The following is a 72,089-nucleotide window of genomic DNA, read 5'->3' on the forward strand; positions in this document are numbered from 1 at the left end:
TTATTCATCCTATCCTCCAATTATTTGCTCTTATTTTCTTTGTCTTTCATTTGTTGCTTTCCAGTCTTATGGCACAGTGGTCAGAGAGAGGTCTATTATTTCAATGTGCTTAAATTTATGTACATTTGCTTTATGCACCAGCATGTGGTCTATCTTCGAATATGTGCCATGGGGACTTGAAAAACTGTGAAATTTTTATATTTGGATGAAATGCTCTGTAAATATCTATCGGGTCAAATTGTCAAATTGTGGAGTTTATCTCTCTAGTCTCCTTGTTGAGTTTCTTTCCCTGTGATCTATCTTTCTCAGTGAGTGGTGTGTTGAAGTCACCCACTGTAATTGTCAAGTCTGATTTCTTTCTTAATCTTTTGGAGTGTCTTGTTGACGTATTGAGCTGGTCTCTCATTCGGAGAATATATGTTTACAATGCTTAGTGGTTCTTTGTCTACCATTCCCTTGAGCATTATATAGTGTCCCTCCTTATCTCTTTTTATGGTTTGACCTTTGAGGTCAATTTTATCTGAGATTAGGATTGCAACCCCTGATTTTTTGTATTGCTGTTTGCTTTGTAGGTCCTTCTCCAGCCTGTGATTCTTGACCTATTTTCGTCTGTAGCCTTGAGATGTGTCTCCTCTAGGCAGCAGATTGATAGGTTGTGTTTTCTAAGCTATTCTGCTAGTCTCGGTCTTTTAATGCCTGAGTTCAGGCCATTGATATTCAGGAGCCATGGTGCGGAGGGCCTTAACATTTTGTTTAACTATGCCCAATTCATTAATATAACAATAGTCTTTATTTAGAAACATGCACGTTCCTCTTTTATCTGCTGTGAATAAGTCAAGAACTTGTTGATTTTTTAGGGTGACTCATGCTAAGGATGTTAACTGCCTTTGGAGGGAGACGGGCGTTATCAGATCGGTGTTTTTTGCAATGGATGATGGCTTCTTTTGCTGGCAGCTGAAAAGCCTGTAAGAGATTAACTATTAAGTTGCCGTTTACTATGGGGGACCCTTTGGTAATCAGAAAATTCCTGCTCCTTCCAGATAGTGGCATGACAGTGAGATATAAGGAACGCATAATTAGAATCAGAATATATATTAGCCATTTCCCCCCTTGAGCTAGATGTAGAGCTCAAGTGAGAGCAACAATTTTCGCTTTTTGAGAAGTAGTTTTTATTGGGAGGCATGCAGCTTTCCTGAATTAGTTATGTGAGAGGGCAGCATACATAGCCTGACGTTGTCTCTGGGCATCAATGACAGAACTGCCATCAGCAAACAAAGTTAGATTTGGGTTAGGATACAGTTGATCAGAATCTGGGCAGTGTTAGTGCCTCAACTGCCAGGGGGCAGGAGTGACCACTAAGTTCCAGTGAGTCTAGGAGCTGAGGCAAGAGGGTTGCTGGGTTTAAAGAGGGAGCCTGGCGCAGAGTTATATTAAGGTTTTTGATAACCATGTGACAGATTTTCTACAAGTGGCTTGAAGACAGCAAAGACAGTGTCTGCTAAAAGTATGGACACCCTTCCCCTAGACTGTTTCCCAGAAATGGGCTAGTTCTGCAAGCAACTGTACCCTCCAAAATCACGGACCACCCATTTCATTGTTCCTAGAACCAGAACAGGCTGACCTGTTACAACAAGCAGTCATGTATGCCCCACTGAGCAAAACCGCACCTTATGTCAGTGGAAAGTGCCTAACTCTCCAGAAGCTTCAAAAGGGGGGAGGGGGGGGTATAAAAAACCCCTCAAGAGCTCCCCAGGGTGCAGCTTCCACAGCTTCACTTTCCTGTAGGCTGTTGAACTGTCCACTTGTCTCCAATAAAGCCTGCTTTTTAAGCAGTCCTCAACGAGTATGGTCCATCTCTTCTCGTTTCATACCTCAGTTTACCTAACAGACAGGACTCAGTGTGAGAGAAGGTCCTGCAGCCTGTGGGGATAGGTTTTCCTTGGGTTAACTTAAGGGCTGTTTCGGTGACCCAGAGGCAGGTTTGCCAACCTCTGACTGTCATATTTAGATGCTTAGATAGACAAGTTATAGGGGATAGAGCGGGCCCCAGGGGTTGAGCCAGGACTGTTAAATCTTGGGGTTTTTTTTGCCTGTGTAGAGTAAAAAATGTTTGGCAGGGTTTGGTAGACGCAATGGTGGGGATGAAGGTGGGTGCGTTGGAGTTTGTTGAACGCAGTTTTGACTAACTGGGGAAAGTTTAGGAGGCCAACAGAAGTGGCCTTGTTTTTCTGTCGCTTTTCCATGAGCTATCAGGTGAACTATCAGCTTGATGTCCTTTTACACTATAATCTTTCTTACCATGAACACATTCACTTCTTTTTTATTAACTTCTCTGCAAACAACTTTCTGTAACTTTTAAACTTCTTCACATTATGGCACAGCTAGACATTCTATCCAAACTCTTTTCCAATTATTTGTAACTTACTCTGACCTTCTGAAATTTACTGTTTCCATCTAGATTTAAACATTCACTGAAATGAAAATTGTATTAACTAAGTGTCAGCAAAGGGTTAAGGGTCTGTTGGGAGTCGCTTCTGCTGCATTGCATAAAGGCTGCTGTGGCCACTCTGGGGGAGTTTGATGATTCAGTTATAAGGGAGAAATTGGGGACTTAATGTATAGTATTTGTTTACTTAAAGTCAGTGGTCTGAGGTTCTTTATGACTTAGTGTTTATTTAGAGTTAAACTCTGAGTGGTGGGGGTGGGGCACAGGCTTAAACAGATAGCAGCAGAAAGAGGTAAGTGTGTCTTGGAGGGAGAGAGAAGTTAAGGGAGTTGGGCTATGTCTGCTTTACAACTGTTTTAGGAGAGGGCTGCAGGTAAAGGCAAAAAATGTTGACAAGTTGGGTTAAGGGGGATGGGGAAATAGGTATAGTGGCAGGGGGAATGTGGAATAAAAGAGTATAGGGGTTGGAGCTACTGGTTTTTGGGGGATAACAGCTTGATTAATAAGGCGCAGTTCCTGGACCAAACAATAAGTACCATTTGGTTTTTTACTGGTAAGATTGGAGTGTTGTAGGGAGAGTAGGTAATAGTAATGAAGTTGTGAGAAAGGAGGCACTGTATGATCATTTAACCCCAGGAAGCAATGAAGTCCGTAGGACCAGCCTTTCCAGGTTGGGTTAAAGAAGGGATCAGAGATGCTTTGGGTTAGGTAAACTGAGGCACGAAACGAGAAGAGACGGACCATACTCGCCAAGGACTGATTAAAAGGTGGTTAGGGTACATATTAGGTTGTTTTTTGTTTGTTTTTTTTACCTTAATTAGGATGGGCTCGTGGTGACTTGCCAGTGTGGGTGTACCAATATCCCAGACTTCAGGAGACACCTCGGGTAACAACTGTCTGATTGGGGGCAGGGATGAGGTTGTGGAGGTGGCCAGACTTACGAAAGTGACAAAGGGAGAGTGTTGCTGGAGAAGGAGATAGTAGCACGTAACTTGGTTAAAAATAACCTTTTCCAGCAATGGAACAGGGCAAGAGGGGATAACTAAAAAGGAGTGAGAAAATGGGAGTTGATTAAATTGACAAAAGAGAGGTTCTGTCTTCTGCGGAGTGGATGGGGAGGCCCATCTATTTCCATAACTGAGACCTGGGAAGGTGAAGTAGGGCCCGAGTGAGAGGGCAAAATGGAGAAGGTAGCCCCCGTAAGAAAGAGATGGATTTACCCACTACCTGGAGCATGACCCTGGGCTCGGCAAGGGTGACTGGAGTCGTGGAGCCAGAGCCACTTCAGTCGTCTATCAATCCCAGGAGCTCAAGTACCGGAAGGCCTGGACGATCCCAGGGCCCAGCTCCTCTGCATGAAGATGCTGAGGGCGGGGCCGAAGCCAGGCAATTTGATTTCCAGTGACCCGACTGCTTACATTGGGTGTAAGGTTGGGTTGGAAATCTTGGGTTAGGGCAGGAATTGGCCCAGTGGCCACTTTTTCCGCACTTGAAGTTGGCACCTGGTGGTGTTTGCTGACCCCTCTTAGGGGTCACTGTGATGGAGCCAAGCCACCTGTTAGCCTCAGGGCGGCCACCAAGGCTTGGGTCTGGAGGCTAGCCTTTTGCTGAAGTCTGACCTGGTGGGCAGCCTTAGCCATCTCCTCTCAAGCATTAAAAAATCTTAAAGCCATTTTTACCAGATCTTGGATGGGAATTTCAGGGCCGTCCTGGGCCCTTTTTTACCTTTATTCTGATGTCAGGTGCTGATTGGGAAATGAAATGGGAAGCTATGACTGTGGCCCCATTTCAGGATCCTGGGTTTAGCCTAGTAAAACGAACCAGGGATTACTGTAACCTGTTCAGGAAGAGAGCAGGGTTTTCATCTGCCTTATTAGAAACTGCTTCCAATCCTCAGAGGAGATACCTGAGCATGAGGTTCCTGTGGGGAATCTTTGTGCCCTGCCCTATTTGATAGTTCCAGTTGAAGTCCTCCTTTGGGATGGCATGCTTTCCTAAGGAGACGGTATTATCTATAACAAGATCCCGGTTGTCCTGTTGCCTGCCTGCGTCCGTTACTCTGGCATGTTCATCCGGGGTTAATGTGGAAGCTAAAATGACCTGTACATCATGCCAGGTTAAATAAGGGTTAAGTATTGAAATTCTTTTATAAAGTGGGAGGATATAAGTGAGGGCTCTGGCAGAGGAGTTGGGGGAGGCTGTACGGGCACTGGGGAATGCAGGGGTGGCTTTACAGCAGGAAATGTAGCCAGAGGAGAATGATATGGGGGTGGAGGAGGCACAATGAAGAGTTCAGCTGGCTCTTCGAGAGCCAGGGTGGTTGGTACTGGTTTGGAGGTCAGTGCTAAGTGGATTTGGTGGGGGGAACAGTGGCTACAGAGCTCAGGGTGGGAATGCAAGTTCCAAAAAGCTTGCACATAGGGGATCACAGAATCCTTACCAGTACGCTGGCAAAATTGTCCAGGTCCTGAAGAACGGTGAAATTGAAAGTGCCAGTCGGGGGCCAATGTGACTGGTTCTTTAATTTGTACTGCGGCCAAGCAACTTGGGAGAGAAAAACAAGCTTTTTCTTTCGCAAGGTCTGAGTGTATTCCAGGCTAGAGAAATTTTTTAAGAGACAGCCCAGTGAAGTTAACGGGTCAATTTTAGACTGTCTTGTGCTCATGGTGAGGGTAGGAGGGAGGAGATGAGAAAGAGATTTAGTTTACAGACACTGTAGAAGTGTGAATAGGAAACACACAGCCAGGTAAAACAGACTTAGGCTGACCCTTTGTGGGCGAGTACAATCTGAGGGAGCAGCTGCCGCGAGGCCTATTGCCAACAGTCCCGTCAGCGGTAGGAACATCAGAAAAGGAATGCCAGCACAATAGGCAAAAGGTCACATGGAAAGAGGGAGAGGGAGTGAACAGAGACAAGGTTTCGGTTTCTGGATGAGCGGGACCAGGCAGGACACACCCAGGCGTCCCCAAGTGAGTCCTGGCTTAGACGGCAGTGAAGGACGGAAGTATTGGCAAGACGTCTCAAGAACAATCACTTCCCTAGAGCCCCTGGGGCCAATGGAAGTATTCCCAGTGCGACCACTTCTCAGGCACGAAGACACCGGCAGAGCTCGAGAGACCGAAACCAAGCCCGGAGAGAGAGAGAGAGAGAGAGAGAGAGAGAGAGAGAGAGAGAGAGAGAGAGACTGACTCACCAGGGCAGCTGTAGATTGTTTTTTGAACAAGGCCGAGCACTGAAGGTAAGCGCCGTGTCAAAAGGTCCTGGAGATTTAGGGGAGAGAGGGGGCTCTCAGGGGACCCCCCAAAATAGGGGGGAGCCACATACACCCCTTCTGGGTTTCGGGACCAAATTGTTAGGTAAACTGAGGCACAAAACGAGAAGAGACGGACCATACTCGCCGAGGACTGATACAAAAACAGGCTTTATTGGGGAAATGCGGACGGGTTCAACAGCACACAGTAAAGTGAAGCTGTGGAAGCCACCACAGGGGAGCACTTGAGGGGGGTTTTATACCCCTCCCCCCGTTGAAGTTTCTGGAGAGTTGACGTAAGGTGCGGTTTTGCTCAGTGGGGTGTACATGACTGTTTGCTCATTGTACAAGGTCAGTCTGTTCTGGTTCTAGGAACAAAGATATGGTCGGTCAGTGCTTTTAGAGGGTACAGTTGTTCGCAGAACTAGCCCGTTTCTGGGAAACTCAGTTTGGGGGAAGGGTGTCCATGCTTTTACCAGACACTTTGAGACCAAAAGTAAAGAGGTCCCTAACTCATTTAAAATGTTTCTTTCCAACAGAGGGACTGGGCACAAAGGGATTTTAAGGAGTAATGAGTAAACAGCTAGTACACCTTGGATAGGCGGGCTTGCCATCAATATTCATGACTGAGATTGAAAATGAGGGCAGGTCAGGCTTGGCGAGGGTGACAGGGGTTTAGTCGGGGTCTCCTCAGACTTCAGCCAATCCCAGCAGGGCCAACGGCAAGTCAGGAATTAGAAGGACAGTTCCCCCACGTGGAGACACAAAGGGTCTGTCGCTTTTCCAAGGCCAGTCGGACTTCCAGTGTCTACTTTGATGCATGCTGGGCAGGGCTTGGTTGGAACTTTAGGCCTGGAGCACTTCAGTGACGAGTGCCCTTCTCTGTAACTGAAGCAGGCACCAGGTGGCGGTCATTATTCCCATACAACTTTGCCCCACCGCTGCCCTTCTGGGGCCACGAGGGAATCGCCAGCCACAGGGCTGCTACTAAGGCTTGGGTTGAAAATTTACCTTCTGTTACAACCAGGCATGACGGACTGACTGCCTGTTCCTCACAGTTGTTAAAACCATAAATGCCATATTTGCTAAATCTCATACCAGGGTTTGAGGGCCTTCCGTTTTTTTAAAAGTTTAACGTAAAGCATCAGTTAAGCAGCTTAAAAATGTGGCTGGATTCTCATCAGGCTTTTGAGTGATTTTAAGATGATCAAAATTGACTCCAATATGGGAAATGGCCTGAAGCCAAGTCAGGGCACACTGAAGCATTTTATTTCAGCAGGCATGTCTGTCCCCACCTGCGTGATTGTAAATTTGATCATTTTAACCAGGTTTTTGTCTGGAAACCACCTAGATCAGGGTTGATTAAGTGAACCTGGTTTGGGTGCTGCTGATCAGCGAGAAAAATGCATTCCCTCTTATCTGCACTTAGGGTGGAGGAAAGGATGACAAAAATATCATGCCACGACAAATCATAAGCTTGGGTTAAATACTGAAACTCCTTAATATAGGTGGTGGGATCATTATAAAGGAGCCTAAACACTTTTCAACCCAAGATAAATCAGTGAAAGAAAAGGGAACATGAACTGGTCCGCACTCTCAGTCCTGGCCACTTCCCAGAGTGGACAAATGACAAGAGGGTTCTGTGAGCGCATGTGCTTGCTAACCAGGCAAGGCAAGTGCAGACTCAGGTTCCTCCAGCAAGACAGATAGATCAGAAGAAGAAGACGTGGGAGGCTCTGGGTGGCCAGAGTAGGGAGAAGGTACATAGGAGGGGAGACAAGGTGTTCAGGCAGGTCTGAAAAGGCAGACACCAGAGGGGGGTCCAGAAGCAGGAGAGGAGGAATTTTCTTTAGTCAAGAGGACTTGGGAAGGGGATCAGGAAATACAGAGAAAGGGACAGGAGCTCAGAGGAAAGGCGGCCTGGACGTACTGAATCTCGACTATTTTTTTGCTGCTGATCTCCGCCCTAAATGCCTGGTCTTTTTCTGTAACCAAGTTTGGCCTCAATGCCAATTGAAGAATAAGCTGTGCTAGCCAGAAAATAGTACTTTCAATTTTTAATGTTCCCCACAACTTCAACAATTTTTGTCAACAAACTCACAAATAATCAAAAGTTCCATATGTTCAGGTCTTTTTCTTTCTTCCCTCCTGTCCCTTTCTACTACCTGTTACCCTGCTCAAGATCTCTTAGCCAAACACTCTCTTAATCAGGCCCAGACAGTACTCCCCTTCCCTCTTTCTCCAACCCCACTGACTTCTTATCTGTGCCACCAGTAAGGCTTCCTCCATATTCTGGGTACCTCTCCCCATCATTCCTCCATTACCCCCTCAACTCCAAAAGGCTGAGGCACTGTGCCCACTACACCCGCCCCCACCCCTAGCCAGAACCCTCAGACTTCCTGGAGTCTCTCTCTCTCTCTTCCCTTCCCGGCTCCTTCCCCCGCTCAGCCTCCACTTAGCCAACACTTCAAGCCTCTGACAGACATTCCAGATAGGGAAGCAGAACACAAATCAATGGTTTCCACCCTGAAACTGGCAGGAGGGAGGGGTCAGAAAGCTCCGGGAAGTAACAACTTAAATCACTGCACTTTTGATTTCAATAGACTCTGAAATCTCGACAATTTCTGCCAGTAAACTCACAAATAGTCTCAGCAGCTATTTCTGTTTTTGCTCTCCCTTGTCCTCTCAGTTATGTCTGCTTCCTCCATGTCCTGGTCCTAGGTTCCGCATTACAGTCACTATGAGGCAGAATTGACTCAACAGCAGTGAGTTTTGGTTCTGTACATTAATATATTTAAGTGACACATGTCCTTAAGGTCATCAATTTTTTGTTGTTTTATTTTATTTTCACAGTGACATAGAAATTTAATCAGTCATTTATCAGTTATCCTAGTACAGCAGCTCGAAACCTGTGGATTATGACCCTTTCAGGGGTCAAATGACCCTTTCAGAAGGTCACCTGAGACAATGGGAAACACATATTTTCCGTGGTCTTAGGAACTGAGACACTGCTCCTCTGCCCCCAGGTAGGTCCATCCACATGCAGATGCGTGCACATATGAGTACCCCAAGGTGAAGACTGTTACCATGATTCAAGACAAAATTTCATTTATTTGTAATTAGAAATAAATATTTCACAATATATAATTATATATTGTTTTGTGATTAATCACTATGCTTTAATTATGGTCAATTTGTAGCAAGGAAAATACATACTGCATATTAGATAATTGCATTACAATTAACAGTATGATAATTATAATTATGACGTAGCAATGGAAATAATTTTATGGTTGGGGGTCACCACAACATGAGGAACTATATGAAAGTTCCATATATATATATATATATATATATATATATATATATATATATATATATATATATATATATAAAACTGTTTCTTTTTCAATTTGTTTGATTTTACTGTGTAGAACTATGTCTCAATGTTAGCCCCTCATTTTTAAATATTGTGTTTTAATTGTTCCTAGTACAAGGCAACATCCAGATGTATAGTTCTCAAACATAGTAAGATATCACTTATTTAAAAGAGGTGACCATTTTCTCTGCCCCACTGCATGGTAGTACTTACATTTTCGAACCTTTTATCGAGTCTTTTTGAGAGAAGGCTTGTTTTCTTCGCCGTTTTATTATTCTTGGGTGCACTCCAGTGCATTCTGTTAGTGATGCCATGGGGCCTTAACCTTTCCTTATGGTTTTTAGACTATAATCTATATGTGAACAGATTGTCACGTTATGGGACTCAACTGCTTTCATCTTACAGAGCTGCCAATCATTTAACCACCGGAGCAGTAGGGCTTCTTCACGGACTAATTGAGATTTGCCAAGCTGACATGTTTTGCATCATAGACATGCTGATTCTTTTTTTTAAAAAAATTATTATTATTTAAATCAGTTATTGGGGGCTCATACAACTCTTATTGTAATCCATATATACATCCATTGCATAAAGCACATTTTGTATATTTGGTGCCCTATCATTCTGACATGATGATTCTTAATGAGAATTATTTTTGTGTTTTTGTGCACAGAAATTTTTTGTTTTAGTTCATTCATTCATCAGTATATGAGGAGCTTCAATGCTATAGAAAACTACCGCATTCTAAACCCATGAATGTCCCCACAAAATGGGTGGAAACAAATTCCGTATTTCGGGGTACTAATCTGAATAATTTTGCACTTTTGATCATGCTGTGTTTTCTTTAATCATGTTTAAAAGACCTGTTTTATTCATCAAGACAACTCTGTTGCTATTGTGTGCCCTTCTCTTCAGTTTGGCATTAGCGTTTTTCCGGATTATTCCACATTCATTGTCTTCCAGTCAGTACACACACATCTTCACTGTTTGAAAGGTGTTAACACCTGTTAAGGAACCTCCATAAAGCTGAAGATTATTTCTTGTGACATTGCTGTAGGACAGTAACATTTCCCCTATTACAAATGGTATATTCACAGCTAGGAGAGATAGGAACAGAATTATAAGACAAGTTCAGCACTTCTCTAAGGCAGCTGCTTTTCTAGGGCCTGTTTACAACCTAAGTGAGGTCACTCCCTTCAGACCTGCAGTTAACACCATCTTTTCTGGTCATCTATTTCTATACTTTCTCTTAAATGAAAACTGATTCTGACCAAAGTGAAGATTTTTGAAGGCAAATAGTTTACACATAAATTATTTTAACTTCTAAGTAGGCCTGATACTTGAATTCTTAAATCTCAGGGCTTTGGAACATAATAATACAAAGAGAGATGTTTTCTTGGGGCAAACTATGAAACTGAGAATTCCGAGACTACAACAGGAAAGCCACCCAGACAACACATCTCTACCTGCCTCAGAGCCTGGTTCTTTTGCTAACTTGATCATAAGCACCCCCTGTGCTTGAAGGCAAACAAGCAGCCATCTAGCTCAGAAGCAACAAAGCCCACATAGAAGAAGTACACAGCCTAAACTAATACAAGGTGTTGAATGGACCAGGTAGCAGACACCAAGGAACAAAAACAATCATTGTATGATCACCTACCTCACATAAACGCTTAAGACTAATGTGTGCATAAGCAAGTGTGGTGAAGAAGGTTGATGGTGCCCGGCTACTGAGAGCTATAGCGTCTGGGGACTTAAAGGCTTGAAAGCAAACGAGCGACCATCTAGCCCAGAAGCAACAAAGCCCACACGGAAGCAGCACACCAACATGGGTGATCGTGAAGGGCAGAGGAGAACAGGTCTCAAACAACAAAGGCGGCAGGGGGAGGGGGGAATTCACATCACCGTGAATGAGGCGGAGTGCGTGACAGGGACCCAATGCCCATCTGTAGACAGCTGGACATCCCTTCCAGAGGGGTAGTGGGGAGGTGATGAGTCACTCAGGGTTCAGTGTAGCAACAATGAAATTCAAATCCTTCCTCTAGTTCTTGAATGCTTCCTCCCCTCCCAATTATCATGATCCCAATTCTACCTTGCGGATCTTGTTGGACCAGAGTATGTACAGCGGTGCAGTAGGGATCTGGAAACACAGGGAATCTAGGATGGATGAAACCTTCAGGACCAGCGGTGGGAGTGGGGACACCGGGAAGGAAGGGCGTGTAGAAAGGGAGAACCGATTTTGGAGATCTATATGTAACCTCCTTTCTGGGAGATGGGCAATGGGAAGGTGGGTGAGGGGAGACGCCTGGCAGTGTAAGATAAGATAAAAGAATCATTTATAAACTATTATGGGCGCAGGGGGAGGTGGGAGTGGGGAGGGAGGAGGAAGAGAAAAAAAGGAAACCGAGCTGATTCCAGGAAACCAAGTGGAAGGCGAATTTTGAGAATGACGGGGGCAATGAATGTATAAGGGTGCTTTCCTCAATTGATGTATGTATGGATTGTGTTAAGAGTTGTATGAGCCCCAATAAAAAGATGTATTAATAAAAAAACCACCGACTGTAGCCCATTCCTGAAGGTGGAGTTTATTCACACTGACTTCTCTCACTGTGTCTCCCATAGTAATAACTGGTCATGTCCCACATTCCAGCTATGGATTTACAGATATAGCTCATCCTTGTTACCTTCTCTGTAGATGACTAATCAGGTCTTCCATGAAGTCTGCATATTCTTAGCACAGCATCAGGTTATATTGGGCAATTCACTGCAAGCCCCAGGATGGCTGTACCAATAAGGATAAATTATATTGATGTATTGATCATGCTGAAGTAATTTTGGGTGATTACCACTTAATCTGTGTCTAGCCTCCTCTTTATTTCCCACTTTGAGCTCAGACCAAGGATACCCTAGAGGCAGATTATTCAAGGTGGTGAAATTGGGTCAGATGTGGATCTTAGATCAGGCTATGCTGTGTGGAACGATAGTGGATCATTCTTTGTTGGATCGTTCATGCTTCCTGGAAGGTAAGAGACCCTGGAACCTCACCCAGTAGGTATGTATGACAGGCTCAGGGAGGAACACTGCATTTTGCCTCTGGAAGCCCCTAAGGTGGAGCTCAAAGGTATTCATCCCTGTGCTATCATCCTGATGATGAAGCATTCACTAATGACTGCTGCTAATTTGTCCACCCCAAGGCCTCACTTTGATTCCAGAGTTTATTGAGATGTCCATGTGCCAAGGGTGTCCAGTCAGCATTTCACAGGTTAGGTCCGAGGGGTGTTGGCCCACAGTTGTTATCATGAGTGACTCTTTGAGGACTTTCTTCTTCATGAGTGGCGAACACCAGTGTGCTCTCACAGGGAGTTCCTGGCACTGGACACACAAGGTGTACATAGGATTGACATGTTTCCAGTTTTGAGGGAAGATACAGCCCCACCAAATATGTCTTGTGAGGTTAATTTGTTGGCTCACGCTGATCTAAAGGATGCCTGGAGCCAAATATTTTAGGGTTGTCAGCGCACACTTGTAGAGGGAGTATACAAAATCATTCTCTGAGCCCTTTCCCTAGGTCTGAGTAAAAGGCCATTGTTAGTTTTGAAAAATGGATACAATGGTACAAAGATACAAAATGGTATATACCTTTAATTTTCTGCCTCTTGCATCTTTTGTGATGTGTCTTCTGGGTTGAGGGCAGGGAAGGGGTTGTTGAAAGCCATTAAGACTCAACCTTGAAATGGCTGAGAATCTCATGACCTGTGTCAGTATTTGCTGATTTCTTCTGCAGCTTTACGTTTTGAACAGACTATTAGGAACAGAAAGTATGCAAGGTCGGGGAAAACAGGTTGTTTAATTTTCTCAAGGACATCTGGCTTGGAGGAAGACAGAGTTGCTATGTGTATCAAATGTGCTGGCTTGAATATGAGATAATTTACCCCTGGTTGTTTCTGCATGGATAAAAGGATTATGTTGAATAAACTTGGGGCTTCAGTATTCACTGTTGCCTTCCCAATACTTTCTGTCTCTCTTTTTCCCCCCTTAATCCTAACTCCCTCTTTCAGGGCTGTTCAACTTGTTGGCTTGCTCCAACAAGGGGTCGATGACAAAATAACCAGTAATTAATATGACTTATTTAACATGGGTTTCGCTACATCTTTGAGGAAGAAGCCAGATGAAATTGGGGTTGACAAATTAGTAAATCAGTACAAGTGAGCCCTCAGGCACCTTGCTTATTGAATAACACATCACTGCATATGTCTAATAGCAGAAAAGATTCCTTGAGACCAGGACACAGGAGAAGGGAAACCCACAAAAGACCCGTGATATGGACATGATGTTGTTTATCATATATAAACATTTATAAACCACGTTATTCTGCCACTGCCATGTATTAGATGCAAATGATTTAAGAGTTTATTGGAAATGTGCCTGTGATTCCTGGTTTTGTCTGTCTACCTACCTTAGTTCCTTCATTTAGGTAAAGTCTGAGAGAAAAGACAGCACCACATACTTAATTAGCAATGGGAGTTTCTTGATGGGTTAGATTTGGGTTCACTTTAGGGTTGTAGGGTGCTAGAGTCAGAGTCTGTACCTTAGATTGGAATGTAGGTCTTGGGATTAATGTTCCCTGTTCAAGAACAAGGGTTAATGAATAGAAATGGAACCTAAGTGTCAGAAATTAAGAGTCAGATGTTAGTGGGCAAATTAAAGGGCTTGATGTTTAGAATGTGTCCTTCCTAACAGCTTATGTTTACAGTTGCTTAGGGCTTATGTATTATGGTATAAAGATGTACAGTTATGATTTAAACAGTACCATTTTGGAAGTTGGTTTCTGAATTTGAGACTTCTAAGTTGTGCTCATGATTTTAAAAATTGGGATAAATGAATTAGGCTATTTTTTAACAAATTGGTTATGGGTATCAGGCAATGCTCAGGGTGTTAATAGCCATTCTGATGGTGAGGGGCTTTTCAGGTAGTTAGGGGTTCAGTGTTTGAGGAAATGATCAGTGTGTTGTATGGATGCCCAGTATGTTCAGTTGTAAGGGCTAATAGTTTGGGAGATGTTGTTTAGAAATTAATGGTTTGTGAATTAAGTATCAAAAGTTATTTTTGCATGTTGAAATGTAGCCTACACCATTTTTATATTTGTTAGCTATTTATGTCATATCTTGAATCTAGTATAGATATGATTATTAATTTATGATTAGAAGAATTTTAATTTCTCTTTGGAAGTCTCTGTTCTTTCTTAACCAATCTTATTCTGATTGCTGTAGTTTTTACTATCAGTTGTGAAAGTGGATATTCTCATACTTTTTCTGAGGTGGGGTGATGTTGTTTCTCATTCCTCTAATGACGTTTCTCATTCCTCTAATGATATTTTGACTCCCCCCCCTTAGAAATGTTTATTAGCATACTAACATGTTGAACTATATCAGTTCTATTTTTAATTTTAGAGGGTTTTTTCCCCCTTAACATTAGAGACTTTGAATTTAGTATGTTTTCTGTGTCTATTTAGAGAATTATTTATTTTTTACATTAATTGCTATATTACAGTGTTTCTTTTTTCTTATATTAAATCAACTCAAGGACAGATTTCAATTAATCTTGGTATATAATTAATTTAATGTGTTGTCTGACTCAGTTCCCAATATTATAAACAACTTTTTCATATAGATCCATTATCAATACAAGGGTTCACTTTACTTGCAATATCATTATCTGCCCTTGGTATCAGGTTATTACTGGTCTCATAGAAAATGTTACTAAGTGTACTCTCACAAACATTGTTATGTCTGCTCCCAATAACTTGAACTTGAAAACAAAACATAAGGTGTTTAATCAGACTGTGTGAATATTCTGATGTCAAACTGTCAGAATTTTCAACTTTAATCTGTCTTCCAGTTAGCCTTGAAGTTTTTCACGGAATTTAATTTTGATTATGTTGGTTATAGACCTTCTGAGCATCCTGAAATCCACTCAACTCTCACAGATATAGCTGTGCCTAGATCCTCTGGTCTTGTAGCTGACCCCTCAGTGTAGAGGACTTTGTGATTTATGCTCCCCTTCACAGAAAAATGGTCACTCACACCTTAGTGACTGTGTGCTCACCTCACACTAGAGCCCAAGTTTGGGAAATAATCGGCCAGAAGACATGCTGGGTGGATCTTAGAGAATTTCCTTCAGCTCACCTCAAGGAGAATTGTCTAAATCCATGAGTGGCAGGAATTCCTGTTATGTTGTCATTGCTTTGTTACACACAGACACACAGAGGAAACTCATTCCTTCTTTTTAGTAAGAGAACTTATGTTCCACCAAATGTCACATGAAAGGTTTGTTGTCTGTTACCATGGAAATAACTTCTGTAAACATAACTAACACGCTGGTATTTTGTGCATGTCTGGGGTACTGATTAGTGGTTTCTGAGGTTGTTGTTGTTTCTGTTAGATGTCATTGAGTTGATTCCACATCATGGGGATCCAATACACAACAGAAGGTAACACTGCCTTCTCCTCTGCCAGACTCAAAATTTAGGATGAACCCATTGTTGTCATCATTGTGTCAGTCCATTTAGTTGGGGATTCCTATTTGTCCCTGCCCTTCTACTTTGCCACATACACTAGGGACTGCTCCCTTTTGACAACATTGTCCAAAGTACATAATATGAATCTCACTATCTTTACCTCTAACTAGCACTCTGAGCTTACTTCTTCAAAGACAGATTGGTTTGTGCCTTTGGAGACCAATGTTATTTCAGTACCCTTCACCGGAATTACAATTCAAACAAATTGATTCTTCTTCAGTCTTCCTTATTCAGTGTTCAACTTCCACATACATATGAAACAATTGAAAATGCTATAGTTTGGGTGAGGTGAACCTAGTGATCACAGTAAGATCCCTGGTCTCCAACACTCTAAACAAGCCTAATAAGGCATATCTATCCAATACAATGTGTCTATTGATCTCTTGGCTGTTACTATCACCATTCTGGGTTTTTTGCATATTTTTTCAAAAGCTAACAGTATTTCTGGAAGGAGTTAAAATTTAGTCAAGCATAAATTAAGAATATTGCTCTAGGCGGGGTTTGGAAACCAACTTTACTCCGGAACCAACCAATGTAAGAGCCCTGAGTTTAAGCCTGTTTTTAAGACAGTGAGCCTTATATTCAAGGTATGCTTGATGACTGGTATACATGAGAGAGTCTAAAACAAATTGTGCTTCTCTCTGTAGCCTGACTTTCTGATTAGTTTTAGAGGAGCACTAGTCTACACCCCTTATCCTATAACTGCAACCTCACACAGCCCTGCCTTCAGAGACACCATGGGGGTTGCAAAAGGGCAGTGACAATGATATCCAACTAGCCACTCAGGCTAATGCAGCCCTACTTTATCACAGCACAGCCTCTTCCCAGCACATGAATTTTGTGTTCCTGCCAAACTAGCTTCCTGGTGGAACATGTTTCACAAGCTCAAGCCTAGGCACTAGTTTTTGCCCTTTCCCTAGAAGACCAAGACTATGGATGGCACATCCCAAAACCCAAGCTAATAAGCCCTCTCCTATGGTGTGTGTTGTCTGACATCTGTCAGCATTACCTAGAGTTTGGAATCCAGAATCTAGGCCAAGATGACACAAGGCTTGATCAGTCATCTCTTTCCTGGATCCATCTTGTATTTTTAAGCTTCTGCCCTCACTTTGGCTCTTGTCATGACCCATTTACCTACCCCTTGATATTCCTTGACTATAGGCTGCAGTCTTTCACAATGGCGTTAAAATTGAACGTCCATAAACATAAGAGCTTTAAAGAGTAGGAAATAAGTATTCCCCTGGCTTGTTTCCTTGTATAGAATATCTCTGTCTTGGCCAAGGTACCTCTAGGATGTCCTATTGGTGTCTCTCTGTCTCTTGTTGTCCACCTGTACAACTTTCTCTAGGTACCACACTATTGTGAATACATGGACTACCCAACGATAGGCATTTCTTCATGTACAATACATATTGTAATGAATACGCAGGATGCAAAAGGATTAAGGCAGGTTAAATTTGATGAAAAGCTCAGCCTGGGTTGGAGTGGCATATTTGAGCATGATTCAGCTTGATCACTTTCCCCAGATATGTTAAGGATTATGGTCTGAGGTGCTTTAAGGGCTTGTAATGAACGTTCTTCATAAAATATTCCTTTCTTCATTTAGATTGCTGGTGAAAAGATGATATTTACCTTCAATGGAGCTTGAAAATTTTGATGCCTTAAATCTACTTTATTCTAAAATAAATATTGTATAGATAGGATGTGGATCCAAAGTTGAAAATGATATGATAAATTAGTAAACTTGCTCTGTAAAGATAGAGTGGGCTCTTGTTTAATGCAAATACCCTCATATTGGAGCATGGTTTTGATCCCAAGGGGTGGGGTTGGTCACTACTTAGCACAAGAAGTGCAGGCCAAGAACCTGACATGCCTTTCTCAACATTGACTCCTCTTCTGGTTCAGAAAAAAGAAATATGGTCTAGTCTAGGGAGTTAGAAAACTCTTACTACTGTCTTGCACAGTGAGGCATCACAAGGAAGGATTTCATCTTCCGACTGGTATATGACCCAAATCCATTCACCTGACTCCAAACAGGGTCAGCCCCTCTGGAATTCCTGGGGACAGCCCCGGCTGAGGAGCTAGAGGGGAAACAGGAGGGATCTGTGTTTCCTGAAGTCTGACCCTAGGAGAGCTCCAGTGTACAAGGGCCCAGGCTGTCCTGATGGCCAGGTTCCGAGGTCTTTGCTCATGTCCCTGAATGATAGAATTCACTGGGTAAGTAACTGATATAATTGTATTTGAAGTTAAGTTCTGAGCACTCCAACTTACAAAAGGCTCATGGAGTAGTGGTTACAGATTGGGCTGTTAACTGCAAGGTCAGTGGAGCAGAAGTATGTCACACCTGTGGTGAAAGACAGGGTGTCTACTCTTGTAAAGAGTTAGTCTTTGAGAACCACAAAGGGCAGTTCCATCCTCTCCTAAAGGATCACTATAATCGGAAGCCATTCGATGGCATTGAGTGCGGCTTTAGGTTTTGGTTGCTGATAACAGTGACAAACTCAGTATCTATTTGCTGTGTCACAACTTTGATTAAGCTGCCATTAAATACTCTCTGATCATTAACCAACACGTACATCATCTTCCCCCTGGAGGAGAATGCCTTTGAAGTAGATTGCCTGCACTCCTTTCCAGCCAGCCCCTTTCCACTTGACTGCCCAGGTGTTATCCTTGATGGAGGTCAACTTTCTGAGGACAGGACAGGAGCCATTGCCATGAGTCTTGCCTCAACTGACTTTGTGTGAACACTCTGAACCTATCTTGTAAGTGCCTCTATCTAATAATGTGCATGTTCTAATCATGGTCCAATTCCTGCTGCTGCAGACCCATTTGTACCTGTCATGTATTAATCTGCCACCAATCCTGATCTGTGACATTCCTTTTGTTCTATGCCATTTACTCAGGGTCCCAACTGAATTCTCAGTTGTTCTTTTGACCTCGTGCTAATGGCCTCCCTAAAATATATGATGTGTATGTGTGTGTGCCTGTTTCTTTTGCTATCTCTTAAGTTTAATAGATGTTCCCCTTAAATAATAATGGCATAAGGGTCACTTTTCTACCTTAATACACAATTTAGGATCATAAATGAATCAAGCTACTGTTCTTTCAGACAGAATCTTGACAGAAATAAATGCAGGTAAAGTAAAGCCCTGCAGCCTCCTGGTTTCTATCTTGAATGGGCAAATGTTACAAAGGTTTTTTACTCTGCAGATAAATGCTCATTCCACCCCCTAGCCTCAGACAAAATACACTCAACTCTGTATAGGTTGCCAAATCTAGTTCCCCAGATAAGTTCTCATATTTACACCACTTCTCCTACTAACCTTCTGCACAAAGGCACTGAGTTTTTTTGTTCTGTGGCCTGGCAATTCCACTGCTCTGTCTCAGTGTGGTGATACCACTGCCACCATGTCTGCTTCTGCTTCTTCCCAACGCTTTTTCTCTTGTGTCACAGTTCTCTGTCTTCTGAGTTGAAGAGTATCAATACAAGAATCTATTTGCAAAGTCCCCTATTTTTAGCTATTCTTTCTAGATGGTAGTGAGATCCTAATTTGTTTCTGAAATGGCTCAATTAAGCCTAACGTGATGTCCAATGTGACTAATTGCCAGGTTGGGTTTTTAGACATCGTATTTGCATAGCTACAAGGGTACCAATCTATTGTTGGGCAAGCTGCCCACTCCTCTTAAACCAGAAAATCCAACCTCAATACTATCAAGTTAACACTGACTTATAGAGAACTTATAGGACAGGGTAGAACTGCCTCTGTAGGTTTCAAAGACTGTATCTCTTTAGCAGGGTAGAGAGCCATGTCACTCTAGGGAGGAGAAAGTGCCATCTTTCTTTTTAGGAGAAATATGTGGGTTCCAACTGTTGACCTTGGGGTTAGCAGCCCAACAGTAACCACTGTGCCACCAGAACTCATTTCTTTCATACACTTTGGCGGATGCCAAACCCACGTAAATATTTGGAAGGATTTAAGGGGCCATAGCTAGAAAAACTGTATACTTGCATAGGCCAAATAACAAATTACATTAAGTACTACAAATAATGCTACATTAAAAACATTGTTTACCTTGGGATTGAAAAATGCACTCATTATGGGCAAATGTATACTTCATTTAAAAAACAAACATATATATATATATATATATATATATATATATATATATATATACACGCACATCGGTTTCAATCTAATATGATACATAAGTGCTTATTTTGGTGTCCTGGCTTTGACATGTAGTAAGAGTTGTACTTCTAACCTCATGATCAGAGGCAAAAATCCCATTAGCTGCCTGTTGTGGCTCTAGAGGTGCAGAAACTCTGCACAGCAGTTTTATAGTGTCCTAAAGTGTGCTGACATGTCTAACTCTACTTGATAGTGTGTTTTAAAGGGTTTCTAAAGTGATGTTGTAATTTATAGTTCCCCTAGAAAATAATTTTAAATTTATAACAGCTTTTTATATAGCTCATTTGAAATGCTTCCAGATGCTTTAATTAACAATCATCTTTAAAGTTCAATGACTTGTCATTCTCCTTGAGTCATACAGTAAGGAATTGATAATTGTGTATTCTGTGAGGTAGGGACAAGCTCTTTTGTTTCTTCCTTTTGACATGTATATTTGATTGTCCAATCTCCATTTGTTATAAAGACATCTTATATTCACATGTCTGAAAATTGTGAATTTTAAATTTTATTGCTCAGGGTAAAAGCATATTTTCTGTCACTCAATAAAGAGACCATTACCAGTATTGGGGACTTTGTGTGTTAAGAAGTGCTAAGAACAGTAACAGCATCTGGACCTACGTGTTATGCATTACATTGTATTCTCCCATCAGTCTCCAGATTGTGCATCACCAGCATCTTAGAGGAAAGAGGAAGAAGTCCTTTGTTGGACTATTATTATTTCTGGGGTGGCATCATGAGAGATTCAAATTTGTGAACATCATTAGAGCTGATCCAGATAAGACAAAAATAAGAGCATCTCATTTGCTGGCAGTTCTAAGGACCAAAGAAAATGACCAATGCTCAGGTGATTCTGATGTATTTTATCCTTTTCTGTATGTCCTACTGGAATTGTAGGAGCCTGTGTATTATTGATTCAGTTCATTGGAAAAGTGGAAATCTGAAATAGAAGTTAGAGATGAACTTTTATTCTGATTTCAACATTGGGCTGGAGAAGATTATGAATATATTGATCATAGGGATAGCACTAAACTATTTACATTGAGCATAATATGTCGCTAAGGATTTTTGGATGATGGTATCTTTCAATTCATTATTCTGTGGCCAACCCATGAGAATCATTCAAATTAAATGCTATTCCTTGTTTTTAGTGAGAAATAAGATCACGTCTTTTGGAGAGTTCAGTATTCCATGGGATTTTTGCCTGAGTTTCTTTCATGTTTCTTTCTGAAGGTGATGTGTTATGTGATTTCCCAAATATCAACATTCTCTTTAATGCATCTAAAATGGGCCTTGTAGCAATAGTGGTTTAAAAATGGCTGACAGTTTCTAACATCCTCTAACTATAGATGTAGGAGAGCGAATCAACCATCAGCATCAGCTTAAACATACCTATCCCCTCCAATGGCTTTCCAGTTCTGACAGCAGTTATCTCTACCTTAGTTTTCTCCTTCTAAGTTTCAGAATTCTTTCCAGTGGCCACATACCAATTATAGTATGGAGTCATAGGTTCAAGTTTTATTAAACAACAGAATGTAACTTGGTATCAGAATCAATGCGCTACACATTGGGATTCCTACTAAGGAAACATGGAGGCAAAATTTGCTCTTGTTCAGGGCAGGCCAGTTTTCTCTTTCTGCTATCAGACATTTTCCCTTCTAAAGATAGGCTCATTCCTTACTTCCATCTGTATAGGCTCCTCTTAACTCCTTGAGGATATCTTCCTCTTGATCTTGCCTGCCTGCCCCACTATCTTGGCTGAAAAGCCCTTTATGGACCTGTCACCATTAGCTCTGTTGCTGTGTCTTTTCTCCCATTGTCATTATCTCCATTGGTACAGCTCTTGACACATGAATAGTACAGTTCATTTTGCAGGAACATCAGACTAGTCCCTATGAGGTAGAGGTTTAAGCTGTTCTGTGATTTGCTCTGCAGTATCTCACAAAAGTAAATAGCTATCAAGTAAATAACTCTTCAGGTTGTGGAAACTGGTGAGTGCCAAATCCATAGTTCATGTATCAGTCTGGAGGGTTCTCCTCATTAATGTGTTTGTAAATGGTGATGAACCAGATCCTCAGGTAGACAATAGTCCACTGCCTCACAAGTTGAAGTTGTTGAATCTGGTCAGACAAGTTAGGGGATGGTGAGGAACCCAAATGGGAAGGTCACACAACATTGTTGGCTTATAGTGGTGGAAACTCTCAAATCAGGTCACACATGTGGCCCCTCAATTGCAGGGATGTCAAGGAAATGGTTAATGTATTTCTGGAAGTTGGCAAATCCCCAAACCATGGGTTCATTCTGAACTATGTGCATAAAATTGCAGACGGCTTTGACAGCACCAAACAAAGTGGCACATAAGAACATGGCAATGACAGTAACAACACCAACAAGCTAACAAACAAGCCACTGACATACAAAATTTAAAAGGAGAAAAAGACAATAAATAAATAGACAGATAGATAAATAAATTAATTAATTAAATCCGGGGCGGGGGGGAAGCCTGTTAATAGTTTAAGATCTGTTTGTTTACCTCCAAGGGTGTTTTCCAGATGAGTCTGATGGGGTGCAATGTCCTGGCCCCAAAGTCCATCCTTTATACTCCCTCGGGACCTCCTTGCTCTGCTTCCCCCACTGCTACATTGCACGCCCCCAGTGTTTTGCCTCAGTGTGGTGGGGTCAGTTCAGTCATATATCCCACACTATGTCTCCAGTGTTGTCCTGTGTAGGGCCATGTGTCAGTGCAGGATGTCGCATCTCACAATGGGGCCAGGTATATGATCCTCTCTGTACATTGGACCCTCCGAGCCGGGCTATCTTCCTCTGAGCTTGGTGGGCCCAGGTCTGCTCCACCCCATTCTTCTTCCTTGGCTTCAGCTTCCTTATGGGTGTGGTCAGTTCCTTTCCCACACTAGATGATCTATTTTCATTTTCTGTGGCACTCCCTTCCAAGATGGGGGTCAGGCTGATTCTGGTTAGGGCCGGCATAGGGGTGTTTTTGTGGATTCCTCTGTGCGTTACATTGCCCTCCTGGTCTGGCGCGTCATGGTGGGGTCTGTATGCACTTTCTAGTTCTGTGGAGACACAACCAATACTCTCCCCCTGGGTGAGTTAGTGCCCTGTTTCCCCTGTGCCATGAACTCAGTTTCTCCCCACTCCAATTCTCCCTTCCCTTATTTATGTTGGATTCTAATGTACCTCCCTAGGTGTGGCCTGCTCTCCATCCAACTATCAATGCTTCCACCTGTTTATTGCGAGATAAGCGTTTATTCTTCTATTCCTGGCATTCTAATTGTACTTACCTCAGGGAACTCATGTTATACCTGGCCTTTTGAATTTAGTTTACCTCGCTTAATATGATTCCTTGCAGCTCTTCCCATGAAACGACATGTTTCACGTGATCATCCATACTTTTCAGTGCTGCATAGTACTCCATTGTGTGTATGTGCCAGAGTTTACTAATCCATTCATCTATTGATGGAAACTCAGGCTGTTTCCAAGTCTTTGAGATTGTGAATTGTGCCATAATAAACACTGAAGAACAGATGACTGGTCGTGTTTTATTTGTTGCTTCCACTGGGTATATGACCAGTAGACGGATGACTGGGTCTTAAGGTAGATAAATTTCCATTTTCTTTAAGTATCTCCAGATCGCTTTCCACAGTGGCTGTACAAATCTACACAACCACCAGCAGTGGAGGAGGGTTCCTACTTCACCACAGCCCCTCCAACACTTGTTGCTCTCTGATTTGGGCTAGCCTCAGGGGTGTTAGGTGGTATCTCATGGTTGTTTTGATATGCATTTCTCTTATGGCTAATGACCTGGAACACTTTCTCATATTCTTATTGGCCATATGGGTCTTCTCCCTAGTGAAAGTTCATTTCAGTTCTTTTGCCCATTTCCTTAGGGGGTTAACTGTTTTCCTCTTTTTGCAGGTCATGATGGTGTTGTATATTTTAGTAATGAGCCCTTTGTCCGATGTGTCATTACTAAAAATCCTCGCCTAGTCTGTGGGTTGTCTTGTCACCCTCTTGGTGAAGTCTTTCGAAGTGCACAGGTACTTTATTCTTATTAAATCCCATTTGTTGATTTCCAGTTCACCTGTGTGTGTACCCTTCTCTATTGCAGTGAGCCTATGAGTTCCCTGGGTCAGTGCTCTGAGGTTACTCCCAATTCCTTCCTTGATGGTCCTTATGGTTTGGAGTTTAACTTCTAGGTCTGTGATCCACCTTGAATTTATTCTTGGGCATGAGGTGAGGTAAACATCTTGCTTCATCTTTCTACATGTAGGAATCCATTGTTCCCAGCACCACTTGTTAAAAAGGGCATCGCTTCCCACTTGATGGTTTGGGGATCCTTATCGAAGATCAGTTGTCTATATGCTGATGGTTTTATTTTGGGGGTATCCTTTTCCACTGGTCTGAGTGTCTGTCATTGTGCCATTACCATGCTGTTTTGACCACTGTAGCTGTGTAATAGGCATTAAAATTGGGTAAGGCAAGTCCTCCAACTGTGTCCTTCTTGAGGAGTTCTCGGCTAATTCTGGGTTTCTTCCCTCTCCATATGAAAATGGTGGTCAGTTTGTCCATTTCTTTGAAGAAGGTTGATGGTATTTGCAATTGTATAGCATTGAACTTGTAAAGTGCTTTAGGTAGGACTGTCATCTTTATTATGTTACGCCTTCCAGTCCAAGAGCAGGAGATGTTATTCCATTTGTGGAGGTCGATTTTGGTTTCCTGTACTAGGGTCTTATAGTTTTCTTTATTTGGGTCTTTAGCATTTTTTGTTATATTTCTAGGTATTTCAGTTTGTTCTTAACTACTGTAAAGGGTACTTCGTTCTTAATCCCCTCTGCCAAGGTTCTGTCTGATGTGTGTAGAAAACCTACCGACTTCTGTTTATTGATCTTCCCTATTCCTCTATCGCTGTAAGTACTCCAGCTGTCGAGCTTTTGGGGTTTTCAATGTACAGGATCATGTTGTCTGCAAATAGCAATAGCTACACCTCCTCCTCCCACATTTGGATACCTTAGATGTCCTTCCGCTGTCTTATGGTTTTAGCCAGAACCTCCAGAACAATATTGAATAGAAGTGGGGACAGGAGGTATCCTTGTCTTATACCCTTTTTCAGTGGGATTGTTTTTGTCTTTTCTCCATTGACTATGATGTTGGCTGTTGGCCTTTCATAGATAGCTTGTATCAGCTAGAGGAACATACCTTCCAATCCTATCTCAATGAGTGTCTTAATTAGAAATGGGTGTTGGATGTTTTCAAATCTTTGTCTATGTCTATGGATATTACCATATGGTTTTTATCCTTGTTCTTCTCGATGTGGCGTATAATATTGATGGATGTTCAACCATCCCTGCATCCCTCGGATGAATCCTCCCTGGTCATAGTGGATGATGTGTTTTATATTCTTTTTATTCTATTGGCCAAAATTTTGTTAAGGATTTTTGCATCTATGTTCATTAAAGATAGATATTGGTCAGTAATTCTCTATACCTGTGGCATCTTTGACCTGTTTGGGTATCAAAGTAATGCTTGCTTCGTAAAATGAGTTTGGGAGTTTGCCATCCTCTTCTATGATATGGAATAGTTTGTGGAGGAACGCTGTCAACTCTTCCCTGAATGCTTGGTCGAATTCTGCTGTGAAGCCATCTGGCCTTGGGGCTTTTTTTGTTGGTAGGTTCTTGATGACCCTATTTCTTCTTTCACTATGGGTTTGTTGAGGTTCTTGATCTCTGAAATAATCTAGGGACAGACTGTTTTTCCAAATATTTATCCATGTCTTCCATGTTTCTGAATACATTAGAGTACAAACCTTCATAGTACTTTGTGATTATCCTTTGAATCTCATTGGGATCTGTTGTTATTGCCCTTTCATCCCTCATCCTGGCTATTGATGTTTCCTCCTTTCTGTCCTTGGTAAGCTTTGCCAGAGGACTGTCAATTTTGTTAATTATTTCATAGAACCAGCTCTTAGCTGCATTTATCTTTTGCATTGTTCTCTTGTCTTCCCACTGGTTTAACTCCACCCTGATTTTCATTATTTCTTTTCTCTTGCTATTAGAGGGGTTGTTCTGCTGATTCTGTTCTAGTTGTTGGAGGTTTTGTGTTAATGTATCTGTCATGTGCATCTCGTTTTTTTCATATATGCATTTCATGATATCAAGCTACCTCTGATAACTGCCTTCGGAGAGTCCTATATGTTTTGATATGTTGTGTTCTTGTTCTCGTTAGTTTCTAGAAACTTCCTAATATCCTCTCTGATCTGGGCCAGTACCCATTCATGTCACAGGAGATCATTGTTCATTCTCCAATTGGTTGCCCTTGCTTTTCTGGACGTCCTCTTGTTAATCTCCTTTTTTATGGCACAGTGATATGAGAAGGATGTCTGAATATATCTGTGTTTGAATTTACTCAGGCTGGACTTGTGTCCCAGCATGTGGTCTATTCTTGTAAAAGATTCAAGTGAAGTCTTTTGCATGTGCATGGAAAGCTTTATAAATGTCTATCAGGCACTGATGCCTAATTACATTGCTTAGCTCTATCGCCTCTTTACTGAGCTTTTTCCCAGTGATCTGTCTTGATCTGATAGTGGAGTGTTATAGTCACCTACTATGATTGCTCAGTCTGTGATTTCTCTTTTCATCCTTTTACTAGTTTGACAAAATTTGCCACACCATTATTAGGAGCATAAATATTCAATATGCTAAGTGTTTCTTGGTTTACTTAACATTTGAGCATTAGGCAATGCCGCTCTTTGTTTCTTTTTATGGTTTGGATCTTGAAGTCCATTTTGTCAGAGATTAAAATAGCCACCCCTGCCTTTTTTTGAGTTACCATTGGATTGGTAAACTTTCTGCCAGCCCTCTATTCTTAGCATATTAATGGCTGTGCCTTAAGATGTGTCTCTTGCAGGCAGCAGACTGATGGATTATGTTTTGTGAATGAGTCCTTGAGTCTTTTTCTTTTAATGGACCAGTGGAGTCCATTTGAATTCAGAGTTATTATCACTATCTCTGGATTCATAGTTGTCATATCCTGTATTGTGTTTTGGTTAACTTCATATCAGTGTACTGTGTTTGAGTGGAGAGTTTCTATCTTGTCTTCTTTTCCATCTGAGACCCTGTTGTCCAGGTAATTGTTGCTGGTATGTTGGCTTCTAGATGGAGATGGGCTATATGGTGGTCTCCTGTTAGTTCTTGGTGGAGATTGATCCTCTGATCATAGTGAGTCAGCCAGTATCTTCTGCAGGGTCGGGTGTCTTGCACCATATCCTTTGAGTCTTTCCTTGTCCTGGAAGACCCTTATCTCACCATCTACCTTAATGGATATCTTGGTAGAGTACAGGATTCTGGGAGAGGTTTTTTTTTCAGCTTTTGGAAGATCTTGCTCTATTCTCTCCTCCTCTTCATGAAATCTGCTGATAGGTCTAAGCATATTCTTACCTGCTCTCCTTTGTATGTGACTGTCTTCCTTTCTCTTGCTGCTCTTAAAATTTTCTTTTCCTTCTAAATTGGATACTTTTACTATTATATGTCTTGGTGTGTTCTTCTTGGGGTCTAATCTAGCTGGCATCCTTTCTGCTTCCCAGGAGTGCCTGCTTCTCCTTGTTAGGGTAGGAAAGTTTTCTTCCAGAAATTCCTTTACTATCTTGACTGTCGACTTGTGTGTTGTATTGTTCTCTAGTAGACCAATTATTTGAATATTATTCCTCTTCATCTGTAATTGATTCCAGGTTATCTTCTGCTTGTTTAATTTTCCTGTATTTCTCACTTGCTTAGGTCTGTTTGGGTGTCCTCAAGATCACTGATACGGTTCTCTGCCTCCTCAAGCCTAATCTTAATTCAATGACTTTGTGTGTGGCTTCTCCTACCTCCTTTGTTAGCTCCTGCGGTTCCCTTTGGTGGGTTGATTTCATCCCCTCTATTATGGACTTCAACTTCTCTATCATTGTATACTTATTCTGGGTTGCTTCCCTCAATTCCTGTAGTATTGCCAGCAGACGTCTGAAGATTTCCTTCTGGGGAAGATCTGTATCTGTTTATTCTATGAGAGACGTTAGCTCTGCTACTATGTTTTCTCTTTTTTTGTTGGGTGTGATGTGGTCTGTTGATTTTTCCTCGATCCTATCTTAGGCCCCCATGTTTCTGGGAGGCCAGGGGGCCCTTATCTGTGTTATTGTTAAGAATTCTTTCAGGCGATGCCTATGACCTATTCTAAAGATGGGTCAGACTGCTGTGTAGGCAGAATTCCCAGAAGGCTTAGTGAAAAGCAGTGGTGAGATGTTTCAGCGACTGGTGTGGAGGCTGAAGCCTCAGTGAGTGCCCCCGGGCTGCTTTGACCTTTTCTGTCAGGATACCCTTAGCACCCCCCCCCCCTTTTTTTAGTAATAAAAACGGGAAAAGTTCAAAATTAAAAAATAATTTTTTTAAAAATTGGGAGGAAAAATAGAGAAAGAGAAAGAAGGAGAAGCTATAAAAGAGGAGATAAGAAGTGATAAGTGAAGTGGAAGGAGCAAAAAAAGATAGAAAACCTATAGAAAAGGGACAGAAGAGAAGTAATAGTAATAATGAAAAGGAGGAAGTAAAAGAGAGAAAACACAGAAAGTGAAAGAAAAAAAGAAGAAAACAAGCATGAAATTATATATATATATATATATATATATATATATATATATATTATATATATATTTAAATTCCCCCATTCTTTTCCCTCCAAGTTAGAAATGCCTTATAGAAGGCGGAGGTGGGCCAGTCCTCACTACCACAGGACATGTTGCTGATCTGGGCTCTGGAGCAGGGCTATGTGAGTGAAAAATGCTCCTCCGATCAACCAGCACTCCCAGGTCCCTGCAGTCCTGTAGAGTTAAGCCTGTGGGCAGAGGCTACCAAGGCGGGAGAAGCCCCAGAGGGGTAAGCTTCCTGCACTGGCAGGAAAAGACTGGGGCCACAAGGGGTGCTGAGGGAGGCAAAGGCCGCAGGGCTCGCCTCCTGTACCAGCTGGAAAGGGTTGGGGTAGGCTTAGAAACTGGTGCTAGGGTTCCCGCAGTGCACTGCACTGGTGAAAGCCAGCTGGAGCATACAAACAGTACTGGTGGGGACCGCAGAGCCACGACCTCGGCTCCTTGCAGGCAGGGAGCAGCGCAGGCTCCTTAGTGTCGTGTTCCGAGCTGGATCAGAGGGCGGTGAGTCTGCCCTCCACCCTGGGAGGAACGCGCCAGAACAGGCTCAGTACTCAGCCACAGGCTGCTGGAAACCGCGCAGCACACCGGGGAAGGCAAAGCTGCTCCAGCGGGGCCACAAAGCCCTTTTGCTCGCATTCCTAACTGGCAGGAGCACCCACTGTTATGCCCAGGGATGTCAACGCTGGAAGGAACGCCCCGAGTCAGGTGGCTTTAGCACTCCCCGGGCTGCGGGCACTGGACTCTGCGGTGGTGCAAGTCAGCCTGCAGTAGCTCCTGCGTAAATGCAGCATCAGGGACAGAAGCGGTTTGGGCTCCGGGTGAAGGCCCTTGCTGGTGGGAAGTGAAGCGGGAGCTAGGCTGACGGAAGGTGTGGGGGGGGGGTTTGGGGGTCAGGCATACGAGGTGGCAGTGGAGAGGTCCCCTGCACCAATGGGGGTGGATGGTCCCCCGTGGGGGTTGCCCAGGCAGCCACTAGTAGCCTGTAGACCAATTACCCAGGCCTTGGTTGAATGGAGTGAGGGATGCGGCCCAAGGGCAGATCCGTGCCATCTGGGGAGAGGGGAACCACGGGAAAGGGAAGATTCTCTCCAGGTGGGGTCCCTCGAGTGGGCAGTTGCTGTAGGGGGTCCCACCACCACTGTGCCTGTTTCGGCAGAGCAGTCAAGCAACTCGGAGCACGGGGTCCCGGTCTGGGGATGGAGTGAGACTATAGCTAGACGGAGCTGCGGTGGCGGGAGCTTAATGACACGATATGTCCCACAAATCGGATCCTGGATTACCGAGGCCCTGGCTCAGGACAAATGTGTGGGGTGGGGTGCTGTCCCGGTGGATATTTCACTCATCAGACTCCTTCCACTCGGCTACCTGGACAGTAAACCCGCCTTGTTTGAAAGTACTCTCAGAGTATGCTGGTCTCCTGATCCGCCATCTTCCCAGAAGTCCTTGGTTAAATTTTCAATACATATATAGTTTTAATTATTCTATTGTGAGTCTTACAGATATCATAACATTCCATAGTTCTATCACATGAAACACTATTAAACAATTGCTACCACAATGTTTCCAAACATTTTCTTTATTTTAGAACTCCTTGATATCAGCTCCCCTTTATTCCCTCTCTTCAATCTCTTTATTGTGGAAAACAGAAACTTCATAAAAGTGTAAGCAGCCTCTTCTCTATACTTCTTACCAGCAGGGCTTAGAAGACAAGGGCTAATGCTAGAGGAAATTGTCCAGAGTCCAGAGGATATAGATAAAGGTGATAACACACAATCCTCCAGGTACAAAGAGTTTTCTCTACACTGCTTTCCGTTACATGAAAGTATAAAGCTGTCTCCTAAAGACATCCAACTTTTGCTACTCATCTAAAAGATGCCTAGCTTTAAGAGCAATAAGGTTCTCTTTGTTGCTATCAAGGAGTCAACTATTCCTTTGTCTCTTACATGCCTTCTGGATGGGTCCTAAGAGACAGTTGTGTAACTGAGGGGCAGAAATAAAAAGGGAGAGAAAAGTATTTCTGCGGTCACCTCATCCATGATGTCAGGTCTGAGCTGGATAGAGAGAATATATACACTCACCGATTTATATTAACTCCAGGCATGCAAACCCATCCCCACCCCACAACACACACACACACACACACACACACACACACACACACACACACACACACACAGACACCTACCTACATAATGAGGTGGGAAGTTTCTTTACGCTGGAGGTCCCTTAGTTCATTGGTTGAGTAACTTAACACCAGTGCTGAGGGCAGTTAGAGGGGAGTAACTTGTCCCCTGACTGGGAATATAATATGAGTGTGTATGCTTCTATACATAAAGCTGGTGGCTGTTAGAGATTAGCCATGTGCTCCTATGAGGTATCATTAAGGAATCACTACAATGGGAGGATATTGTGGGGATGATGGGGATGAATTTTCATTAGGACCATATGACTGGGACTCTTCTCTAACATACAAATATGAAGGCCTCCCTCCACCCAGAATCCTGGCCTTGCAGGCTTCTTTAATGCAGACAATAGAGAATTTATCTGCAAATGTTCTCTTCCTGGTCATCAACTTCACAGCCTGATACTTACCATGAAGTGTTTTAAAACATTCAGGCTGTCCCAGATTCACACTTTGCCCATTCTGTTGTGTATTTGGCTGCTAGAGACTTGCATGTCTCACTCCTATATAAACACTGCTAAATGACGTCGATCACTCATCAGCATTACAGATCAGACTGCTATACCCTATTTTTTGCTGTCTGCTTTATCTTCCTTTATGTCACATGCTACTTCTACGGACCCATTTAACTGTGAGGCTGGATCCCACAGTTTATGTCTGCTTTAAGAGTTGGTACAAAACTTTAATAACACTTGTAGTTATTGTTTTTACTTGCAGGCATGTGAAAATTAACCCACCCATGGCAACATTGTAACTCAGGAGAGATCTTGCAATGCACTTGTTTTTGATGATGAGCATGACACCAATCTTCATGAATTTGTCAGTCTCAGCCTTATAAACCACTTAAATCTAAAAATAACTAGTGCTTAAAGTACAATAACATATACAATATCAGTTTTTAAACATATCATTTTGACAACTTGCCATTTTTCTTGATAGTGCTTCATATATTCTGTCTTCCAATTATTAGTACATGTTTGTAGGCAGCTATTTTTTCTCATGCCATGTCACCCAGTGAAGGTCCTCAAAGCATTACTCCATCCACATCATTACTGTTGACTGTACTTTGAGAACTTAGTACTTCTAAAGTGTTATTTAAGTGCCATTAAACCTGAGGAGCTAATGTTCTAGAAGTTAATCACCAGTTCTTCCTCCTAGTCTGTATTTCTGGAATTTCCACTTAGACCTGTGCACCATGTGTGATCCTGATGATATTTTAAATACTGGTGGCAGTGTTTTCGATGTCACAGCAATCTGCACACCCCCACAGGAAAACACTGGAAGATGAGTTTTGTAAGCTAGACTGTAGGCTTTCCATAAGTCTCATATATACCTGTAAAATTGTGTTCTCCGAAGTTGAACATTCTGCATTTTTCACATTTCGTTTGTCTAGTACTTAGTTGTCTTTCAGGAAAGATTGATGGAATGAATACATCTGATCTCAAGCACCTGAAATTAGCAGGCCTTACCACCCTTGTGGGTCTGTGTCTTGCTTGTATTTATATTCTTTTTATATTTTCACGGTCCTATTAAGCAACTACCAAATCTGTGTTCATTCATTATTTTCACACCCAAACTGATTTCTACAATAACTGTGTTTACCATTTGGATTGTTTACGCAATTCTAAAATAAAGAAGTCAGTAGTTTTCAATGAGACGAGAAACTTTTCTTGATATTGAACAGGAACAATTTTATACTGGAATGAAATTCCCTGATTGTGAAAAATCCAGTAGTATGAAGTCACAATGCATTCAGCATCAGGAATCTGACAAAACTGAGAAACCACGCATAGGTGATAAATGTGGGAGAATCTTCTTCAAGGAGCCTTTCCTCTGTGAGCACCACTTCAGTCAAATTCTTGATAAGACTTATGAATGCATTCAGGGTGGGCAAGGGTTCGACAAATCATTCAAACTCACTGTACATTATCAAACAGCACATAAAGGACAAAACCCATACACAGGGTTGGAATATGGCAAAGTTTACCACAGTAATACATATTGCGAGGAACATTAGAAAACTCATGTGGTAGGTACCCCCTGTGTATGCAGTGAATGTGGGGAAGGATTTAACAGGAACAGTGATCTCACTGCTCATCAGCAAACTCCTACTGGAGAGAAACCCTATGTATGTCATGATTGTGGCAAAGGTTTCATTCAGATAGCACATCTCAAAATTCATCTACGAAGTCATACTGTAGAAACTCCTTATGTATGCAGTGAGTGTGGCAAAGCTTTCAGTCAGAAGCAATGCCTAACATCACATCAGACATTTCACACAGGAAAGAAACTGCATATCTGTGGTGAGTGTGGAAACACCTTTATTAGGAAGACCAAACTTACTGTTCATCAGCGAACTCATACTGGAAAGAAACCCCATGTGTGTGGTGAATGTGAAAAAACCTTTATCTGGAAGAAGAACCTCACTGATCATCAGTGAACGCCTACTGGAGAAAAACCTAATATATGCGATGAGTGTGGTAAAGCTTTCAGTCAGAAATAATACCTTACAGCACATCAGACATTTCTTTTTTTAAAAAACAATTTATTAGGGGCTCATACAACTCTTCTCACAGTCCATACATATACATACACCAATTGTATAAAGCACATCTGTACATTCTTTGCCCCAATCATTTTCTTTTTTTTCTCTTTTCTTTTTTTACATTTTGTTAGGGACTCATACAACTCTTATCACAATCCATACATATACATACATCAATTGTATAAAGCATATCCATACATTCCCTGCCCCAATCATTCTCAAAACATTTGCTCTCCACTTAAGCCCTTTGTCAGGTCGTCTTTTTTTTCCCTCACTCCCTGCTCTCCCCTTGCTCATGTGCCCTTGGTAATTTATACATCGTTATTTTGTCATATCTTGCCCTATCCAGAGTCTCCCTTGCCCCCATTCTCTGGCGTCCCTCTCCCAGGGAGGAGGTCACATGTGGATCCTTGTAATCAGTTCCCCCTTTCCAACCCACTCACCCTCCACTCTCTCAGCATCGCCCCTCACACCCTTGGTCCTGAAGGTATCATCCACCCTGGATTCCCTGTGCCTCCAGCCCTCATATGTACCAGTGTACAACCTCTGCCCTATCCAGCCCTGCAAGGTAGAATTCGGATCATGGTAGTTGCGGGGAGGAAGCATCCAGGATCTGGGGGAAAGCTGTGTGCTTCATCGGTACTACCTCGCACCCTAATTAACCCATCTCCTCTCCTAAGCCCCTCTATGAGGGGATCTCCATTGGCCGACACTTGGGCCTTGGGTCTCCACTCTGCAATTCCCCCTTCATTCAATATGGTATATATTTATATATATATATATATATATATATACACACACACACACACACACACACACACACACACACACACATATATCTTTTTTTTTGCATGATGCCTTATACCTGCTCCCTTTGGCACCTCGTGATCACACTGGCCGGTGTTCTCCTTCCATGTGTGTTTTTTTTGCTTCTGAGCTAGATGGCTGCTTGTTCACCTTCAAGCCTTTAAGACCCCACACACTATCTCTTTTGATAGCCGGGCACCATCAGCTTTCCTCACCACATTTGTTTATGCACCCATTTGTCTTCAGCGATCCTATCATGGAGGCATGCAGTCAATGATATGGTTTTTTTGTTCTTTGATGCCTGATAACTGATCCCTTCGGGACCACTTGATCACACAGGCTTGTGTGTTCTTCCATGTGGACTTTGTTGCTTCTGGCTAGATGTCCGCTTGTTTATCTTCAAGCCTTTAAGACCCCAGTCACTATCTCTTTTGATAGCCGGGCACCATAAGCTTTCTTCACCACATTTACTTGTTCACCCACTTTGGCTTCAGCAGTTGTGTCGGGAGAGTGAGCATCATAGAGTTCCAATTTAATAAAAGAAAGTATTCATGCATTGAGGGAGTGTTTGAGTAGAAGCCCAAGGTCCTTCCACCACATTAATACTTAACCTATAAATATAGACACATAGATCTATTTCCCCATCCTCCTGTATATATTTGCATGTACATGTCTTTGTCTAGACCCCCATAAATGCCCTTTGACTCCTAGCTCTTTCCTCCATCTCCCTTGACTTTCCTCCTGCCCTACTACCATGCTTCGTCGCCACCTGGGCTAGAGTATACCTCTTCTCTAAGCAACCTTACACTTGATCATTTCCCACCAGGCCTGCCACTCCCCCCTCTCTATGATTTTGGGTCCCATGTTGTTATCTTGTCCTTGTGTTTGTTAACACCACTTCCTTACCCCCCTACCCCGCCACTCCAAGTCCTCCCGGAACTGTCGGTCTCATTGTTTTTCCTCCAGATAGTTCATCCAGCCTGTCCTATTCAGACAGACCTGTGGAGACACTAACATGCATGAAAGCAAGACAGAGGAAAACAAAGCAACAGTATACAACCAGACAACAAGACAACAAAACAACAAAACAACAAAAACAAACCACTGACAAAGAACAAAACAAAACACTTCGCAAGAGAAAAGCTTGTAGTTAGTTCAGGGATCATTTGCTGTCCCTTTGGAGCATTTTCCAGTCCAGTCTGTTGGGGCACCATGCCCTGGCCCCAAAGTCCACTTTCAGCATTCCCTGGGACCTTGCCACTCCATTCCCTTGCTGTTCCGCTGCAGTCCCCTGTGATTTGCCTCGGTGTAGTGGGATCAGATCAGGTGAAATTCCCACACTGTGTCTCCGGTGCTGTCCCCTGTATCGCTCTTAGTCACTGATTGGCATCATTTCTCACAGTGGGGCCAGTCATGTTGTTCGGTCTGTGGACTGCCTGCTCTACTCAGGAACATCATCCTCACGGCCTGGTGGGCCAGGCTGTGCTCCACTCTCTCCTCCTGCCCCTTCATCTGCTCCCGTGTGCTCTGATCAGATATGTCCATCACCCGGAGCTGCAGAGTCAATGTCGTCCTTTGGAATAAATTCTTTTTGGGGGAGGGGCAGGAATCCACTTAATTTATGGTGCTGGGGCCAGCCTCCCAGACCTCTCCACTGGTTCCCTACTCCACGCCGGGATATTGCATTCACACCTTGCGGCACTGGGTTGAAGTCTGCTCCCACTTTTCCTGTGGAGATATAAACAATACCCTCCCCATGGGTGGATTAGTGCCCCATGCACCCACTACCCTTTTCTTCCTTATATTCATCCTTTGTTTTCCTTTACCCCTCTCCTCCACCATTGCATCAGACATTTCACACAGTAAAGAAACCCCATGTATGTGGTGAATGTGGAAAAACCTTTATCAGGAAGACAAACCTTACTGTTCATCAGTGAATTCATACTGGAGAGAAACCCTATGTATGTGATGAATGTGGAAAAGCCCTTGGCAGGAAGAATGTTTTTACTGATCATCAGTGAATTCATACTGGAGAGAAACTGTCTCTGATGAATGTGGAAAAACCTTTGTAAGGAAGAATGTTTTTACTGATCATCAGCAAACTCATACTGGAGAGAAACCCTATGTATGTGGTGAATGTGGAAAAACCTTTTCCTGGAACAGTAACATCACTGTTCATCAGCGAACTCATACTGGAAAGAAACCTCATGTATGTGGCGAATGTGGAAAAGCCTTCATCAGGAAGCATCATTTCGCTGTTCATCAGTGAATTCATGCTGTAGAAAAACACCTTATGTATGCTGTGAGTGTGGTAAAGCTTTTAGCCGAAAGCACTCCCTTACATCACATTATATAATTCACACAGGAAAGAAACTGTTTGCATGTAGTAAATGTGGAATATCTTATATTTCGAATTCAAGTGTCATTCAACACGAGAAAATTGTTAGCAAGAAAACCTTTCAATGAGGTTAATGTAACAAAGCTTTCAAAATAAAGGTACTAGGGTGTGGTCTGGGCTGATTGCAGGGCCAGATAATGGTAACTTACCATGTGGCTTTCCATACTCAGAACTGCTGTCACTTTTCTGACATGGTCCACAGGGGTGGACAGAGGGACTTCCAGTCTTCCATATGGTGCATAGTTCCCTTCTTGCTCTTCAAGCTTTCAATTCCCCAAAGAACTGGACCTTGTGTTTCTGGAACATAGCTATGCCAAGCAATAGGGAGCCCACCCAGATGCTAGTAGTCCCTACCCCACCTCCATTCTCTTTGTTACCCGCCCCCCCCACATTCACCCCACTGAAGACAGCACAAAAGTACCATAAAATACGAGTGAAGATATTAGAAGACATATGGAAACAATTAGTCCAGAGGAAGAATGGACCACAGTCATCCTCAGCTTCCATGTATCTGAGACCAGAAGAATTATATCGTGCCCAGCTACCACTGCTAATTTACTCTGAAAGGTATCACAAAAGAAAGTCCAGAGTGAAGTGGGAGAACAAAGTGGAACAAAATCCAAAATCATAAAATAGACCAGGCTTCACATGAGAAAAAAGAGCATTCGCTGAAAAAGCAGTTGATTCTAAGACGTGTTTACTTGTGTATAAAATGATCCACTCTGGAGTATTGGAGACAATCACTGGCTGTATTAGTACAAGAAAATAATCTCTTGTCTTTCATGCATATGCAGGGAGCATGGAGAATGAAAAGGATAGTAAAGTTGTACCAACCCAATGTGCTATGAAGGTATTTAAAACAACCCTTATTGAGTTCCAGAATCATGAACATATATTAAAGATGATTAAAGGTATAAAGACTGCTTCAGTAAACAAAATCCACCTAAGATCATCCACATGAGCGCAGGAAAAAAAATGCACTGTTTCTCAAGAATGCAGAGCGTTGGAATTCCTTGTCCAACAGTTGTCATGCTCAAGAAACACATTTCAGTTATGTCTTTTATGGCCACAATGTTCCCACTCCTAAATTAAAAGAAGTAAATCTCAGTAGTGAATTGAAAGATGCCCAGTATCAAAGTCTTGATATGATGCAGCGGTTACATAATGAATGTCCACTGATCCATCCTGACATCAGTGAGTATAACAAGCTGTGGCATGCTGGAAAGATCTGGTTGAGTGATGTCAGCCAGTCTGTAGAACCAACGTCATGGCCTGGAATTCCTCTTCCGGAACTGTAAGAATGTCTCCCAGACTTTCCAGAAAGGAGGAGTTATGGAGCTCTCAATGAATGAGAACTCCTTAATGCTGTTGCAGGCTTAAACATCTCAGCAGATAATGAAGCTGATTTCTCAGCTGACATAGAAGCTTTGGAGAAAATGAATGAAGATCATGTTCAGAAGAATGGAAGGAAAGCTGCTTCATTTGTGAAGGATGACAGAGGTCTACCAGAACTACATCATGAATCACACCCATGACCGCTGACTTTCAATATTAACAGTGACCGTGACCATAATTCTAGTGGAAAAATTATTCTCTATAGTACTATGAAAAATGCAAATTTTGTTTCACAAAAGCTGATGGAAACAGGCATAACCTTTCATTGGGGCATCATGAAATGGAATTGAATGGAACGTCTTCCACATTATGACACCCAAGAAGAGACATAAGTTTGTGGAGAAGATAAATGCATAAGAACTAAAGTATCATGGCCCAAAAGCGTCTTTAAATTTTCAAAATTTTTGCATGTAGTTAATATGGTTAAAACTGTAATTCATAGCCATCATGTAAAAGGATTATTTGAAAGCATGGGCTGTAAGATTTAAACCATGTTTGGCACATTCCATGTTCAGTTTACATTTTATTCAAACTAGTTATTAATTTTCAAGGGAAATATGGCAAATGAGAAATAGTAGACAATTCAATGGGGAAAAGTACCTTTAAAGCAGCTCAGGTACCAAACTAACCAGCTGATTTAAGTGATCTGATCTTTTAATAATCTCTAGTACTGCAACTGGAAGGGCCTCTCTGCATGAAAAGCAAGCTCTCTACTTTCATTAGTTTGCTAGGGTGAGGTTTATGTAAAACTAAAACATGGTGAATCCTACTGTTGCTATTAAGTCAGATTAGATAAAGAAAAATCCAAAACGTGTTAGCACTTTTAAATGCCAAATATGTTCTTCTTAAACACATTTTTTATTTCTTTGATACAGTTTTTAACTGCATTTCAAAAAAGTCTGAGGGTATATTTTTCAATAATGTGATGTACGCTGAGTTTGAACTGCTGGGTTCTGTGTTAGATATGAAGCTGTGGATCATTAACCTCCACCCCATTCACGGCTCCTTAAGCTATGCTTTCACTTTTATGAAGAGAATTGGATATATATGTTTTAATCCTAAAATGTCTCTGAAGATTGTATAACTTAGGAACTTGACTCAAATTATAAAATGATGCAGATTTCACAACTTCTGAATTGTTTTGTTTTACCCAATTTTTGTTGTTGTTGCTTTTACTTGTATCGCCCGGGGGGGGGGGGGCAGGGGGCAGGATGAGAAAGCCGGAACTAGATAGGATTGCCTATGATGGTTAATACTGAATTTCAAATCTGCTGGTCATTATTTCTAAATACTATGTTCTTAAGATGGAATCATCCCCCTGGTAACACAATATTTGGGAGCTTTCACTACTTTAAGGTTTATGTCTAACACATAGGGTTACACAAACATCTTTCATAGCTAATGTTTTGTGTACTTCTACTGGCTTTTCCAAGGTTCAGCTTTTAGCGTTAATCAGGATGGAAGAGCTTGATGAATTCTCTGTTTTGTGTTGCTTAATTTTTTGTAACATAATTCATCCAGATTTAAGTTGACTGTTGAAGTCATTCTACATCAATTTTATTTTTCCTATTAAGTTCAGTGAAATCTTTACTTTTTCTGTCCTGTATTAGAGCCCTGGTGGAGCCCCATTGGCTGCCAATCCATCAGTTGCTTAACCAGGCCCTTCATGGAGAAGAAGGCTTTGCATGAGAAAAAAGAGCATGAGGGGGAAAAAAACAAAGCCTGAGGGGAAAAAAAACAAAGGCATCTCATCATGTCCTACAGGGTCGAACTGATGTCAGGGAGTTTGTTTGGTTAGTTGTCTTGGTTCATATTTTACAATAAATGTTATTTTTGATATTAGCATTTTTGTGCTATTTTTTCTTTACCTGATTCTTTACTAGCATTTCAGGAAACATTCATTTATGTGGAATGTTTCTGAATTACTGTCTTTAGATTTACTTTTTAAAAATTCCTTGAGGCACAACTTGTTAGTGGAATTGGAAATTGCCCAGGATTGCAACAGGAGCTAAGTATCAACAGATAGAGATACCCTTCCAACTAAGTAAACTTCCAGAACAGCATACTGAGCCAAGAGCAATCTGAGAAAACCCACTCCATGTGGACAAATTCTGTTCTCTCTGGGGGAAACAATAGCTGTCCGCCTTAGTAGAATTCTCTTGGTGAACCAACATGCCTGGAGAGAGTGCATTTGCTCTCACAGAGAAATCAATTAACTGGAAGAGATTTTCAGAGAGATAAAGAAACAAAAGCACAGCATTCCAAGATACATGGAACATCCATGAGAACGGGGTTTTCTAACTCTATTTTGCAGCCATGAATTACCACGACTATCAAAGCCAGAACCCAAGTCTTAAAATCATTACTTTCCAACCTATCATGGAGGAATTTAAGGATTTCAACAAATACATTGTTTATATGGAATGCCAAGGTGCCCACCTGCAGGCCTGGCTAAAATAATCCCATCCGAGCAGTGGACAGCCAGACAGAACTATGACGATATGGATGATATCCTGATAGCCAGTCCTGTGCAGCAGGTAGCTACGGGGCAGACAGGTGTCTTTTTGCTAGATCATAAAACAAAGAAATCCATAACCGTAAAGGAGTATCACCACTTGGCCAACACCGACAGATATCACACACCGGGATGTTGAGGATTTGGAGCGAACATATTGGAAGAGCCGCTTGCACGATTCTCCCATTTATGGGGCTGGGGTATGTGGCTCCTTATTTGGTGAAAACACTGAGCTTTGGAAGCTCAGACACCTGGGAATGATCCAGGATCTTTTGGAGGAGTGTGGAATTGTCATCATAGGCATCCACACTTCCCTCCTGTACTGTGTCCTGTGGGAGACCACCTCCGCTTGGCTCACAGAGGACATGGACCTGTACAGCTTCAACTACCTGCATTTCAGGGAGCCAAAAATGTGTATGTGGTGCCCCCTGAGCACGGAGCCTGCCTGCAGAGACTGGCCAGGGAGCTTTTCCCTGGCAGTTCCAGTGGTTGCATAAACTTACTGTGGCACAAGGTGGCCCTCATCTCACCCAGGGAGAATGGCATTCCCTTTGTTCGGATCACCCAGGGAGCAGGCGAATTCACGGTCACATTCCTCTATGGCTAATATGCTGGCTTCAATCACGGTTTCAACTTTGTGGAATCCATCAATTTTGCCACCCTGCTCTGGGTTAATTATGGTAACACTGCTGCTCAGTGCAGCTGCGGGGAATCCAGAGTCACATTTCCCATGGACGCCTTCGTGCGCATTCTGCAACCCGAGTGCTATGAGCTGTCGAAATAGGGCAGGAACTACACCTTCGTGGACCACGTGGAGCCCACAGCACTGACCAGCCCGGAGTGGACGGCCTGGAAGGAAGCCCGGGCACATGCAATGAACAGGCAGAGTCTGCGGTCCTTTAAGCCCCGCAAGGCCAGGCATCACTCTCAAACGCTGGCTACAGACAGTGGGCTTGGGGGGCTGTGTCCTAGTGTTTCCTCATCCCACACACCGCTCCTGAGCAGGCAGCTCTACTGTGCAGCCTGAGGTCCCTACCATCATGGGCAGCAGTCCTGCAGGATCCAGTGTCTCCTCACTTCCCACCTCAGTTCCATCTGCCCAGTATTTCCAGCCTTCATCAAAGGGGACTCGCACTAGGTGTCCTCGGGACTCGGATGCCCACCAGCAGTCTGTGAAGTTCAGGACCAAGAGGCACACAGCAAGCACACTTGTACACCTGCCCACTCAGTCACTGCATGATGATTGACAATCAACAGATGACCTTGCCCCTTTGAGTTTTGAGATCCAGCATCCTGCTAAAGCTTCGGGGTGCTGCTGTAACCCCGATCTTCAGACAATGGGACCCCCACTGAATCCTGATTCTCCAATGCACCCTGGCCCCTCCCTTCTGTCCCTAGACAACATCTCAGAGAAGTTCCCACACATGCTTGTGCTGAGTCCTCCCAATGAGTGTTTGCCTTCTAGAATATTCTCCAGCTGTGCACAGTAAGGCCCCTGGGAACCTCTTCAAAACTATTGCTATGGACCACTCTTATGATTCTAAAATTCTGCCCTCAGATGAGGTTCTCCAAATCTACTATGAACCCTGGGGACATATTCAATGGAGCTTCACTTCCTAAATCCTGAAAGGCTGTCACCCGCAAAGGTGTTCTTGCTGTGGATTCAGCTAAATTGAATTTCTTGTCAAATGTGATTGTTCCTTGGACTCTCCCAGCCTCAGGAAAAGCACCTAGCCAATCTTCAACGAGGGAATTGTAATCACCTGTGATGACCTGTTTACCTCCTCAGAAGTAGCATATTGATAGGCTGCTTGATATTTGCTTGGACTATTGGCTCCCAAACCCTATGACAATGATAGTGTGTTCTAAGAACTCTCAGACCACCTGGAAATATATGTGTGCCTTGTCTCTTCCTAGGCTTGGGATCTGTCCTTGAAAAGAACTACCCTGCCCAGATAGCTTTAAACCCATTGCTTTCTCATCTATCTCACCGCGTGGTAACCTCAGTGATCAAGAACCACTGTTTTAAAGTTTGATTTGCTGGTAATAATTAAGGAGGCCCATTCCCAAGTCTTTCTTTGATAACGCAGAAGGTGGATTCAAACTGCCAAACTTTAGCCCTCACAAAAATGTAAGCCAACATTGGATGATTCTCAGAATCTGAGATTCTTAATCCATCTGCACTTCTGAAGTGCTGAGCCAGTCTTCTATCAGTGAACACACACCTTTTTTTATTAAACGTTTTATTAGGGGCTCATACAACTCCCATCACAGTCCAAACAATTGTATAAAGCACATGTGCACACTCTTTGCCCTAATCATTTTCTTTTCTTTCTTTTTTTTTCCTTTTCTTTTTTTACATTTTATTAGGGACTCATACAACTCCCATCACAATCCATACATATACATACATCAATTGTATAAAGCATATCCATACACTCCCCGCACCAATCATTCTCAGAGCATTTGCTGTCCACCCAAGCCCCCTGCATCAGCTTCTCCTTTTTTTCCCCTCCCTCTCCGCTCCCCCTCCCTCATGTGCCCTTCGCAATTTATACATCGATATTTTGTCATATCCTGCTCTATCCAGAGTCTCCCTCCCCCATTTCCCTGCCATCCCTCTCCCAGGGAGGAGGTCACATGTGAATCCCTGTAATCAGTTTCCCCTTTCCAACCCACTCACCCTCCACTCTCCCAGCATCGCCCCTCACACCCTTGGTCCTGAAGGTATCATCCACCCTGGATTCCCTGTGTCTCCAGCCCTCATATGTACCAGTGTACAACCTCTGCCCTATCCAGCCCTGCAAGGTAGAATTCGGATCATGGTAGTTGGGGGGAGGAAGCATCCAGGATCTGGGGGAAAGCTGTGTGCTTCATCGGTACTACCTCGCACCCTGACTGACTCATCTCCTCTCCTAAACCCCTCTATGAGAGGATCTCCAGTGACCGACACTTGGGCCTTGGGTCTCCACTCTGCACTTCATTCAATATGGTATGTATATATATCTATATATATATCTACATCTATATATATATATATACATACACATTCTTTTTTTTTGCATGCCTTATACCTGGTCCCTTGGGCACCTCGTGATCGCACTGGCTGGTGTGCTTCTTCCATGTGGGCTTTTTTGCTTCTGAGCTAGATGGCCGCTTGTTTATCTTCAAGCCTTTAAGACCCCAGACACTATCTCTTTTGATAGCCGGGCACCATCAGCTTTCTTCGCCACATTTGCTTATGCACCCATTTGTCTTCAGCGATCCTATCATGGAGGTGTGCAGCCAATGATATGATGATTTTTTGTTCTTTGATGCCTGATAACTGATCCCTTTGGGATCACTCGCTCACTCAGGCTGGTGTGTTCTTCCATGTGGGCTTTGTTTCTTCTGAGCTAGATGGCCGCTTGTTTATCTTCAAGCCTTTAAGACCCCAGTCACTATCTCTTTTGATAGCCGGGCACCATCAGCTTTTTTCACCACATTTACTTGCTCACCCACTTTGGCTTCAGCAGTTGGCACACACACCTTCTAATGAAATCCAAGCCTTTTTAGCACACTCTGATAATTCTGATGTGGCCATCCTTCAAACGACCAACCAAACAATTGCTCATGGAAAAACTGGACCTTTGAACTAATGAAGTATGTTACTCTTTGGGAATCAGGGATATCTATTTATGTTTATTAATTTCATTGTTCTTAGTGTGTATCTGAAAGAAAATAAAGGACCTTAAAACACATTTTGAAAATGTAACTACTATAAGAGATATGTCAAAAACAAAGTGACTCATTACATAGCCAGAGCGTATAAGAAGTAAATAGGACCTGATGAGCCCACCAAACATTCTGTCCTTGTACACAGAGTAGAGAGTTCCTGAGGGAATGGAAGAAAATTGCAGAACAAAACAACACACAGAAAAACATTAAAAAGTCAAACAATGGGCAGAGCTACTGCCCAGAGTCCCCATATAATTGCTGAACTGAAACTACTCCTATAGTAACCTTTCAATTAAATCACATATCAGCATTAACTTGGGACTACATTTCCCAGAAACTCTAGCTACCCCTTTGGCATTTTCTCTTCAACACTAGTATTAAAAACGTGTTTTCAGGTGGGCAGCCAGAAAGATTAGCACCAGAGAGCCAGACATGGAACATAGTGCGACTCATTTTTCCTTACTTGGAGGATTCTTTAAAAAAAATCTACAGGTATCAGTCTCCTACCACCACCCCCTCCCCGATTGCTTAATCAAAAGCGTTAACAGAAAATTCACCTTTGAAAATCCCCATATTTCTTATTCATAAAATCAAAACATGACTGAGTGATTACAAAAGGAGAAAAAGTAAAACTTAAGCACATATGGGTGTTTTTAGGTATGTATTATTTAGTTTGTTTCAAACTAACAACCATCTTTAGGCACAAGGATTTATAATTCACCGTAGTCCAAGTTACATGGGACATAAAAAAACATTCAAATGTATTGAAAATGACATGCTGTGTGGGTCTTAGGTTAAGACCAACAACAGCAAATTAGAATAATAAATTCTATCTTGACAAATAGTTCAGATAATTTTCAGATACATGATCTCTGTATTAGCATTATCTGCATGGACTGCGTTTAGAAGAAACACATCATTAGAAAGATCTAGTATCTTTGTTTTTAAAGTTATATGTTTTATTCCTGAATTACTAAGTAACATTGGTCAAACACAAAATGTTCTTCATTCTCAGAGTCCTACTGCTGTTGTCATTGGAATCAGCTCTTTAAACGATTCTTACTAGATTTTAGATTGACCAATAAGCCCCAAAACTCTTTATTGTGCCCTCCACTTGCATTGCTGGTGGAACTTTCAGCAAACTATCCTAGTCAGGCTTCTTTCAAGGTGTTTGATGTGGTTTTCTGCCACTGTATCCCTGGGGAATAAATATCAGCCTATGAAATCAGTAAGGTTAATATAGAAAGGAAAGAAACACAGGATAAATAAAACACCATTTAAAAGTCAAACAAGACTTTAATAACGTGTTATATAGTCATGAAACTTAAAGCAACCTGGTACAACGGTATATATGAATAGCAGTGAATTAGAATTGATAACCTAGATATACAACCAGGTACGTATAGACAACCTAATCTTTGATAAAGGACTAAAACACATTAAGTGGACAGGAGATATCCTTTTCAACAAATGATGTTGGAAAAACTGGATTTCCACCTGCAAAAGAATGGAATAAAGTCCATACCTCATGCCACATACAAAAATGAACGCATGATAAATCCAATACCTACATATAAACCCTAGACCATACATCCAGACAATAAAAATTTAGGGACAAATTTGACGGCAGTTATACAAGATATAAACACACTATGGACATAATAAAAATATTCACATTATAGAAGACAAAATAAAGAACTGGGAGCTACTAAAAATACATTAATGCACATCAAAAGCCTTCATCTATAAATCCCTGAGGACCAATAATGAGAGTAGCTATACCAGGAGGGGAAGGGGGAAGGTGGAGTAGAAAGGGGGACCGAACACAATGATCTACATATAATCCTCTCCCTGGGGGTCGGACAACAGAAAAGTGGGTGAAGGGAGACATCTGGCAGTTCAAGATATGACAAAACAAGAATAATCTATAACTTAACAAGGGTTCGTGAGGGAGGGAGAGTGAAAGAGGGGAAAACTGAGATGATAACAAGGGCTCAAGTAGAAAGAAATGTTTTGAGAATGATGATGGCAACAAATGTACAAATGTGCTTCACACAATGATGTATGGATTGTGATAAGAGTTGTACGAGCCCACAGTAACATGACTAAAAAAACAAAACAAAACAACTTCACAAAGAACACTAGGATACAGTTAATTCACACTTCCTAACTTGTGTATGTCTGCATGTGTGCCTGATTGCAAGTCTCACTCTATGATTTCATTCTAGTCCATTAGGCTAAATAAACGTTTCTTGACTTTTTATAATAAAGCTTACATTTTAAATATATTTAAGAATGAAATATAAGAGAATCATAGAATAATTAATGCTTTTGGTATTGTTCTTTGACAGGTGTGGCTTTGACGGGTGGCCAGCTATTCCTCACCTCTCTTTACTTTCATTATAACTAAGAATTTCCCCTGTGTGACTGATTTTTAGTGGAATTTTCTGAAAGAACAGGTCCAGTCAATTCCGAAGGACCTAGGTTGCTGACTCCTACCTTTGAGTGACTCATGGTCTCAAGTCTAGCATTTCCACATAAAAGAGCTTGTTCCCCTTTAATACAGAAAAGAGAGACTTCTACTCACATTGGTAGAGTCATGGTGAACTACAACCCATAAAAGCAGGGAATATACTTCCAGCAAGATGGCGATGGTGTAACACACACCAGAGGGACTCCACAGGGAAATTAAACACTGCTGGAATGCAGGAGGAGTGTCATAAAGATAAGTAGGCACAGACCGATGGGGTTTTGAGGGGCTGGGGGCTTTTTGGCTTACCTCAGTGGAGGTCGCTGGGGCTTCACCTTGGTCCCGCCACTGTCACTGCTGGAGCCGGGACCATTTGGAGCCTGTACGGAGGCTTGGTCTCAACACAGCCACAGTTTTTCACCACCAGCCTCAGGGCAGGGACTAAACCCATGGGGCTCCTCTCTGTCCCCCCCTAGATCTTGGAGGGCTGCACAGGGAGGGGGCCTCTTCTCAACACAGGCACACCTTGCCGCATGCTGCCGCAGAGCAGGGACTAAACCCTGCAGCTCCACACTGGCAGGGATCTAACTCAGCTACATTGTTGCTTTGTTTCCATCTCTTCACTATATCCCCTCCCCCTGCTCCCATGCATCCAGAGCTTGCTTGTTAACTTTTTTCCTCCTCTTTGCCTCTTTCTTGGTCACTCACAAGCTATTGCTAACCTCCAGACCACTCCCCTTAGCCTAGGGCATTTACACCTGTGCCACACCCAGCTAGGTGAGCTCCACCCTGTGTAGCTAGGGAGGCTGGGAAAAGGCCTGCTGACCCCCACAAGGGAATACTCTGCTCAACTTTTTTTTTCTGCTCAACTTCTTCCTGGGGAATTCCTGCCTGTGTGCCTGGGGCCACAAATTAAAAGAGGGACCAGATTTCAAGCCGATGCTGCAAGATGTGAATCCAACATGCCCGCCTAGAGTGAGAAATCAGTGAAGAGGTCTGGGGGGCCGGCCCCAACCCCAACTACTAAGGGGACATTTTCCCCTCAGAAGAATGTATATCAAAGGATGGCACTGAATCTAAAGTTCTGGAAGAGGGACATATCTGATCGGAGCACATGGGAGTAGATGGAGGGGGAAGAGGAGAGAGTGGAGCACATCATGGCCCACCAGGCCAGGAGGTCGATGTTCCCAAATAGAACAGCCAGTCGACAGAGAGGACCACATGGCCATCCTCACTATGAGACATGAAGTCCCTCACTGACCCATAGCCCTACCGATGACAATACCAGAGATACAGCGAAGTAATGGCACCCAATTGGATCCCGCCACACCGAGGAAAAACATTAAGGGGTGTAATAGAACAGCAAGGGAATGGAGCAGCAAGGTCCCCAGGGAATGCTGAAGGTGGACTTTGGGCCCAGGGCATGGTGCCCCAAAATACTGGAATGTAAAACACTCCTAAAGGCCAACAAACAATCCTGGAACTAACTACAAGCTTTTCTTTCTTGCATTTTGTTTTTGTCATCGGTTTGTTGTTTTGTTGTATACTGTTGCTTGGTTGTGCTCTGTCTTGTTTTTGTGAAAGTTACTATCTCTGCAGGTCTGTCTAAATAAGATAGGCTGGATGAACAATTGCAGGAGAAAACAAAGGGACCGATAGTTACGAGGGGACATGGGAGAAGGGGAGGTGGGGGGAAAGGTAGTGGTATTAATATACCCATGTTCAAGGGAACAACAAGCTATCCAAATCAGTGGTGGGGAGGGTGTAGGAGATCTGGTAGGCTGGGACCAAGGGTAATGTAACTAAGAGGAATGGCTGAAATTCTGGGTGGGACAGCATGATAGTGGGACAGGAGGGAAGTCAAAGGAAACCGAGGAAAGCGCTGGGAGGCAGAGGGCATTTATAGAGGTCTAGATAAAGGCATGTACATATGCAAAAATATTTATACATGAGGATGGGGAAATAGATCTATGTGCCTTATTTATAGGTTTAGTATTAAGGTAGCAGAAGGACATTGGGCCTCCACTCAAGCACACCCTCAATGCAAGAATACTTTCTTCTATTAAATTGGCATTCTATGATGTTCACGTTCCCGGCACAGCCGCTGAAGACAAAGTGGATAAACAACTAAATGTGGGGAAGAAAATTGATGGTGCCCAGCTGTCAAAAGAGATAGTGTCTGGTGTCTTAAAGACTTGAAGGTAAACAAGCGGCCATCTGGGTCAGAAGCAATAAAGCTCACATTGTAGAAGCACACCAGCCTGTGTGATCAGGAGGTGCTGAAGGCATCAGTTATCAGGCTTCAAAGAACAAAACATCATATTGTATTCTCACCGCCCTGACACAGCTGCTGAAGACAAATGGGTGTATAAGCAAATGTGGTAAAGAAAGCTGATGGTGCCCAGCTATCAAAAGATATAGCATCTGGGGTCTTAAAGCTTGGAGGTAAACAAGCGGCCACCTAGCTCAGAAGCAACAAAGCCGACATGAAGGAAGCACACCAGCCTGTGAAACCACAAGGTGTCAAGGGATCAGGTATCATCAGAACAAAAATATCTCACCATAGTGAATGAGCGGGGGAGTGTGTAATGGAGACCCAAAGCACATTTGTAGGCCACTGGACATTCCCTTAAAGAAGGGTTTTGGGGAGGAGATGAACCAGTCAGGGTGCGATGTAGCAACGATGAAATATACAACTTTCCTCTAGTTCCTAAATGCTTCCTCCCCTCACCGCACGCCCACTGTCATGATCCGAATCCTACCTTGCAAGTCTGACTAGACCAGATGATGTACACTGGTATAGATGGGAACTGGAAACACAAGGAAGCCAGGTGGATGATGCTCTCAGGACCAGTGGTGTGAGTGGAGATACTTGTAGGGCAAAAGGAGGGTGGGTTGGAAAGGGGAAACATATTTCAAGGAGCTATATGTGACCTCCTCCCTGGGGGACATACAACATAAAAGTGGGTGAAGGGAGACATCAAACAGGCCAAGATATGACAAAATAATAATTTATAAATTATCAAGGGCTCATGAGGGAGGGGGCACTGGGGAGGGAGGCGGAGAAAAAGAGGACCTGATGCAAACGGCTAAAGTGGAGAGCAAATGCTTTGAAAATTATGAGGGCAAAGAATGTACAAATATGCTTTACACAATTGATGTATATATGGATTTTGATAGGAGTTGTATGAGCCCCTAATAAAATGATTTTTAAAACAATGAGCTGAGACCAAGGACTCAAGTAGAAAGCAAACGTTTTGAGAATGATGATGACAACGAGTGTACAAATGTGCTTGATACATGGATGTAGATAAAGAGTGTGATAAGAGTTGTATGAGCCCCCAATTAAATGATTGCGGGGGGGGGGAAGCAGGGAAGAGTTACATAAGGACAGACATTGACCTCTGGTACAATGGTCATCCTGCACGATATAGATAGAATACCTGCTTTGATCTTCGTTGACAATATGTTGCTGACCTTGCTTGCTAGATTCTGTGAGAACACCGGTCTGATCTTCCTTGAAAGATGTCGCCGAACAACCTTGCAAGCTCCTGAGAGAAGAGCTGCTCTGATCTGCCTTGCAAGATTTTGCTGATCTACCTTGTACGATGCTGGGAGACCTGCCCAGATCTTCCTTGAAGGATGTCCTTGATGTGCCTGGTAAGATGGCGATAGAAGACCTACTAGGGTCTTCCTTATAAGATGTAGCTAATCTTCCTCACAAGATGCTGGGAAAATCTGCACTGATCTATCTTGCAAGCTGTCACTGATATTCTTTAAAAGGTGTTGACAGAAGACCTACTCTGATCTTCCCTGATGTGCCTTGCAAGATGCTGACAGAAGCCCTGCCACGATCTTCCATGCAAGTTACGAGAGAAGACCTGCTCTGATCTGCCTTGCAAAATTTTGCTGATCTTCCTCTCAAGATGCTTCTGATGTGCCTTGCAAGATGGTGACAGAAGACCTGCCCAGATCTTTCTTGCAAGTTGTCACTGATCTGCCATGCAAGATGCTGACAAAAGACCTGCTCTGATCTGCCTTTAAAGGTATCCCTGGTCTTCCTTAAAAGATGCTTAGAGACCTTATCTGATCTTCCTTTCAAGATGCTGCGAACTGCCTTGCAAGATGCTGATTGAAGACCTGCTCTGGCCTTCCTTGCAAGATGTCCCTGGTCTTCCTTAAAAGGTGCTGAGAGAAGAACTGCTCTAATCTTCTGGCAAGATGCTTCTGGTGACCCTTGAAATATGGTTATTGGCCCCTAATAAAATGTTTTTTAAAAAAAAAGATGGTGATTGAAGACCTGCTCTGGTCTTCCTTTGCCAAGATGTTGCTGATCTTCCTTGCAAGATGCTCTTAGAAGACCTCATCTTATCTTCCTTCCAAGACGTCACTGATATGCTTTGCAAGATAGAAAACCTGTGGTGATCTTCCTTGAAAGATGCTGCTGATCTTCCTTGGAAGATGCTGATTAAAGAACTGCTCTGGTGTTCCTTGCCAAAATACCGCTTTTTTTCCTTAGAAGATGCAGACAGAAGACCTCCTCTGATCTGCCTTGCAAGATACCCCTGATCTTCCTTCAAAGGAGCTGAGAGAAGACCTGCTCTGATTTTCTTGCAAGATGCTTCTGATGTGCTTTGCAAGGTGGTGAAAGAAGACCTGCTCTCTGATCTGCCTTCCAGGTATCCTTGGTCTTCCTTAAAAGGTGCTAAGACCTGTTCTGATCTTCTTACAAGATACTTCTAATCTGCCTTGCAAGATGGTGATTAGAAAATCTGTTCTGGTCTGACTTGAAATACGTTGTTCTGCTTTGCAATATAGAAGACCTGCTCTGATCTTCCTTGCAAGATGTTGCTGATATTCTTTGGAAGATGCTGATGGAAGACATGCTGTGGTCTTCTTTGCTAAGATGTCGCTGATCTTCCTTGCAAGATGTTGTGAGAAGACCTGATCTAATCTTCCTTCCAAGATGTTGCTGATATTCCTTGCAAGATGTTGCTGATCTGCTTTGCAAGAGAGAACACCTGCTCTGATACCCCTTGTAAGTGAAATGCTGATCATCCTTGCAAGATGCTGAGGACAGTCTGTTAGAAATGTTCCGCTGTGCACATGCACATCTACTTACAAGGTGTTTGAGCCCAGGTCTAGCCTCAGCAGGCCAATGGGTGGGTCAAATATTTCTCCCTCCTCCTCTCTGGCAATTTTTGGGAAGATATGGGTTGGGTTCACTCCTCTTTTCTCTATTCTTATGTTTCAAAAGGTTTGTAGGAAAAATAGGACTTTTATCTGTATTTCATAATTATTGGGAGCCATCCCAGCCATGCTGTCTAGCAAAGGTACAGCCTGGTGGAAGAAGCTTCTGCAGAGCAGAGGTTCTCAGAGAGGGTTTCCAACATCCCTCAAATATTTGCTGTTGTTAAATCCATTCTTGAGAATTTTGTGCATTGTCATGTTTACCGCACCTAGAACCAATGCGAGGGCAGTCTTGAGAAGTATGAATGAAATTAGATCTAAAACTTGCTTCAATATGATGGTGCTTTCCTCACCTGAGGCATTGAGAGGCTTGCACAACAAGACATCTTTGGGAATTCTGAGAAAGATATGTGGGAATTGAGTGAGGAAGAAACCCAAAAGTTGAGGTTAGAGGAGAAATAAAACCCATCAAAAAAACCCTGGATTCCATCCAGATTAAGTAGTGGGGGAGTCTTTGCCCTCCCAGATATAGAGGACCAATTGATGACCCTATATCTTGGACACCTTGGACAGGGGCTTAGATAGAAGGAGAAAGAATGGTTAACATTAATAGGAAACACATAAAAGGGAAATATTAAGTCTTTGGCAAAGAATCAGATGGGTTAGCTCTTTGGTGCCCCAGGAGTATAAAAAACAAAAGAAAACATAGGTAGACAATGAAACAGTTACCATGGGAAAGTTGATAAAGCAAAATATGTAACACTGAGAAGCATTTAACTATGTTTTTAGATATTAGGCTTTGAAGTAGCACATGAGGTAGTTTCATTGTTAGCCAACCAGGAAAGGAATACTGTGAGAAAAAAATAGGGCAGTGAGTAGGACATGAGCCTAACCAAATTTTCTGAACACCTCAATCAAAAATAGTATGTGACTTATAAGACAAGCAGTACAGAAAGAACCAGGTAGATGACAGAAAGTGATAGAAAAAAGTACAGACCTCATAATGGTCTTTTATCAGGTTTCAGTAGAAACAATAAGGGTGATATTGGAATTAATCATAAAGCATTGTTTTTATGTAGTGTTCTGCAACACTTTTTATGCTATAAGTACAGCTGTTTGGAAGAACTCAGCAGAGAATACTTCCACCAGAACATCTCTCATGTCTATCTTGTCTGTGTTCGCTGACTCCACACCTCCTTGAAGTATCCAGTTTAACCCTCCCGGAGCTGGACTCCATCACATATTTGTACATCAAGACCTTGGCATATGCAGCATGACTCACCTGTAGAGTCATAGTCGTTGAGGGTCCTGAATTTGTGTGTGTGTGTGTGTGTGTACATCATACACACCTGTTTGTGTAGGGTGGGTTTTACCAAACAACTCAGGGTTCAGTCGATCAGTGGTCTAGGTCAGGCAAACACTGGTATCTTCTCATGTGCCTATTTATGTATGTTTGTCAAACTCGCCTTGCTTGTAGGAGCTCTGCATGCTGTCGAACAGCTCTGGCTCCTCGCTGGCTAACAACTTCACCTCTTCCTACTGTGGAATAGTTCTCGATACTGGTTTTCATTTCTCAAATGTATAATTGTATTATGAATTTTAAAATTGGATATTTATAGTGAAGAATATAATTTAAAGATACTGGAAGATGATTTTGTCGGTCACACATAAATGGTGACATATGTGTGTCTATGTGTAAGTGTAAGTATGAAATTTAAAAAGACAGATGAGTCAGAACCAGGCAGGGCCTAACCCACAGGCAGGCACACAAACTCAGATGGTGCGACAAAACATAGCAAAACCTGATGGTGGGAACAACATGCTGATAATACAGACTTAGAAGCAACAGCTGCATGTGATGACATGCCAAGCGACTTAACATGGTACTCTCTCTAAAATATGTTCTCAGCATCACACCCTAACCCACAACTAATAGGCTCTTCCTTGTGAGATGGGATCAATCGGATCTGCCCTTCCTTGAAAATGTCACTGATGTTCTCTGCAAGATGTTGATAGAAGACCTGCTCTGATCTTCCTTGACAATATGTTGTTGACCTTGCTTGCAAGATTCTGTGAGACCATCTGCCCTGATCTTCCTCGAAAGATGTTGCTGATCATCTTTGCAAGCTGCTGAGAGAAGACCTGCTCTGATCTGCCTTGCAAGATTTTGCTGATCTATCTTGAAAGATGCTGAAAGAAGAACTGCCCAGAAATTTCTTGAAAGATGTCCTTGATCTGCCTGGCAAGCTTGTGATAGAAGACCTGCTAGGGTCTTCCTTGTAAGATGTCGCTAATCTTCCTTGCAAGATGCTGGGAAAACCTGCTCTGATCTGTCTCGCAAGCTGTCGCTGATATTCTTTAAAGGGTGTTGACAAAAGTTCTACTCTGATCTTCCCTGATGTGCCTTGCAAGATGCTGACAGAAGACCTGCCATGACCTTCCTTGCAAGATGATGCAGATCTCCCTTGCAAGATATCCCTGGTTTCCTTTAAAAATGCTAAGAAAAGACTTGCTCTGATCTTCCGTTCAAGATGCTTCTGATTTGCCTTGCAAGATGCTGACAGAAGACAGGCTCTGATCTTCCTTGCAAGATGCTGCTGATCTTACTTGGAAGATGCAGACAGGAGACCTGGTCTGACCTTCCTTGCAAGATGTTGCTGATCTTCCTTTGAAGATGCTGATTGAAGACCTGCTCTGGTCTTCCTTGCCAAGATGTCGCTGATCTTCCTTGAAAGATCCTGTGAGAAGACCTGGTCTTTTTTTTCCTTCCAAGATGTTGCTGATCTTACTTTGAAGATGCTGATAGTAGTCCTGCTCTAATCATCCTTGCAAGAATGTCGCTGACGTGCCTGGCAAAATAGAACACCTGCTCTGATCTCCCTAGTAAGTGAACTGCTGGTCATCCTTGCAAGATGCTGAGGGCAACCTGGTGGAGATGTTCCAATGTGCGCATGCACCTCCACTCACAGCAGGTATGAGCCCAGGTCTCGCCTCAGCAGGTCCACAGGTAGGTTGAATGTGTGTGTTTGCCCATCATACACGCCTGTTTCTGTAGGGTGGGTTTTACCAAACACCTTAAGGTCAGTCGACCAGTGGTCTAGATCAGGCAAGCACTGGTGTTTTCTCATGTGACTATTTATGTATATTTGTCAAACTCACCCTGCTTGTAGCTCTGTATGCTGTCAATCAGCAGTGGCTCCTCTCTGGCTAACAACTTTACCTCCTCCTACTGTGGAATAGTTCTGGGTGATGGTTTAATTTCTCAAATGTGTCATTTTTAAACATATGAACTTTAAAATCGAATTTATGTATTGAACATTGTAATTTTAAAATACTGACAGATGATCTTGCTGGGCTTACATAAATGGTAACTGTGTGAGTGTGTGTGTTTGTGTGTGAGTGTATGGTGTGAACAAGGAAAAGACAGATGAGTCACGACCAGGCAGTGCCTAACCCACAGGCAGACACACAAACTCAGGTAGTGCGACAAAACATAGTAAAATCTGATGGTAGGCAAAACATGCTGATAATACAGACCTGGAAACAGCGGCTGCATGAGATGACATGCAAAGCAACTTAACACAGTACTCTCTGAAAAATGTTGCCAGCACCACTTCCTAAGCCATGAGTGATAGGATCTTCCTTGTGAGATGGGATCAATCGGATCTGCCCTTCCTTGAAAATGCCACTGATCTTCCCTGCACGATGCTGAGAGAAGACCTGCCCTGATCTTCCTTGCAAGATGCTTCCTTTTCTGCCTTGCAACATGCTTATAGAAGACCTGCTCTGATTTTCCATGCAAAAGTTTGCTGATCTTCCTTGCTAGATGCTAATACAAGACCTGTTTTGATCTTCCGTGCAAGAGATCCCTGGTCTTCCTTAAAAGGTGCTGAGAGAAGACCTGGTCTGATCTTCTTTGCAAGATGCTTCTATTCTGTCTTGCAAGATGCTGACAGAAGACCTGCTCTGATCTTCCTTGCAAGATATCCCAGATCTTCCTTAAAGGGTGCTGGAAGAAGACCTGCTCTTATCTGCCTTGAAACATGTCGGTGATATTCTTTGGAAGATGCAGCCAGAAGACCTGCTCTGATCTTCCTTGCAAGATATCCCTGGTTTCATTAAAAGGGGTTGAGAGAAGATCTTCTTGCAAGATGCTTCCAGTGTGCCTTGCAAGATGGTGATTGAAGACCTACTCTTCTCTCCCTTGCCAAGATCTTCCTTACAAGTCGCTGATCTTCCTTACAAGATGATCTTCCTTACAAGATGCTGTGAGAAGACCTGGTCTTCTCTTCCTTCCAAGATGTTGCTGATTTTCCTTGGAAGATGCTGATAGAAGACCTGCCCTGATCATCCTCGCAAGATGTTGCTGATCTGCTTGGCAAGATAGAACACCTGCTCTGATCTACCTTTTAAGTGACTGCTGATCATCCTTGCCAGATACTGAGGACAACCTGTTGGAGTTGTTCCGATAAGCACATGCACCTCTGCTCACAGTGGGTTTGAGCCCAGGACTGGCCTCAGCAGGCCCACAGATGGGTCAAATAACTTTCCCTCCTCCTCTCTGGCAAACTTTTGGATAGATATTGGTTAGGTTCACTTCTATTTTTTTTTTCTATTCTTATGACTGTTTCAAAAGGTTTGCAGGAAAAATAGGACTTTTATCTGTATTTCATAAATGTACATCAAGACCCTGGCATATGCAGCCCGCTGTGCCTGTACAGAAGCATAGTTGTTGAGGGCCCCTGAGTTTTTTTTGTGTGTGTGTATGTGTGTGTGTGTGTGTGTGTGTGTGTGTGTTTGCACATCATACATGCCTGTTTGTGAAGGGTGGATTTTACTAAACACTTCGGGGGTCAGTCGAACCGTGGTCTAGATCAAGCAAACCCTGTGGTACCTTCTTATGTGCCTATTTATGTATGTTTGTTGAACTCTCCCTGTTCACAGGAGCTCTACATGCTGTCAACTAGCTCTGGCTCCTCTCTGGCTAACAACATTACCTCCTCCTACTGTGGTATAGTTCTGTGTGCTGGTTTCATTTCTTAAATGTGTAGTTTTTTATTATGAATTTAAAAATCAGAAAATTATATTGAAGAATGTATTTTAAAGATTCTGGAAAATAATCTTGTTGGGCTTGCATAAATGTTGATGTGTGTGTGTCTGTGAGTGTGAGTGTAAGGTATGAAATTGAAAAAGACAGATGATTCACAACCAGGGAGTTCCTAATCCACAGGCAGACACACAAACTCAGGTGGTGCGGCAAAACATAGCAAAATCGAATGGTAGGCACAACATGTTGGTAATACAGACTTAGAAACAGCAGCTGCGTGTGATGACATGCAAAGCGAATTAAAACGGTCTCTCTGAAAAACATTCCCAGCACCACTCCCTCACCCACAAGTGATGGGATATTTCTTGTGAGATAGGATCAATTGGACCTGCCCTTCCTTCAAAACACCAATGATCTTCCCTGCAAGGTGCTGATAGAAGACCTGCTCTGATTATCCATGCTAGATGTTGCTGATGTTCCTTGCAAGATTCTGTGAGAACACCTGCTCTGATCTTCCTCAAAAGATGTTGCTGATCATCCTTACAAGCTGCTTAGAGAAGACCTGCTGAGGGATGAAATAGGGGAAATCACAACAGACCCCAATGAGATTAAAAGGATAATCACAAAGTATTATGAAAGACTGTATCTTAACGAATTAAAAAATGTGAATGACATGGACAAATAGGTGGAAAAACCATCCTTCCCTAGATTATCCCAAATAGAGTTCAAGAACCTCAAGAAACTTTCCCATAAGAAAAGAAATAGATCTGGTTATCAGAATCTACCAACAAAAGAGGCCCCCGCCCAGAGAGCTTCACAAGGGAATTCTATCAAGCATTCATTGAAGGGCTCTCACCTATCATCAACAAATTATTCCAGAGGATAGAAAAGGATGGCAAACTTGAAAACTTCCAAACTCATTCTACGAAGGCAGTCTAACTTTGTTATCCAAATAGGGTAATGATCCCACAGGACTAGGGAAACTGACACTGAGGGAAATATGACTAGGACTATAATCCCTAACTTATAACAGAGGGAATTTGGAAAGCTAGTATTCCACGATAGGAAAGATACCACTTTGGTACATTAGAGATAAAGTCCTGGTACATTATCCTACTTTCAATATCATTCCCACAGATTCTCCCCTAACAGCTATGCTGCCTTAAAGTGAGCACATGGTTGATCCTATCTCCCTATAGAAATGGACATTCTTTTGTTACTCCTCCCATCAAGTAACCCATAACCCTCATACCTTCCTCCAATGCAGGAATTGTTTCCTCACCTGTGAGTTCAGGTACCTTAATGTGGTTACTACCCACCTTGTGAATTATGTAACTACTGAATGTGCATGTTTTAAGGATACCTATAAATATCCCAAAACTATAAAGACTCACTCTCTCTTCTCCTACCTCCACATAAACCACCAAGAGGGGATGAGGTGAGCATGCTACTATAAAATGTGTCTGACCCCTTTATTTTACTCTCTCTCCTATCTTCTATAACTTTACTACAACCTTTACATATTATCACTGTACAATTGTGCCAATGGACCCTTTGGTTGTTAGAGGCTGGTTTCTTCTGACCAGTGATGCCTAACATGGGGATGTAGGAAAATAATTCTTTTGAGTTATACCCTGTGTAACAATTGTACAACCTCTTCAGACAGAGAGGTTACATCAGAGAAATTTCAGTATTTTTAGAATGACTGAGATATGGGTCAGGTGAAGAGCAAAGATACAGAGTACCATATCACTCTTAGCCACCCCTTAAATAAACAAAATGTAGTGCCAACAAATTTTTTTAAAAAGCCATTTCTTCAAGTAAAGAAGATGTAAAGAAATGTAAACCTTGTTTTCCAGAGTCAGGAGCCTTTGATATGGAGATCTGGGACATGGTAGCTAATAACCTAAGAAACGTTCACAGGGAAGGACAGAGCATACCCATGTATGGCTTTTCCTTTTTGCATCATTAACACACAGCCTGACTCACAACACCCACAGAGAGTTCAAGAACATCATCATAATTCCTTCTCCTTTAAGCTACTAAAAGATTTCAAGAAAGTGGTTTCTAGTTGTGGCCCAGCTCCTCTTCTGTAGTTAGCATGATTAAAGTCTTTGTCAGTCTGAACACAGGATCCCTGTTGACTGGAGAGCTTTGACAAAAAGTGTGCCTCTCTCCTTCATAATTCCTACGAGATCAGATATTGTGGAATGAAGCAGTGCATGCACAAGATCTCAAAATTACTGAGGATGGAATAGATACTGGAATTCATCAGTTGCTAGGGGATAAGAATTATATCACAGTTGAGTCACAACTAGTTTTCTGGACAGTCATTCTCACAGGTACACTAGGTTCGCCCAAGGGACAGGGAGAAAACAGCACTATTAGGAGGCAGATGGCCCAATTACACTGCAGTGAATCAAAAAAATGATGAGCCTTATCTAGACTTTATCTCCAGATTGCAGGATGCGGTTTGCAAAAATGTGGCTGACTCAGGGGCTGCTGATAATCTCATTCTTATATTAGATTTTAAAAATTTGAACCCATCATGTCAATCTGTGATCCACCCATCCAAGGAACAGAGCTCACTCTGATTATTTCAGAATATGCAGGAATGTAGGAACAGATGAATACAGAAGTAATCTATGGCAGCTCCCTTGGCAAACTACACCAGGTATAAGGGGAAGTGCTTTATAGGTGGGGAAGAGGTAAATTTTAAAAGATAATGCCTGCAATTTTCATGAAGAAACAGGGCAACTCACAGCAGACAGGTACCGGGGAAAGAGGTGGGTTACAGAGAACCTGGACCATCCCCCATTGCAAAAGGGGAGATCATTGAATAATTCAATGTCACTCAAGAGCCAACAGTGAAGGAATCCAGTTGGTAAGCACTTCCCAGTCTGGAACCCTCTAAGGGGGCATGCTCCAAGCCCCACCCAAGAGAGCCTGAGGGAATCTGTTGCTAATAAGCCAAGCAAGAAATGCACCAGAGTCCAGCCAGCTTTATCAGACAATCACACTGCTGGGTGAAGATTTTCGATAGATTTAAACAGCCAAGAGGAATTCCAGCTTGTTCAAGACATCCCGCCAGAAATTATTAAAACCACAATGTTGGGACTGCTAACTAAAGAAACCATAGGACTTTTATTTGGAAATAAAATAAGTATAATATATTACTACATAGTAATATCTCGAGACAGTAAACAATTGCTCTGTCTTCTCTCACCTCCACATGGGCAACCACGAGAGGCTAAGGTGAGCATACTATCAGGAAATGTATCTGACTCCTTTATTTTACTCACACTCCTATTTCTCCTATGTTCTACGACGTTACTATATGTTTATATATTATCACCGTGCAACTGCACCTATGGACCCTTCAGTTCTTAGAGAGAGGCTGGTTTCCTCTGACGTGATATCTGTAATGAACACAGATGCAAAAATCCTTAACAAGATATTTATAGGCCAAGAGAATACACAAGTATATAAAACATCATTCACCATTATCAGGTAGGAATCATCCCAGGGATGCAGGAATGATTTATCATTCAAAGATCCATCTATATTATACCCCATGTTGATAAGAAAAAGTATAAGAGCCACATAATAATATTGATACATGCAGAAAAAGCATTTGACAACATCCAACACCCCTTCCTAATTAAGACACTCATGAAGATATAGGAACAGAAGGAAGATTCCTCAAGTTAATACAAACTACCTATGAAAAGCCAACAGCCACATTATAGCCTATGAAGGAGAGAGGAAAATGATCCCAATGAAAAAGGAGACAGACAAGGATGCCCTTTCTCCCTAATTGTATTCAATATCGTACATGAGGCTTTAGCAAACAACGTAAGACAGTGGAAGAACATTAAAGGTGTCCAAGTGAGACAGAAAGAGGTAAAACTCTCTCTTTTTGCAGACAACCCGATTGTGTATATTTTAAATCCCAAAATAACTGACAGCAATAGCAGAATATGGAAGAGTGACAGGATACGAGGTCAACAAACAGAAGTCTATTGGTTTGCTATATACATTCGACAGGACCATGGAAGAGAAGATCAAGAAGGCAGTACCCTTCACAATAGTCAAGAGCACATTGAAATATCTAGGAATATGTTTAACCAAAAATAATCTGAAGTCATACAAGGAAAACTACAAGACCCTACTACAAGAAACCAAGAATGACCTCCACAAATGGAAGAACATTCCATGTTTGTGGACTGGAAAACTCAACACACGGAAGATGTCAATCTTACACAAAGCACTTTATAAGTTTAATGCTATCCTGATTAAAATACCAATAACCTTATTCAAAGAACTGGCCACAAATTTTATATGGAGAGGGCAGAAGCCCAACATTAGCAGAGAAGTCCGCAAGAAGAAAGACAGAGGGTTTGGTGAGCAAACAACTCCACAGATAGGGGAACAACTATAGAATTAAAACCAACAACAACATAGAGATTCTATGGATGTTGGAGCAACAGCAATCTGAGAGGAAGTACTAAGAGTTGGAAAAAGGGGGAATGTGATGGTGGGGCAGGAGGAAGACAAAAGGAAACAGAGGAAGACTCTGGAAAGCAAAGCTATCAATAGAGGTATAGGCAGAGTTATATACTTAGGTAAATACATTAATCCATAACAATAGAGGGATTGGCCTATGCACACATATTTATAAGGCAATACACTGTGGACAGACCTTGGAGCTCAGCTCACACACACCCTAACACAAAAATACTTTGTTCTAACAAACTAGCATTTGCTGATGCTCACCCCACAAACACAAACACACACACACACACACACAAACACCCACAAAATTGTTGAAGGCTAAATGGGTGCACAAGCAAATGTGGTGCAGAAAGATGGTTCCCAGCTATTAAAAGATACAGCGTCTGGGGGTCTCTTAAAGACTTGAAGTTAAGCAAGCAATCATGCAACAGTGAAGAAACAAACCCACATGGGAGAAGTACCCCAGCCGGGGTTATCATGAGGTGTCATCAGGACTGTAACAGGTATCAGAAGATTCATAACAAACAAACAAAAACACATTGTTGAGAATGAGAGAGGTTGGAGCAGAGACCCATAGGTATCTGTAAACAATGAAGCATCCCAGCCCCAGAGGGGTCACAGGGAAGGCATGAGTCAACCAGGGTGCAGTAGAGCACCAATGGATCACATAATATTCTTCTGGTTCCTTAAGTCTTCCTCAAGGCTTCCTCACTCCCCACTGTCATGACCCTACTGCTGTTTCTCACTCTGCACTGGACTGGGGCATGTACACAGGTGTTGATAAGAGATAAAGTTCATGACACATGGGATGAGAATAGCAATACCAAAAGGGTAGGGGGAAGGTGGGGAGAGGAGGGAAGGATGGAAGGACCAATCGTGATGACTGGCACATAGCACACATACCCCTCCAGGAAGAATAACAGCAGAAACCATTGGGGAAGGAAGACAACGATGGGTGTGAGATATGAAAATAATAAAAATTTATAATCTATCAAGGGGCCACAAGGGTGGCAAGAGGGATGTAAAACAAGAGGAGCTTATACCAAGGGCTCAATAGGAAGTAAATGTTTAAAAAAGAATGAAGTCAACATATGTACAAATATGCCTAATCCAATTGATGTATGGATTGTAATAAAAGTTGTAAGAGCCCCCAATAGAATTCTTTCAATTAAAAAAAAATTAAGATGAAAGAGTTGTAGAGGATAGCGTGTCAGGGCTGATATAGCACGGTGGGAGAGCAGGTCCCATAAATGATGAGGGGATTTAATATGCATGTTCTGGCCAAAAGTAATTTTTGAGCTTTCTTGGGCTAGGGGAGCAGCTTCTGCCATGGCCCATAAGCTTGGAGGCCACCCCTGTACTTCTGGATCTAACTGTTTACATAAATAGGCTGCTGGAGCAAACGTAGGTCCTATTTCCTGGCCTTGGACTCCCACAGCCACCAGTTTCATGAACATGTAGAATGAAGGGGTTAAACCAGGAGGGAAAAGTGCAGGAGCTGATAACTAGGCACATTTAAGTGCTTTGTATGGTTTATCAATGAATGTTGTTGTTTCTAAAGGTTCAGGGCTTGTCCCTTAGCTGCTTCATAGAGGTTTGGCTAACCCACTAAAACTGGGAATCCACAGCCTTGGCTGTGAATCAATCAAGCCTAGAAAGGAGAGCATTTCAGTAGAGGGAGTTGGGAGATGAGGAAGAAGCTGTTTTCTATCAACTGTATTATCTATGGAATTCTTTCTGAGTCGGACTTCCAGATACATTGCAGAGGTGAGAGAAAGCTGTACCTTGGTGGGAGACACTAGGTACTCCTTATCTGCCAGGAAGTTTAAAAGACCGTTGGTGTGATTTGGGGAATCTGAAAGGGAAGGACATCAACAATGTGTTGTTTGTTATGACTCTTTTTATTCATGTTATTGGGGGTTCGTACAACTCCTATCACAATCCATCCATCCATTGTGTCAAGCTTATTTCTACATTTGTTGCCATCATTTTCAAAACATTTTTCTACATGAGCCCTTGGTATCAGTTTCTCCCATTTCCCCTCCCTCATGAACCTTTGATAATATATAAATTATTATTATTTCATAGCTTACACTAACTGATATCTTCCTTCACCCACTTTTCTGTTGTCCATCACCTTGGGAGTAAATTATAGGTACATCATTGTGATCAGTTCCCGTATCTCCCGTCACCTTCCCCTTCCCTTCCCCCTCCTGGTATGACTATTCTCAATAGTGTTTCCAGCTCTTGTCTGTACCTGTATACAGATGCTCTGGCTAGATTTGTAAGGTAGAATTGGGGTCATTGATAGGGGGGGCATTAAAGAATTAGAGGAAAGTTGTATGTTAAGAATCTTCTGATGCCTGTCACCTACATAGTGGAGGATGAAGCTGGGGAAAAGGTCTAGGGACAGGAAGTAAATCGTCAGGGTTTGACTAAATAAGTGGCTCCTATTTAAATAACCCTGGAGCAAAACACCCCAACAGAGTTGTTGAGAATGTAAGAATTAACTGCCCAGGTAAAGGTGAAGAGGTCTTGGGACCTTTCATCAGAGGGATAGTAAAGGAGGCAACCGTGTATGTTTAGTATTACACGGAATGGTAGAGAACAGAGTGTTATGGGTTGGGCATGAGGGAATGAATAAGCAGGGCAGCAGGATTAATGGCCCTAAGGTCTTGGATAAATCTGTAACTTCCATTGGGTTTAATAACTGGCAGGATAGGCATGTGGTAAAGAGAGTGGGTTGGCCTTAACAGGCCTGCTGTAAGTAGTTTTGAGATTATAGTTTTGAGGCCTTGTAAGTGTCGGAGGATACTAGATAATGGGGCACATTAGGAAATTTTGAAGGGTCTTTTAACTTGATGTAAACAGGCTGATGATGCCTAGCAACTGAAGTATGAGTGACATCCAATACTTGTGAGTAAACTAGATCAGGTGGAAAAGGGAAAGACCCGGCAGGGGGTGTGGTGACACTAGAGTCACTTAGGGAGGAAGTGAAGGCAGGCAAGTGTCTGGCACTGCTTGTAAGAGAAGCAATAGGTCTGGGGCTGGTGGGGCCTCTGGTAAAAGCAAACTTACTACTGCTCTTAATTTTAGCAAGAATATCTTTTCCCAGTAAAGAAATAGGACAATTTTGGAGGACTAGAAATTGATGTGTAAATTGAACATTATACAGACTACATAAAAGTGGTTGTGTGATAAGTGGTTGTGGAGTTGTACCAAAGACTCCCACAATAATGGTGCATGCTAATTATATTTACCTGCTTGTTCGGGTAAGAGTAAGTGACCCCTAAGTCTAAAAGGAAAGAAAGGCTCTCTTGAGATGGGTGATCTTCAGTGGGGCCTTACACCCTGGGTATCGATTCTCCAAGGCCAAGCGAAGCAGCCCTAACACGGAGGAATCTTGAGCAAGTTGCTCTGGAGGTCTAATGGGATAAACTATCCCTCCCACTCTGTGAGTGGGACAGTCATTTCCCCAGGGACCTTTCTGTTCATAGTATGGCTTTCTTGGAGGTCACAGATTAGGGCATACATTTATTTGCACACTGCCCCAATTGGGAGCATTTGAAGCAGGGTCATCATGGCACACTCATATGTGGCCCAATACCTAGTTTAGATACACCCACTCTGACCTGGAGGGCACTGACTAACATTTGACATTCAACCTTATCTCTTTGTAACTTATATAACTTGTCCTGATCCTCCCTATTGTTGAAAACGTTGAATGCTGCACTGAGAAGATCTTGCTGTGAAGTCTGGGGTCCATAGTCTAACCTTTTAAATGGTCTTTTAATATCTGGAGCTGATAGTGAGATGAAATTTGAGTGAAATACAATCATCCCTTCTGGTGTAGTAGGATGTACTTTGGTACATTTAAACCTCCTGAAAGATGTGAGAGAAATGTGGCAGAATTTTCTTTTGGTTCCTGAAAGATTTCCTTAACTTTGTCATAACTGACTGCCTTAGTTGAGGCTTTTGGCAAGCCCTCAATGAGATACAAATAAAATAACCTTGAAGAATACAGTCCTCATGACCGTCTGATAATTCCAATTAGGTTTCTTCTGGGGACTGCCTTGAAGTCCATGGGCTTATCCCAGTTCTGGGCATGCCCTTCATCACCTCTCTTTATGCAGCTCTCCAGATTATCTCCCTTTCTTCAGAGGTCAAGGTAGTTGTTAACATCCTATGGCCAACATGACAGGTAACATATGTCTGAGTGAGTTATTTAAATTCTTTAATATAAGTGTCTGGCTCTGATGTATAACATCCAAGACATTTCCCTAAGACTGATATATAATTTAACAAGAAAGGGATATGAACCTTTACTAGCCTTTCTGCTCCTGCGACTTCAAAGAGGGGGATGAGGGTGGCAGGATTTAGGAATGGATCCTTTGGGTTTCATGGAGCTGTCTTTGTGGTGGAGAGAGCTGAACACAAGAGGCTGGGAGGAGAAGATGGTGCTGGCAGAAGGGGACAGGTATAAGATGTCTTAGAACATGGCAACTGTGGGAGGGAACTGGTGACAGAGGAGAGGTGGGAGGAATAGACAATCATGGTATGGGCAAGGGAGAAGATTGGGTAGAAATTATATGATGTAATAGGGTGGGGTAGTAATAGGGTAGTGGTAGTAGACCATCATGGTATGGGCAAGGGAGAAGTTTGGGTAGAAATTATATGATATAATAGGGGAGGGGTAGGCTTGGAGGTGGTGGGACTAGGTTGAGACAAGGCAGGAGTGGGAGTGGTGGTGAAGAGGTAGGCTGAAGAAGAATGGGACACTATAGTAGGAGATATAGGTTTACACTCTGGCAACTGGGAGAATGCAGCAGTGTCCACGGGTGGTTGGAGGGACATGAAGGGGTTTGCCAGGGGTGGGGGAGAAAGAAGGCACAGAAGCAGTTTTCTCAGAGACAATAGGCACTGAAATTGGCAGCAAAGCGAGATCAGATGGATCAATGACTGATTCTTAGTCTGAGAGAGGAACAATTTCCTGAACCAGAAGGATTTTCATAATGGAACAATTCTGACATAAATGAGGTTAAGCATGGAGAGAGAAAACTTGGATATATGGAAAATGAGAATATATTTTGTAGATTAAAAAGAAATTATTGAGAACTTGAGTAATTTTAAATCAAATATACTACCTGGTGGCCATCCTGAGTTATTGTCCAATTTGTGCTCTGGCCACACATTACTATAGAGGAAAATAAGATTTCCCCTTTGAATAACTGATTTAAGACCCAGAATATTGAGGCTTGCTAGTAAACAAACTAGAGGTGTGTTATGTCCATTGCTTACTGTGGTAGTTATATAATCAGTTGTCAATTTGTCAAGTAAAAGTGAAGAGGTGGAGTCCAGTTGGTCAATCATGATAGAACCAATGGCCTTTGTGTATGCATGGCCTTCTCCTGACAATTCCAGGAATTCCTGAATTCCCTCTTTGGAGGCAGGAGACAGACTATCTCTCTCTCTCTCTCTCTCTCTCTCTCTCTCTCTCTCTCTCTCTCTCTCTCTCTCTCTATTTCAACTCACTCCCTTGGAGATGCTCTACTGACCAGAAACTTGGCACTACGCTGATAGACCCCATGCCCTGGGAACTGGAAAAGCCACATGTAAACCCCTGCCAATGCTGAGATGCTTACCCCACCACTGGATCCAATTACTCTCTATGCACTGGCCTGTGATCATCCTGCATTCAGCGTCACTGCATGTGTATTGGACATATGGGCTAATATCAGATTTAGGGGATTGGATTGGATTTGGTGGGATGCTTTCTTAATGTACAATTACCCTTTATATAAATCTCTCTCTTATACACATATGAATTTCTATGGATTTGTTTCTCGAGCCTACCTGGACTAACATACTTAGAATTCTTACAACCCATTTTAAAAGGCTGAGAGAAAATTTGAGCTCTCTTAAATGAGGTAGTAAAACAGGAGAGCATCCTTCCACTGAATAATTACCACCTAAGCCCCTGGGGTGAAAAGGCCATCTGACTTAGCAAGACTACTTGTATGTGGACATTTTCAGACGGCCATGGGAAAATGAACAGATGGCCATGGAGTAGGGAGCTTTGGATTTAACATTCACCCTCACCGATGCATTGTCAGAGGGTCTTTAGCCAAAGAAGTGGAGATCTCTTTGCTAGGCTCGCTCAAAGAGGTCCAGAAAGGCTGCTGGGGACTTTAGTGGCTAAGGAAAGGAAAGTGCCACTCCAGTCTAACATAGACAGACTCTTTGTACCGGCCATCATGTATTAGGTCTTAGGGAGACAAGAGACAAAGACCTTTAATTTTAGATTTATTGAGGGAGTTTAGGTTTGTAGGGAACAGGATATCAAAGGAAAATAGGTGAAAGGGGTTAAGGATAGTAAGATTAAGAAAGGTTAGAGCTGTCCCTTCATCTAAAGCAGAGAATTAGCCACACGAGTATATACTCATGTATAAGCCGAGTTTCTCAGCACATTTTTTATGCTGACAAAGCCTCCCCCCCCCGGCTTATACTGAAGTGAGGGTCCCACTTACCTATTCTCCGGTGCAACCTGATTTCTCCCGCTCATCTGAGAGTGCCTACAGCCTCTGTGGGTGGTCCATGACTGTGAATATCACAGTTCTTTTCTCCTGCATGCCAGAAGCCTGTGTTTTCTGTGCCATACTGGGCATGAACCTGCCCACTTCTGTGTGCTGGTACCAGAGGCGCACTGCATCCTTGTCATATGAATGCTGGATATGGCCGCTCTTCTTCTCCCACTCTTCTCCAGGGCTTGACCAATGATGTAGCCTTTACAGTCTTACCCGTGCTTTGTCACACCCCTTTGCTCCACCCAAGCATTGCTGACTACAAATACTGGAAGCTCTCTGGTCTTGGGTATACACTAAGTTTATTTACAGTACTTATTTTATTTTTTACTTTCTTATTAACCCCTATCTGGACCCAGGGTTGACTATGCTCGCATAGAGCAGCCGGTGGTGGGGCTCATAATATACACGCTGCATTGTGTACGCACTGTGTTACTGCATGTGGTGCATTAGCACTTCCCATGCCTAGGGGGCGACGCTGTGTAGTATCACAGCACATGCAGTAACACAGGGCATACACAACGGTGTTTATTATGAACCCTAACACAGGCTGCTGTATGAAAACAGTCATGTCATCTTATTCTGGAAGATCATCTGTCTGCCTTAGGCCTTAAGCCTTACAAGCTGCCTTATGTACATGCAGTACTGCAGCGCATGCAGTAACTCAGCGTGTACAGTTATTACTCATAACATATGGTTTTTATTCACCCTCTTTTCCACTTAGAGCTGGTTTACTATTTTTCTTTGAAATATTCAAAAATATTTAACCTGCTGATGCCTCAATTGATTTTATTGGCATGTATTTTTATTTTGGAATTTATCAGTAACTGTTGCATTTCCTAGCCTAGGGTTATACTGGAGTCAAGAAGTTTTCCCAGTTTTTGTGGAAAAATTACGTGCCTAAGTTTATATTCAGGTCGGCTGATACTCAAGTATATAGGGTAAATTAAATGTGTAAAGTCCATTAGACCTGCTATTTCATAAAGGAAGGGAACATCAGGTTTAATAAAGACCCACGAACTAAAGCAGAATTTGTCGAGGAAGGGGTTACACAGCTCTAATGTCTGCTGCAGAACCAGCAGAAAGAGTGTAAGTGGGAGGGAGAGCCAGACTTAGGGGTAGAGAGGGGTGGGGGTGGTGAGAGGCAAGATAAGTCAGAGTAGCCAGAGGGTAGAAGGTGCCCAGTCCAAGCGAGCAAAGTATCAATTCAGGTATTTAACTCTGTGGGATGTCTCTAATGCTTAGACAGGAGGGTTCCCCCACATCTTTCTGGTTGATGTGGATAACTCCAATGGGCTGGATGCTGGCTTCTGTGGGCTCACATCTCTTAATTGGACAGGAAGATGGGCAGAGTTAGCTTTGTAAAGAAGAAACATCTATGATATCCTTAGTAAATGCTTCCAACAGACCCTAGAAGGGGGTCTCGCTCTTCCACAGAGACCTGTAAGCTTTCCCAAAGAAAGACTGGACATCCCTTTGGCTGAGTTCAAGGTTGAACCTCATCTTTCTAAAGCTGGGCCTGTCTCTTCTTTGACTTTCCAGCTGTCAGGCCACACACCAGCTGACACGAAGAGCCAGGGAGGTTCTAGACCTTGACCTGGGGTTCTCACCCTCCCTGGCTCCCAGCACACAGCTGACAAGACTTAGCAAATCTCCGGAGGAAGCCCTAACATTTGTGCACCAGCTGCAGCCACTCTTCTTCGTAGTGAGAGAAACAACAGACTCGGGGCTCACCTTTGAGCTGACGAGGTACAAGGTGTCTCCGGGAGAAGGCACCGCTGGGTGGAAATGAAACAATGGAGGGGTTAGCAGAAACCCTCAAAAAAACTAACCTGGGAACCCCGAAGACAAGAACACCCAGCCTGGGTTTACCCCTTCTCCAACAGGGATTCCTACCATGAGCCCAAATCAATCCAAAAGCTGGGGGATGGGATCAGCCTCCTGGAGCACCCACAAACCTTTCACCACGAGTAGGGTGCCGCATGGGAGAAGGGGAGGAGGAGATAAAGGGGGCATGCACCCCAGCAGGGGTGCTGGGTGCACCAGGGTGCTCCAAAGTGGCCGCTGGCCACAAACAAGTCCCTGGAGAAGAGCGCCCTTCACCTGGGAGCACTGGCTACATGGTGCTCAGGTTGCGGCCGCTTCTCTGCACCCACTTGCAATGCACAGTAAGTAGGACTCGCCCAATGAGCCGCAGTTCCGGCTAAGACACCAACACTTCTGCCCCCTTTCAAAGCCGCCCGGGGTGGGAGGAGCCGGCGGGGTTAGGGTGTCTGTCTTCTTTTCATCTTTGAGGTGGCATCTATGAGGTGGCGGTGCTGTTTGGGCCGGGGGCGGAGCCTGGGGCAGCGCGGGAAGGAGGAAGGGAGAGGGAGGTCAGGCAACAATGGGCCCTCAGCCCTGGCTAAGGCTGCAGCTGCGAAGGCTCAGGTAATGATGGCTGAGGCACGTGCGGGCAGAAACGGTACTTTCCCCAGCGCCGAGAGCGTTCGTGGGGGACATAAAATGACGTACAATGTACTTGTGTGAGCTTGTGATCAGACTCCCCGGGTGGGGCATCCTCTTAACTAACGGGAACCATCCAGCCATCCAACCCTGCCACAGTGTTAATGGGGCTGACGCAAGAACCGAAACTAATGACCTTTGAGGCGAAGGACCACTCTGCGGCTCAAAGTACTGACATATATGACTGCCTTTAGGAAAAGAGAAGTAACTGGCATCATATGGTCTAGGTAAATTATGTCTGCGTAACAAAATTTAAAAATGAAACTTAAGCAGGATAGGTACCCTAAAAAGTGATGGGAGAGGGGGGGGGTGTTGGTTGTTAAGCTTGACTATTCTTAGAGTTGGAGTTTGTATTTTTATCTTGTTTTATTTTGCTTGAGTGCTATTGAGGCAGTTAAACATGATAGTTCAGTTCAATGATGCTTATCATGATTTCTACACTCTGCTAATTTATCACTCAAAAGAGGTTCTATCAATCTAATGGTTTCAAGTGCATGGGCACAATGTTCATAGAGACTCTTCCAAATTGAGAGGTGTGGAATTTAAATTTACTTCCTCCAAGTAACTCTTGGCGGGTGGGTCTCTCAGAACAAGTGCTGATGGGACAGCTCAAAGTGAAGTGTTTCCCTATGAATTTGCAATCATAAGGATTATGCTTCTTTTATGTCTGATACATTAGAAAATTCCTTTATGAAAGTTCTAGTCAGATTCCAAAGTTGCTTTTGAAAATGGAGATATGATAATTGCAACATTTTATTACATTTTCCAATATGGTCAGATAGTTCCACAGACGATACGGAAAACTCTGTGTCATTTATCAACAAATATTTACAGAATTAAACTGATTTATGTTCCCAGTTCTGGTGGAGCCACCTTATCCTTAGATCTTGGGAAACAGAGGCTAGATTTTGCAACTAAAAGGGGACTTCTCTTAAAATACCTGCCCTGTTACACTGGGTAGGCTAGAGAAACAAATGCAGGGACACTCAATGTGTAAGGAGGAGCTTTATATCAAAGAGTAATTGGATATCAAGAAAACATACCAGCCCAGCCCAGATGAAGACCATAAGACTATGATTTTTTCCCCCATGGATAAATCATGAATTTCATAAATAAATAAATAAATAAATAAATAAATAAATAAAAACAAGCAAACAAAAAACCAACCCACTACAGTCAAGTCAATGTGAACTCAGTGATGCTGTAGGACAGGGTACAGTCCCCCTGTGAGTTTCCAAGACTAAATCTTTGCTGAAGTAAAAAGCTCCATCTTTTCCTGTGGCGTGAATGGTGCTAGTCATACAGTTAGCAGCCCAACTCGTAAGCACTACACAAACAGGGCCTCTTATCTATCAATGTAGCTCTACCCCTGATAGCATGCAAGTAGAGTCCAAAAGGTCCCCTCAGTTATGCAAGCTACTTTCCATTGAATTGTTAACCTAATGTTAGTGATTTATGAGAACCAGATGTGCCCAACTACCACTACCAAGGGCTCAAAAAGGAATCCCATTAGAAGATCATAGATAGAGTAGGAGGAAAATGTGGGCCAAAAGTCAAATCACCAAACAGACCCTCAACATAATGGTCTTTAGTCACCTTTCAAGTCCAATCTTTGTGTAAACAAGCCTGTGACAATCACGGGGTTTGTAGTTGAAATTGTATGGCTATGATATACAAAGAGCATAGTAAAG

General features: G+C 42.7%; 1 pseudogene; it reads left to right on the forward strand.

Moving 5' to 3' along the window:
- Positions 1 to 28,620: 28,620 nt before the first annotated feature.
- On the forward strand, positions 28,621 to 37,998 carry LOC142427618 (serine/threonine-protein kinase RIO3 pseudogene; annotated as a pseudogene).
- Positions 37,999 to 72,089: the final 34,091 nt, after the last annotated feature.

This window comes from Tenrec ecaudatus, chromosome 15, assembly GCF_050624435.1.
Source record: "Tenrec ecaudatus isolate mTenEca1 chromosome 15, mTenEca1.hap1, whole genome shotgun sequence".
NCBI lineage: Eukaryota > Metazoa > Chordata > Mammalia > Afrosoricida > Tenrecidae > Tenrec > Tenrec ecaudatus.